The sequence below is a fragment of the Acomys minous genome (assembly GCF_964271855.1).
Source record: "Acomys minous genome assembly, chromosome: 5".
NCBI lineage: Eukaryota > Metazoa > Chordata > Mammalia > Rodentia > Muridae > Acomys > Acomys minous.
The window spans coordinates 124,533,170-124,604,175 of NC_140494.1; the positions used below are offsets into that span (position 1 = coordinate 124,533,170).

At 43.7% G+C, this 71,006-nt stretch overlaps 2 protein-coding genes across 3 annotated transcripts; both read left to right on the forward strand.

Annotated features, from left to right (window-relative positions):
• Positions 1 to 10,467: 10,467 nt before the first annotated feature.
• CLPX (caseinolytic mitochondrial matrix peptidase chaperone subunit X) lies at positions 10,468 to 47,705 on the forward strand. 2 transcript variants are annotated; one of them, XM_084784330.1, is made up of 14 exons: positions 10,469 to 10,768; positions 18,363 to 18,523; positions 21,837 to 21,954; positions 28,005 to 28,159; positions 29,902 to 30,061; positions 31,739 to 31,780; positions 35,004 to 35,180; positions 35,607 to 35,771; positions 36,897 to 36,985; positions 38,948 to 39,112; positions 40,838 to 41,137; positions 42,101 to 42,193; positions 45,275 to 45,381; positions 47,251 to 47,705. In XM_084784330.1, exons 1-14 carry the CDS (start codon positions 10,690 to 10,692, stop codon positions 47,339 to 47,341), a joined length of 1,902 nt encoding a protein of 633 aa, XP_084640456.1. In that variant the 5' UTR covers positions 10,469 to 10,689; the 3' UTR covers positions 47,342 to 47,705. The 2 variants fall into 2 exon arrangements, with proteins under 2 accessions (XP_084640457.1, XP_084640456.1); XM_084784331.1 differs by lacking the exon at positions 31,739 to 31,780 and having other exon boundaries at positions 10,468 to 10,768.
• Positions 47,706 to 52,945: 5,240 nt separating this feature from the next.
• On the forward strand, positions 52,946 to 66,668 carry PDCD7 (programmed cell death 7). Its single transcript, XM_084784332.1, has 5 exons — positions 52,946 to 54,520; positions 58,235 to 58,373; positions 62,453 to 62,689; positions 63,310 to 63,397; positions 65,240 to 66,668. The coding sequence occupies exons 1-5, from the start codon at positions 53,657 to 53,659 to the stop codon at positions 65,361 to 65,363; spliced, it is 1,452 nt and encodes a 483-aa protein (XP_084640458.1). The 5' UTR covers positions 52,946 to 53,656; the 3' UTR covers positions 65,364 to 66,668.
• Positions 66,669 to 71,006: the final 4,338 nt, after the last annotated feature.

The window sequence follows — 71,006 nt, forward strand, 5'->3', positions numbered from 1 at the left end:
TGAACCAGACACAGTAGCCACTGCCTGTAATTTCAGTACTTGGGAGGTGAAGCCAGGTAGAGTTCAAGGCCATCCCCCACTTTACAGGGAATTTGAGACCAGTTTGTGCTAGCTGGGGCCCTGTCTCAAAATCATTCATGAGTCCTGTTCCAGAATATTTTATCAACACACGTTGGGGCAGAGGCTTAGGTGTATTTAAGCCAACGCTTCATGCTGCTTCTCTTCCACAGAGGGTCTTGCTGTGTAATCCTGGCAGACCTTGGACTTTCAGTCCTTTGCCTATATGCTCATAGCCCCCACCCCCACCCCTGTGGCAGGATTACAGGTGTGTGTGTGTGTGTGTGTGTGTGTGTGTGTGTGTGTAACTGTATTTCAAGTGTGTATAGGTGTCTTCAGAGGTCAGAAGAGGGTGTCTGACCCCCTTGAGCTGAACTTACAATAGGCAGCTGCAAGCTGACTGACTGGGTACTGGGAACTGAACTCCGGTCTTCTGAAACAACAGGAATTAATCACTGAATTATTACCACAGGAATATTCAGATTACATCTCAATTGTTATCTCATCCCTTGTATCCTCCCTGTTCCTCCCTCCCTCACGCTTTCACCCTATTCCCCTCCCCTATGTCTGTGACTGAGGGGGACCTCCTCCCCCACCATATGGTCACAGCCTATCAAGTCTCATCTTGGTAGCCTGCTTATCCTTTCTCTGAGTGCCACCAGGCCTCCCCACCCAGGGGAAGTGCAAATATGGGGCACCAGAGTTCATGTCAGGGTCAGTCCCCACTCTCCACTCAATTATAGAGAATGTCCTGTCCATTGGCTAGATCTGAGTAAGGGTTCGATGTTTACTGCATGTATTGTCCTAGGTTGGTGCAGTAGTTTGAGCAGAACCTCAAGGTATGAGTGCTCTATCTGCATTTGCACTTGCATCCAGAAGAGGGCATCAGATCCCAGTATTGATGGTTGTGAGCCACCATGTGGTTGCTGGGAATCGAACTCAGGACCTCTGGAAGAGCAGACAATGTTCTTAACCACTGAGCCATCTCTCCAACCTGAAACAGTGGAGTTTTAATCCCTGAAGTGATGTAATTCTGGGTAAGGGGTGGAGACTCTGCAAACCCTAGGACCTCACCATCATTTGAGGGAGGAAATAGGGAAGAAATGGGGAACTCACATGGGAGACTCAGATTTGAGTCATGGTTCAGTTAGCTTGGGCCAGTCAGGTAAACCCAAGAGCTGCCAGTTGCAACACCTCCCAGACTGGTGTGTGTGTGTGTGTGTGTGTGTGTGTGTGTGTGTGTGTGTGTGTGTGTTGTGCCTATGTGTGCCTATTTATATAGGTATAGACACACATGTAGAGGCCCCAAGTTGAAGTCAGGAGGTTTCCACAGTTGCTTTTTGCTTTATTCACTGAGGCAGGGCTGCTGCTTTGAACCCAGAGCGTTTTGATAAGGCTAATCTGGCCAGCCAACTTTAACTGCTGAGCTACCTCTGTAGCCCTCACTTGTTTTCCCAAGACATAGTCTCACTGATAGCCCAGGCTAGCCTGAATCCAGTATGTAGCCCAGGCTGGATTCCAAGCTGTGGCAGTATTTCCACTTCAGTCTCCCAACTGCTTTGATTATAGGCAGGTGCCACTGCACCTGGCTGTACAAGTTTTTAAAAATATATTTATTAATTTATTCATATTACATCTCAACTGCTGTACAAGTTTTTAAAATTGTGAAGTTGTGTATGATGGTGGCTCACGTCACCTGCAGATACAAATCCTTATCTTTGTGTATATATGTTCACAAGTCACAATATATGCATGATATGTGTTCACAAGTTCCAATACATGGCACGCATGCATGCATGCACACTGTTGTGTCTGTGAAGGCCAAAGGCTGACTTCGGATGTCTTCCACACTCTCCCACCTTATTTTTTGTGATAAGAGCTCTAATTGAATCTGGAGGTTCGCTTACATAAGAATTTTGCTCTGTGGAGATGGCTCGGTATAACCAGTTTAATATATAAAAACCTGATGTGGCTTCTGTGCCTGTAACCGCTGGGAGATGGGGGAGGCTAGAGACAGAAGGATCCATAGGCCATGAGCCCAGCTACCAGGCTCAGTGACAGAGGCTGTCTCAAGAGAATATGGAGAGTAAAAAAGACACCCAATATTTACTTCTGGCATCTCTCTCTCTCTCTCTCTCTCTCTCTCTCTCTCTCTCTCTCTCTCAGTGTGTGTGTGTGTGTGTGCCATATACAACACATACTCCCCATACACAGATACTAAAAACGTCCTTATTTAAAAGACAGCAGTGAGCGTGTGTGCTGAACAGTTTTATATCAGCTTGACACAAGCTAAAGTTTTCTGAGGGAGGGGGAAACCAAGAAAATGCCTCCATAATATTGTGCTGTAGGCAAGCCTGTAGGGTTGATTGATTAGGGAACAAGGCAGCAAGCAGCACTCCTCCATGGCCTCTGTCTCACCTCCTGCCTCCTGTTTGAGTTCCTGTCCTGGCTTCCGTCAATGATGGACTACAATGTGGAAGTGGAAGCCAAATAAACCCTTTCCTCTCCAACTTTTCTTCGGTCATGGTATTTCATCATGTAACTGTAAGACTGCATTGGCTCTCTAAGAGACAACGCTAGAATTCCCAGTGAAAGAGAAGGTAAAATTTTAAAACAATATTTGTGTGCAGTGGGATGTATGGAGGTCAGAGCATACCCTTTTTCTTTAATAACTTATTTTTATTTTATGTACATTGGCATTTTGCCTGCATGTGTGTCTATGTAAGGTTGTCCAATCTCAGTGTTACAGTTATGTGCTGCCATGTGGTTGCTGGGAATTGAACCCCGGGCCGTTTGGAAGAGTAGTCAGTACTCTTAACCGCTGAGCCATCTCTCCAGCCCCAGAGCACATCTTTTGGGAGACAGTTCTCACCTTCTGCAATATGGGTCCCAGGGATTGAACTCAGGTGCAAGCGCCTTTGCACTGAGCCATCTCACTTGCTCCAAGCAATACAGTTGTTTTTTGTTTTTAAGATTTATTTATTTATTGTTATGTATACATGCTCTGCCTGCATGTACACCTGCAGGCCAGAAGAGGGCATCAGATCACATTATAAATGGTTGCGAGCCACCACGTGGTTGCTAGGAATTGAACTCAGGACTTCTGGAAGAGCAGACAGTGCTCTTAACCTCTGAGCCATCTCTCCAGCCCCCAGTTTGTTTGTTTTTTAAAGACTTATTTATTCATTATCTATACAATATTCTGTCTTCATGTGTGCTTGCAGGTCAGAAGAGGGCATCAGATTTCATTACAGATGGTCATGAGCCACCATGTGGTTGCTGGGAATTGAACTCAGGACCTCTGGAAGGGCAGCCAGTGCTCTTAACCTCTGCGCCATCTCTCCAGCCCCAACAATACAGTCTTTAAACCAGAAGATCTGGACTCTCTTTTATGTCTCTTTCTGAATCACTATACGATGTGCCGGGGTGGGGTGGGGGGGTGGCACACACAACAGTGTGATGTGGAAGTCAGAGCACACTTTTCGGGGCAACACTTGTTCCCTCCTTTACCATGTGGGTTCCGAGGTTGGAGCTCAGGTGGTCAGGCTCGGTGACACACCTTTACCCACTTTCTAATCTGATAAAACTCAGGATTAGGATTGAGTGATTTGCCGACTCTAACTTATACAATATTTTTCACAGCAACTCACAATATTCACAATGCTGGGAGATAAAAGAAAAAAACTCAATTTTTTTTGCAAGAAGAAGATGAACAAAGCTATGTTCCTTCAGCTATGTAGCTCACAGAAGATAAATAACTCAAGCTAAGGACTCAGCAGCTCCATTAAAACTATTTCAGCTGGAAAATTGCACTTGACTCTCTTTTTAAGCATCATTAACCTGTTAGAAAAGAGCAAAAGCAGGTGTAATGTAGAAGTACTTTGCTTCGGGGAGTTGATAAAATGTGACCAATGGTATTTCCCGTCCATTTTCTGCTAAAAAGAAAATCCATTTTTACCACAGGAGGAGTTGCAAATGGCCCTGTGGGTCAGAATCAAAAACTTGAGAGGATGACCTGGTGGGACCCTGTCCAGAGGTTGTCTGTGCAGTGCCAAGTGAGAGAGAAGTCATAACATGCCTCCGGGACCGCATTCCTCTCTGTTCAGACCCCAAGTTCTGCTCTGTCTCACGGCTACTCAGCCGTCCTGGAGCAGGGACCTGTCCCGACCTGTGAGTATCCCATCAGGGAGTATAAGAGACTGAATGGAACACGCACCTTTGTCAAACAGCTAAACAGTTCGTGAGGAATGATGGGTACAGCACCCAACATTGATGTTGTTTTAAACATGACACCCATTGGTGTTATATGTATATAAATGTTTTGCCTGTGTGTGTATGTGTGTGCACTCTATGTGAGCCTGGTGCCCACAGAGGTCAGAAGAGGGGCGTCAGGCGCCCTGGAATGGAAGTCGGGGATAGCTGTGAATCATGTAGGTGCTAGAAACCGAAAATAGGTTCAGAACCTATTTTGAAAATCAGAAAGTGTCTTCACTACTGAGCTCTCTCTCCAGTGATCCCCTCGGTCCTTTTATTTTTATGGCAGGGTCGCCTCACGATGTAGCTCTGGCTGGCTTGGAACTCACTATGTAGACCAGACTGAACTAGAGCTCGCAGAGATCACAAGGCCCCTAGTGCTGGGGTTAAAGGCATTCACTATCACATGCAGTTACAAGCTCCCCCCCCCCCAGTTTGAACAGCACTTACAAGGGGGTCCATCTATTCCTCTCTGAGGTGTAACTACCAAAGAGCTTTGGATAAAGCCAGTGTCTCAGTTCAGGCTTCCTGAGTGGTGACCCCAATCGTCCAGGCATTCTGACACGCAGAGCACACCTTAGAGGACAGATTGAACTACCAAATTTGAGCTGGGTGTGGTGGTGCACACCTTTAATCCCAGCACTCAGGGAGGCAGAGGCAGGTGGATTGCTGTGAGTTCGAGGCCAGCCTGGTCTAGGACAGCCAACGCTACACAGAGAAACCCTGTCTCAAAAAAATAAAACAAAACAAAAAACAAAAAAGAAAGAAACTACCAAATTTGCTTAGCCATGTGAGGAAACCTTCCCTGGTCTGATGCCAGAGCCACATAACCCTTGTTCACATTGATGAGAAAATTTAACTAGAGTTGTATGTTTTGTGTTTTCTAGGGCAAAGTCTACACTGTGCTAGTGGAGCAACCACTGGGAAGCCCCTTCCCGGACACTAAGATTCACAGTTACACAACTGTATAAACTGTGCCTCCTGACCTTACCTTGTCACCAAAGATAGCCCTAGCTGGACTGGAACGTGTGCTTTTCCTGCCTCTGCCTACAAGTGCTGGGATTACAAGTGTGCGTCACACTGAGCTGTTTGTTTGTTTGCAGATGTGGTCTCACTATGTAGCTCTGGCTGGCTTGGAGCTCACTATGTAGACCAGGATGGCCTCAGACTCAACAGAGATCCACCTGCCTCTGCCGCCCAGGTGCCAAGATTAAAGACATGTGCTACCACACCCAATGATTTTTGCTTTTGAAACTGGGTCTAGGCCAGGCACGGTGGTGCATGCCTTTAGTGTCCCAGCACTCGGGAGGCAGAGGCAGGCAGATCGCTGTGAGTTCAAGGCCAGCCTGGTCTACAAAATGAGTCTAGGAGACCCAAGGCTATGCACAGAAACTCTGTCTCGAAAAACAACAATAAGAACAACAACAACAACAACAAGAAACTGGGTCTCATGTAGCCCAGGCTGACCCTGAACTCCTGATCTTCCTGCTTCGCCCAATTACTGAGACTGTAGGTGTGGGCTACCCTGCAGCCTAGTTCCTGACCTTAAAAATGATTATTTTAATTATTTAATTAATTATTTATTTATTTATTGGTTTTCGGAGACAGGGTTTCTGTGTGTAGCCTTGGCTCTCCTAGATTCGCTTTGTAGACTAGGCTGGCCTTGAACTCACAGCAATCCACCTGCCTCTGCCTCCCAAGTGCTGGGATTAAAGGCGTGGACCACCATGCCCAGCGATTATTTTATTTTTAATGATCTGTATGTGGCTATGTGCATGGGAGTGTAGGTGCCTTCAGAAGCCAGAGCTGTTGAATCATCCTAGAGCTGGAGTTACAGGTGGTTGGAAGCTGCCTGACACGGGCGGTAGGACCAAACTGGGGTCTCCTGCATGCTTGACTGCTGAGCCATCTCTCTATCACCATCATATTTTTATTTTTATTTTTTAAAGATTTATTTATTTAAGTATACTGTGTTTTGCCTGCAGGCCAGAAGGGGGCACCAGATCTCATTATAGGTGGTTGTCAGCCACCATGTGGTTGCTGGGAATTGAACTCAAGACCTTTGGAAGAGCTGGCAGTGCTCTTAACCTCTGAGCCATCTTTCCAGCCCATGTTTTTATTTATTTATTTATTTATTTATTTTTTTTTTGGTTTTTTGAGACAGGGTTTCTCTGTGTAGCCTTGGCTGTCCTAGACTCGCTTTGTAGACCAGGCTGGCCTCGAACTCACAGCAATCCACCTGCCTCTGCCTCCCGAGTGCTGGGATTAAAGGCGTGCGCCACTACGCCCGGCTTGTTTTTATTTTTTAATTACTACCCTTACTTATTTATTCATAGATTTTGTGTGTGTAGGGAAACAGACATACTGTGGAAATCAGAGGACAGCTTGTGGAGGCTGGTTCTTTCTACCAGATCTTGGGTATCAGATTCGGATCCCTCAGCTTGCTTGCAAATGTCATTGCCCACTGAGCCATCTTGAAAGACTATGGTTCTTGATTTGTAAATTACTAGGTTAAATTATTAGAAGAAAAAAATGTTCTAATGGAGCCGGGTGTGGTGGTGCATGCCTTTAATCCCAGCACTCGGGAGGCAGAGGCGGGCGGATTGCTGTGAGTTCGAGGCCAGCCTGGTCTACAAAGCGAGTCCAGGACAGCCAAGGCTACACAGAGAAACCCTGTCTCAAAAAAAAAAAAATGTTCTAATGAACCAAGTGGAGGTGGTGAACAGCTTTAATCCCAGCACTTGGGAGGCAGAGGCAAGACTATCTCTGAGGCCAACCTTGTCTACACAGTGAGTTCCAGGACAGCCAAGGCTGCCCAGAGAAATCCTGTCTTAAAAACAAACAAACAAAGAAAATAAAATGAAATTTGATATGCTGGTTTTGAAAGTATTGAGGGTTTTATTTATTGTATTTTTGTTGTTCTGTAAAAGCCTTTTGTTGTTGTTTCTTCTATCAGAAAAGTATTTGATGACTGTTGCTATGGTCTATTTCCTCTGCACTGGAGAAAAGTTTCTGTGGAACATTAGGGAAATTTTCTGTCCATTACTTGAAACTTCATGTGTGGGCATTTCCATGTGGGTGTACATATGTGTGCAGGCTTATGTACATGTATGTAAGGACATATGGAGGCCAGAGGACCATTTCAGGCACCGCTCCTTAGATGCTACCCGCCTTGTCTTTGAGGCATGTCTCGCACTGGCCTGGAGCTTGAGACTAGGTGAGGCTGAGGATGCTGGGTTTGTGAGCACATGCCACCACACCCAGCTGTTTTACTGGCTTGTTTCTGGGGCTCCTGAGGCTTGCACTGACGTTCCCTTGCTTCTGCAGTGTAATGGTTCATGCTAATTGCCACCTTGACAGACGCTACAAACACTGGGAGACAGCCCACGAACCTATTTAACACTACCAACAAATCTCTACCCACAGAAGCAGATGAGACAAATCCTGGTTTGTTTTAAAGACTTAAGTGGTTCTTGCAGGGAGCCATACCTTTACAGAGAGTTAATACCTGTGTACTCAAGGGCTATGACTCATGGGATATCTCATTTGACTCATGAAAATGTAATCGTATTGTAAAAATGTTGGCAGTTCAGGACCTGCTAGCACAAGTGGGTAAACAAATTGTTGTAATATAAATCTCTGACCTTAGCCAGGCATGGTGGCGCACACCTTTAATGCCAGCACTCAGGAGGCAGAGGCAGGCAGGTCACTGTGAGTTGAGGCCAGCCTGGTCTACAAAGCAAGTCCAGGACAGCCAAGGCTACACAAAGAAACCCTGTCTTGAAAAACCAGAAATCCAAAACAAAACAAAATTGTTGACCGGTATGGTTTTTTTTGGACCCAACTCAGTCCTTATGTGTGGGCTCAATCTTTGGTGTTGTTTGGGTTACTGATTCAGCAGAGGCCAGGAAAACAACTTTGATAATTGCAATGCTATCCAACTATATTGTTTACTTGATAGTAAATTTTTATATCGAAAGATGGAGGAGGAGGAGGAGGAGGAGGAGGAGGTGGTGGTGGTAATGGAAGGGCAGCTCAGCAATTAAGAGCCCTGGCTGTGCCCAGCAGTGGTTGTGCACGCCTTTAATTCCAGCACTTGGGAGGCAGAGGCAGGCAGATCGCTGTCTACAAAGGGAGTTCAGGACAGCCAGGACTACACAGAGAAATCCTGTCCTGAAAAAAGAAGGAAAGCCAGATGTGGTGGCGCATGCCTTTAATCCTAGTACTCAGGAGGCAGAGGCAGGCGGGTCACTGTGAGTTAGAGGCCAGCCTCATGTATAAAGTGAGTCCAGAACAGCCAAGGCTACACAGAGAAACCCTGTCTCAAAAACAAAACAACCCAACCAACAACCAACCAAACAAAACTTCTCTTGTTGAGCTTAAGGTGGTATGTGGAGCAGGGAGAGAAAGTCCACTTTTTCCCCTCACAGCAACCATTGAGGGCAAGCTTCTGAGTATACACTTGGAAAGCAGTGTAGAGGGAGAGTTTCAGAGTATCTCTTCAAAATTGTATTAATGGATGTAGCTGAGGAGTGGGTCTTAGTGAAGAAAGACATGAATTTTCTTCTATCTGTGCAACTTTAAGATGAGGTATTATCAGGAGTTAGCTCCCCAAGAAAAAAATCTTGTGCTATGGACCATTTGGAATTCCCATTTTCCGAGCTAGACCCATGAAACTGGAAGTCACTTTTCTGGATCAAAATTAAGGCCTAAGTGAACTGCTATTGATCCTGGCTTGATTCATTCTCATATTCTCCTCTCTCTCTCTCTCTCTCTCTCTCTCTCTCTCTCTTTTAGTTTTTTTTTTTTTTTGGATTTTTTGGATTTTTTCAAGACAGGGTTTCTCTGTGTAGCCTTGGCTATCCTAGACTCATTTTGTAGACCAAGCTGACCTCGAACTCACAGCAATCCACCTGCCTCTGTCTCCTGAGTCCTGGGATTAAAGATGTGTCACCATGCCTGGCTCTGGCTTGATTCTCTCTCCTCAAAGTTTCTTTCTTTCTTTTTCTTTTTTTGTTTTTTCAAGACAAGTTTTTTCTGTGTAACCCTGGTTGTCCTGGAATTCACTATGTAGACCAGTGTGGCCTTGAACTCAGAGATCCATCTGCCTCTGCCTCCTGAGTGCTGGATTTAAGGTTTCTGCCTAAAGGTTCCATCAGGGTGTGGTGCTGAAGGGTGTGATCTAGAGGTGGAAGGAATCGTAAGCATCAGGCATTCAAAGTCATTTTCATTTACATAGCAAATTCTGGGCTACCTGGCAATTTGGCGTTTTAGAGTTGATCAGAGTCATATACAAAAGAAGTCTGATTACTCTGTATAAGCTCCAAATCAAAACCAAACAAAAACTATACAGGTGCCAAAAGTGGTTGCTCAGCCTGTAATTCCAGCATTCCCGGAGGCAGAGGCAGAGGCAGAGGCAGAGGCAGAGGAGGCAGAGGAGGCAGAGGAGGCAGAGGCAGAGTTGGAGGTCAGTATGGTCTAAAGAGAAAATCCCAGGACAGCCAGAGCCACACAGAAACCCTGTCTCGAAAAGCCAACCAACCAACCAAGCACAAAATCATACAAGCAACTAGCAACAGTTGAAAACTTTATCATCACAAAGCTTGAAAGAGCAAGAAAAAGCTGTCCCTACCTAACAGTTGTTGCTGGGAGTGGGATTAGGTGACCATGTCCATGCTGCAAGTGAAGAAACAAGAGAAAATAAAGGAAACCAGGATGCAGAGTCCACGAAGATAGGGACTTGCTGAAGTGCAGGTGGTTACTGTCTCTTTATTAATGTATATATTATACGGGATTAGGGCCTTTACCACTGAACTACATTCTCAGTCTTCGGATCACTTAAAAAAAGTCCTCGCCTTTTTTCGCTTTTACTTCTCCTGCTCCTAAGAAGCTTGGGGACAACTCCCGACACGCATCTCTTTCTGTCTAAAACTTTTCAACATCAGCATAAAGGCGCTTCCTGAGAAATTGAGAGACCGCCAAAGTTTGGGTTCGCCGCTTGCCGTAGCGCGCTGATTGGTGCCCAGGTTACCGCCCCCATTCTCTGGCTTCACGTTAGCCTCCACGCAGGCGCGGCGTGTACCCACGCCCCCTCCCGGGCCTAGGACGCAGGCGCGCGCACGCTCCCCGGCAGGGGTAGGCGGGGAATGGGGGAGAGTAGGAGGGAGGGGGAGGAGGGGAGGTGTCTACCCCGGTGAGTAGACGGCGGTGGGACACTCGGATCGCCCGGGCCTGGCTGCCTGGTGGGGAAAACGCTGCGCCAGCATAGAGCCGGCGGAAGGGAGCGGAGCCGGTCAGCACAGCGCTCGAGCGGCACAGCCTGGCCGCTGAGCCCCCTCCATCCGCAGGGCGCGAAGCCCTGGCCTAGGCCCCGCGGAGATGTCCGGTTGCGGTGCTTGTACCTGCGGCGCTGCGGCCGCCCGGCTGCTCACCACCTCGCTCACCTCCGCGCAGAGAGGTAACGAAGTAGTCCCGAGACCGAGCCCGCTCTAGCTCTCGGGGAGTGGACCGGTGGGGACCCCGGGGAGGAGGGCGTGAGGGCGGCGGGGCGCTCCGAGCCTCTGGAGTTAGTTACCTGGCTGTCGGATTTTTGAAGAAACCCCCCGTGTGCTGTCGACCGTCGGTGCGTTCTCAGGCCTCCGGAGCCTGGAGCTGGAACGGGGCCATCTCGTCTCAAGTCTGGGAGGGGGACCGAGTGCGTCACTCACTCGTTAAAAAAGTGACCCTCGTTCCGCCGTGCTGCGGCCTGTTACTTTTTTTTGGGGGGGGGGTGGCTCCGCGTGCCCGGTTGTCCGGCTAGCCGCCTGCAGTCTGGCAGCGCAAGGGTGTCACTGTCATTGTGCGGTCGGCCACTCCAGGACGTAAACACAGTTCCCTGGCCTTCAAGATAGTTGGCAAATTTAGGGGGTCCCAGGAAAGCAACTGGGGAGGTGGGGGAAACCGACCGCTGGAGTTCTTCAAATAGTTACACATAACAACAGTCACTCGCCGGCTTCCCTAGTTTGACAGCTGGGATCGGCTTCCGAGAGTGGCGCTTGTTTACTTTGCTTTTCTGTTCACCAGACAGAGTGCACACCTGCCAAGAGATTCCGGGATTGAAACCCGTTTTCCTCTCCTTCAAATCTATGCATATCAGATTGTGTAGCTAGGTCTTTTTTGGATTAACTCTGAAATCACCCTAGTTTACTAAGTGCATTCTTGGAAGTTTATGATACACATGAAATGGAGTAATGAGGGCGGAAGCACTTAGTATTGTAATATTTAGTTATAAAACATTGCCACATCGCAGCAGGTAGATGTCCCAGTTCCCGAGGCTGGATTTGTAAACATTATTTTAACCCATTTCTTTGACATACATTTGTTAAGGGCTTAAGGTATTATTGTTTGTCTTTGTGTTTTAGTTTGGTGAAGTAGAAAACAGCATTAAAAAGGGGGAATGTATTTTGGATATGAGGAAGTTCTGGATAGGATTTAGTCAAGAATTCCTGGGGTCAGCTGGGTGGTCGAGGTGGCGCATGCTGTTAGACCCAACTTGTCCGGAGGCAGAGAGGCCCCCCGTACATCTCTGGAATTCACTCTGTAGACTGGCGTGGCTTTGAATTCAGATCCACCTGCCTCTGCCTCCCAATTGCTAGGATTAAAGGTGTGTGCCACCACACCCGTCTGATGTATATATTTTTAAATGGACTTGACATGTGGTTTGGAAAGCTAGGTCAGCAAATAAAGGCAATTACTGCTAAATCTTACAACCTGTGTTCAACCATACAAGAAAAAAGAATAGAGTCCTGCAAATAGTTACAAGAATTACAGATATACATACCCATTTTAAATGTGCTTCATATACAGGAGGTCACTTTGCATTTTAAATATGTGCATTCTGAAGTACTTTGCCATTTAAAACTTGTCAGTGTTGACCCTGAATTTGGGTGAAAGAATTTGGAGAATTGCGTATAATTTCTTCAGTTTCTGACTTCCTTCAATTCAATATTTGTACAAAGAATATCACTTCAGCCAGGCAGTGGTGGCTCACGCCTTTAATCCCAGCACTCAGGAGACCAAAGCAATTGCACTCTGACTTTGAGGCCAGCCTGGTCTACAGAGCAAGTTCCAGGGTAGCCAGGGCTATACAGAGAAACCCTGTCTTGAAAAACAAAACAGACTGGGTATGGTAGGGCAGGAGGCAGAGGTAGCCAGATCTCTGTGAGTTCAAGGCCAGCCTGATCTATAAAGCAAATCCAGGTCAGCCAGGGCTTTTACACAGAGAAAACAAACAAACAATCAATCAACCAACCAAAAAAGACAAAGGGTACCACTTCATAGAAAGGTCTGGATGAAGCCAAACACGGCAGCATCCATAGTTTTCTTGATTATATAGTGCACCTACTTAATTTTTAGTTTGTCCCCTCCCCCTTTCTCTCTCAGTCATATAACAGATTAAGTAGGGCAGAATGAGTAATTGAATCATTTTTATTTCAGCAGTTATCTGGTTAGGCCAGGCTGCCTCGAACTTGAACTCATGAATCTCTCCTCTTGCTGCTGGAGACACAATCCTTCACAAGCCCGCCTACCTTCTCAAACCTGTTTTTTGTTTTTGTTTTGTTTTGTTTTGTTTTTTGTATTGGGTATGGAATCCAGGGCCTTGAGTATGTCAGGCAAGTGCTTTCCCCTTGAGCTATATCTCTGGCCTTCAAAGCATTTAAGATTTTGTTTTTTCTTAGCTAGCAGATTGGACTTAGTAAATATACTTAAACTTAAGGAATATTATAGTAATGATATTATTATCCTTATTAGATGGTATTTAGAACTCATGAAACAATAGTGCATAAAATACAAATTTAAACAAATTAATAAATTTAATAAGCATTTATAAAGTGGCGGGTATTCTTTTTTTAATTTGTTAGAGGTTAGAGGCCAAACTTGTAACAAACCATTTAGCTTCATTTTTATTTCACACACTTAAAATATTGTCACTGAAATAGGTTCAATTTTCATCTTTTTTTGAGGTGATACTTTGTTATTTTTAATTCTTTCATGCTATTTAAAGTAGATTAGATTTTTAGCCAGGCATGGTGGCACACGCCTTTAATCCCAGCACTGGGAGGCATAGGCAGAGGTAAGCGGATCTCTGTGAGTTTGAGGCCAGCTTGGTCTACAAAGTGAATCCGGGACAAGACAGGGTGACACAGAAACCCTGACTTGAAAAACAAAAACAAAATAAAACAGAAAAAGATTAGCTTTTTAAAAAAGCTGGATCATTTGTAAAGTTATGTAGACTCCTTAGTTCAAAATTAAGTACAAAGGGCTGGACAGTTGGCTCAGAGGTTAAGAGCACCGCCTGCTCTTCCTGAGGTCCTGAGTTCAATTCCCAGCAACCACATGGTGGCTCACAACCATCTATAATGAGATCTGGCGCCCTCTTCTGGTGTGTATGAAGACAGAGCATTTCTATACATAAAATAAATAAATCTTAAAACAAAGTGAACCCAGGGGTGATCCCAGTAGTTGGGAGATGGAGGATCTGAGATTTAAGGCCAACATCAGCTACAAATAGAAAATTCACACACGTCTGTATTACATAAAACTGTCTCAGAAAACAGGTTAGGTATGATGTTGGCTCATGCTTCTAACCTCAGCACTGTGGAGGGTCGCCATGGCATTTAAGCCAGTCTGGGCTATAGGATGAAAGCTTGTCTTCTCCCCCCAAAAGGGAAAAAAATTAAATATGTATTAAGTGTATATGTTACCATGTTTAAAAGCTGAATAAGTTGGGGCCAGAGACCTGGCTCTTCCAGAGGGCCTGAGTCCAGTTCCCAGCACATACATGCTGGCTCACGCCATCTGTGACTGCAGTTCCACAGATCAGACACCATCTTCTGGCCTCCACGGGCACCAGACACACGTGGTGCACAGACATACATGCAGATAAAAACCCATATACGCTTTATAAAATTAAAAAAGCAAATTTCTTGTTAAGTCTTTAAGTCAAGGTTTGACTCTGTAGCTGAGGCTTTCCTGGAACTCACTGAGTATCTGAGCTGTTTTCAAACTTGTGGGCCCCAGCATCAACTGTGGATCACAGGCACACACCACAGTGCAAGCTCCTTATATTTCTTTTTGTTTGTTTTTGCTGTAGTGGGACATTGAACCAAGGACTTTACATGTGATAGGCAAGTGTTCTACCACCGAGTTCTGTGCTTGGCTCTTTAAGAGTGTTTTGTTTTGAGACTGCTTCACCAAGTTCTCAGGGCTTGGGTCTGTTTCACCAGGCCTAGCTTCCTCCTACTTCCTAATAGCTTTAAAATGGATGTTCCTTATTTTATTTTAAACGGCAGCTTCTCTGAAACTTGGAAGGCTTTATCTGTATGACAGATGTTCATAGATGGCTTAACTTTTAACTGACTTTTATCATTGCTGCCAAACAGTGTTGCAAAATATACAGAAATATTTCCCTGACTTTCAGGGGCTTTTCACATGACGTCACAGGTCCTTCAGGCCTTAGTAGGTAGGAATATAAAATCTTATTTCCGGCCGGGCGGTGGTGGCACATGCCTTTAATCCCAGCACTCAGGAGACAGAGGCAGGGCAACTAGCTGTGAGTTCGAGGCCAGCCTGGTCTACAAAGTGAGTCCAGGACAGCCAAGGCTACACAGAGAAACCCTGTCTCTAAAAACAACAACAAAAGTCTCTGAATTTGTTACCAGTCAAAATTTTCATATTATAATCTGGGCTGGTTTAGACCTAAAATAATCTTGTTTTGCCTCCCACTCACCCTGTTTTCTTAAAAACAACAACAACAACAAAAAACAAAAACAAAAACAACCCCAAAACAAAAAAACGACACATTTTATTTATTTGGCTGTGTGAAGGGGTTGTGTGTGTGCACATACATTGTGACACTTATGGAGGCCAAAGGACAGTTGTGGGAATAGTTCTTTTCTGTTACCGTATGGGTCCCAGGGCTTGAACGTTACCTGTTTGGCCACTTGGATGCTGTAATAGACCTATGCCACCAAGCCTTAATTCTTTTTATTATCTTCTTTACCATGGTATAGTGAATTTTCTTTGTTATGTATTTTATAGTATATATTAAAAAATCTGAAATTTGTCTAAAATTTTTATTACTTATATAGTATTCTGCCTATGTGAACCTGCAGGCCAGAAGAGGGCACCACATTTCATTATAGATGGTTATGAGCCACTATGTGGTTACTGGGAATTAAACTACCTTTGGAAAAATAGTCAGTGCTCTTAACCTCTGAGCCATCTCTCCAGCCCCAGTATAGTTGTTTTTGAAGTGCAGTCCCAAGGCAGTAGCATTGGCAGCAGCATCAACAGCAGCATCAACCTTGGATCTTGTTAGAAGGTCATTCTTGGGTCCTGCCTCCAACCTCCTGCACAACCAGGAAAGGGTGCCTGAAGTGTGTTTTAATACGATGCACACTTGAGTTTGAGAACCACCAGTTTAGTAGCTTGATATCTTGTTCATAGACTTAGATTATTAGTCTGTTTAGATAGCACTATAATAGCCACCAAAGGTCCCAATAAATCCTTAGTTTCAGAAGTTTAAATGACCCATGAATTACTTTTTTTTTAATGTGGTTTTATTTGGTGACCGTATGCATTGGTTTTTATGTTTAGAAAATTGTATATTTAGACATGCAAATCCATGATCACATGAAAATAAAATTTAAAGAGTGAGTTCAGAATTTTGCGAAGAATAAAATGGGAGAAAAGCAAAAATGTTTCCTTAAATTTACCTGGGACTCTCTCCTCTACCGCTTTCTTAGTTGTTGTTGCTCAGTACCTTCTAGTAGCACTCGGATAACTGCAAGAAAGCCACCTTATGATTCACTACAGTCTCTTGGCTTACGCAAGGTTCTTAGTAGCCCCACAGCACTAAAATACACAGGATTTTAAATCAAAAGCCATTCACCTCTTTGTTCACCTCAGTTTGTTTCCTGAACCCAGCTAAAGGCAGAGGCAGGACTGCACAGAGTTGCCTTTGACCTCCACATACACCATGCATATGCACCCACACATGCACACCTCATACAGACACACAGTGATAATAAATTAAGAAAGAAAAAGTCAGGCATGGTGGTGTACACCTTTAGTCCCAGCAATGAGGAGGCATAGGCAAGGAGATCTCTTAAGAGTCAAGTCAAGGCTAGCTACATATTGAATTGCAGATGAGTTAGGGCTGCAAAAGGAGAGACCTTATCTTATTTAAAAAAAAAAAAAAGTAAAAGAGGAACATCAAGAGAGGAATACAAATAATACTTTAAGTTGGTTTACACTTTAGTTCCAGCACTCAGGAGGCAGAGGCAAGTGGATCTCTGAGTTTGAGGCCAGCCTGATAGAGGAACCCTATCTTGAAAAAACAGTACTTTAAAAATTGTTCCTTTTAGCCGGGCGTGGTGGTGCACGCCTATAATCCCAGCACTTGGGAGGCAGAGGCAGGTGGATCGCTGTGAGTTCGAGGCCAGCCTGGTGTACAAAGTGGGTCCAGGACAGCCAAGGCTACACAGAGAAACCTGTCTTGAAAAAAAAAATTGTTCCTTTTTCTAGAAAATGTAAGTATTTCACTAAAGTATGTTTATTTATAATTGTGTCCTTTGTTTTTAAAACAGAATCCTTAGTCTGGGCTGGCTTCAGTGTGTAGCAAAGGGTAGCCCTGAGTTTCTGATCTTTCTGCCTCTATCTTCCCAATGTGGGGGATGCCAGTGTAGCTATGATTTTAGTTTTTGTTCTTTTTATTTTGTTTGTGTATATATATGCATCATATGTGTGCAGTGTTCTTGGTCACCAGTAGTTTCAGGTCTCCTGGTATTGAAGTTACATATGATTCTCAGCTTGGAACCTAAATCTTTTGCAAAAGCACTTAGTGCTCTTAACTCTTGAGCTAACTCTCCTCTCTTTATAAAATCTGTGTGTGTGTCTGTGTCTTCGTGAGTGTGCACCCCATTTATTGGAGGTGTCTTCAGAGGACAGAAGAGCATGTTAGATCCCCTGAAGTTACAGGTGGCTGCGAACTGAACTTTGGGTCTTCTGGAAGAGTAGCAAGTGCTCTTAACCACTGAGCCATCTTTCTCCAGCCTTCGTTTTAGTTTTTTGAAACAGTCTTAATATAGCCAGGCTGGCTTCAAACTCAGTATGTGGCTGAGTGTGACCTTGGGCAGATCCTCTTGTATCACCTAATTACTAGGATCACAAGCCTGCACTATGTTTCTAGCCTTGTTTTAGTTTTTAAAGACAGGATCTTATTGTATAGCTGTAGCTGATCTCTAACTAGGAATTCTGCCTCCGTTTCCTGAGTGCTAGAATTACAAGCTACAGGCATGGGCCACTTTATCTGGTTTGGGGTATGTGCGTGTGTGCTTGTGTGTGTGTCTTCTCTGTCTGTGTGCTTGTGTGTGTGTACTTGTGTGTGTGTCTTTGAGACAAGGTGTTAAAGTAGCCCAAGCTGGCATTGAATTACTGTCAAGTACAGGATTAAAAGTGCATTGATACTCTCAGCTTGTCTTCACTGTTTAAAAATGTATAATTAAATACATATTAAAATTTTTGGTTTTGTTTTGTGCCCACCCTGCCTGGCCCTTTTTGGGGGTGAGGGGTATGGGGGATGTGGGGGATGTGATACTACCTTGAGGTAAGCACAAAAAGACAAGAGTTGTTATACTATGCTTATTTCCAGGGGTAGTAATAGTACACAAAAAGCATAAATATAGTACATAAAAGGCCTTTTAAAAACTTGCAAGTAAAGCAAGTGTTAAGCTCCTGCCATTATGTGTGTAAGTGTTTTACTTACCAAGTGTATGCGTGCCATGTATGTGCCTGGTGCCTGCATAGTCCAGAAGAGATCACTGGATCTCCTGGAAGCGGAGTTTCAGGTGCTTGTGAGCCTCCAAATGGGTGCTGGGAATCAAACCCAGGTCCTTTGTAGAGCAGCCAATGCTCTTAGCCACTGAGTATTTGCTCTGGTCCTTACTGAGAATTTATTGAGACATACCAGTGTTTGGTAGAGAAACTAATAGATTTCCTTCTCCCTCCAGGTATTTCTTGTGGGCGCATTCATGTGCCAATTTTAGGAAGACTGGGGACCTTGGACACTCAAATTCTGCGCAGAGCTCCTCTTAGAACCTTTTCAGAAACACCAGCCTACTTTGCTTCAAAAGATGGGGCAAACAAAGATGGCTCCGGAGATGGAAATAAGGTTATTTTTGTCTTTATTGGCAGCTATACATTTCCCACTTTTAAAGAGCTAAATATAATAAAAATGTTATGTATCCATTTAGTTTAAATGTGTTGTTGGAAGTATGAATTACATAAACGATCTGAAGCGTTTGAGTTGATCTTACTTTGTACTCTATTGGATTGTTTTGCGGCAATGTATCTGTGACTTAGGCTGGCCTGCAACTTGCTGTGTAACCCAGGCAGCACTCCTTGGAATGGAATCCTCCCATATCAGCCTGCTGAGTGCCCATCATGCCCAGCGTAGTCAGTGCTTAACTTGTATCGAATAGTACCTGTGTAACCACTGTACTTAGTGAGCAGAGAGTAAGGCTGTGACATCCTAAGCGTAAAGTGTCAGTTGGACTGAGTGAGGAACAGCCATTTCCAGCTGTCATACACAACTCCAACATACGCTGCTATAAACAGCACTTTATGCGGCTGGAGATGTGTCAGTGCTTAAGAAATGGCTACTTTCCCACAGGATTGAGCTTCAGTTCCCAGTACCCACATGGCAGCTCACAAATGTCTGTAACTCCAGTCCCAGGGCATCTGATGCCCTCTTCTGTCCTCCACGGGCAATATATATCTTTGGTTTTGGGAACCATTTGCTGGGCATGGTGGTGCATGCCTTTAATCTCAGCACTCTGGAGGCAGAAGCAGTTGGATCTCTGAGAGTTCCAGGCTACCCTGGTCTACAGAGTGAGTTCCAGGACAGCCAGGGCTGCACAGAGAAAACCTGTCTCAAAAAATAACAATGGGCTGGAAAGATGGCTCAGAGGTTAAGAGCACTGAGTTCAGTTCCGAGCAACTACATGGTGGCTCACAACCATCTATAATGAGATGTGATGCCTTCTTCTGACGTGCAGGCACACATGCAGACAGAGCACTGTATAAATAATAGATAAACAAATCTTAAAGAAAAACAACAACAATAAACAAACCGAAACAAACAAGCAAAAAGATGAGAGAGACCCTCAGTTGTTCCTCTATCTAAAACTTCTCCGTTTGCTGTTGAAGCTGTCCTAGCCAGTGGGTACCTGGTAGTTTTAACTGAGGTCATGCTACTAAATTCTCAGTGTGAATTTAACTATACCTGAACTATTACATATACATAGAGAAAATCCTAGGTATTTTCATTTCCATACTTAATACTGTCAATGATTCTGTAGTAGGTAAACATTTTCCCATTTAAAAAAGTTACTTCGCCAGGCATGGTGGTGCACGCCTTTAGTCCCAGCACTGTGGGAGGCAGGTGGGTCTCTGTGAGTTCAAGGCCATCCTGGTCTACAAGGCCAGGGCAGCCAGGCTACACAGAGACACCCTGTGTCCAAAACAAACAAACAGGCCAGATGTGGTGGTGCACACCTTTAATCCCAGCAGAGACAGATGATCGATATGAGTTCGAGGCCAGCCTGGTCTACAGAGTCTAGGACAGCCAAGGCTACACGGAGAAACCCTGTCTCGAAAAACAACAACAACAACAAAAGTAGGTAAAGTGGTTCCTTTTTTGTTTTTTTGATACAGGGTTTTTCTGTGTAGCCACCAGGCTGGCTTCAACTCACAGAGATCTACCTGCCTTTGCCTCCCAAGTACTGGGATTAAAGGCGTGTACCACCATGTCCAGCTAATGACTTGCCATTTTGAATGAGATGAAAAAGTTACAAATAGGAATAATCCAGGCTGGTGGCTAGTGCCTATAATCTCAGTGCTCAATAGGTTGGGGTAGGAGAATTACCATATATTTAATGCCAGCCTGGGCTACAGTACCAAAAAAAGTATGTTTTAAAAGTTGCTTCTTTAGCCGGGTGTGGTGGCGCACACCTTTAATCCTAACTCAGGAGGCAGAGGCAGGTGGATCTCTGTGAGTTCAAGGCCAGCCTGGTCTACAAAGGAAGTCCAGGACAGCCAGTGCTACACAGAGAAACCGTGTCTCAAAGAAAACAGAAGTTACTACTTATGATAACTTTTTTTGATATTTATTTTTATTTATTTATTATGTATATAGTGTTCTGCCTGCAGGCCAGAAGAGGGCACCAGATGACATTATAGATGGTTGTGAGCCACCATGTGGTTGCTCGGAATTGAACTCAGGACCTCTGGAAGACCAGCCAGTGCTCTTAACCACTGAGCCATCGCTCTAGCACCAGTAACTCTTGATTAACTAGTAACATTTCTTTTTTTATACTTACAGAGTCCTTAAAAGAAAGCTATTTAATATTCTTGCTGATATAAATTATTTTTTTAAAGATTTGTCTATTTATTTATTATTATGTATACAATGTTCTGTCTGCATGTACTCCTGCACGCCAGAAGAGGGCACCAGATCTCATTATAGATGGTTGTGACCCACCATGTGGTTGCTGGGAATTGAACTCATGACCTCTGGGAGAGCAGTCAGTGCCCTTACCCACTGAGCCATCTTTTCAGGCCCCTAGATTATATATTTAGCCAGACTGTGGCGCACATCTTTAATCTCAGCACTTTGGAGGCAGATACACCTGGATCTTTGTGATTTAGAAGCCGAGATGGTCTACAGAGCAAGTTCTAGGACAGCCCGGGCTACACAGAAACCCTGTATTAAAAACAAAACAAGCCAGGCCTTTAATCCCAGCACTCGGGAGGCAGAGGCAGGTGGATCTTTGTGAGTTCGAGGCCAGCCTGGTCTACAAAGCAAGTCCAGGACAGCCAAGGCTACACAGAGAAACCCTGTCTCGAAAAAGCAAACCAAACCAAACAAAACAAAAACAGTTTGGTGTGGTGGCACAGGCCTATAATACTAGCATTCAAGGAGGTAGAGGAAGGCAGATCTCTGAGTTCAAGGCCAGCCTGGTCTACAAAGAGAGTCCAGAACAGCCAGGGCTACACAGAGAAACCCTGTCTTGAAACAAACAATTAAAAAGTAAAAACACAATATAGATTTGGCACACACCTTTAGGGAGGCAGAGGCAGTCAGATATCTCTGAGTTACAGGTCACCCTGGTCTACAAAGTGAATCTACGACTACATAGTAAAGCCTTTTCTTGAAAAACCAAAGATCTATAATTTCAAATATAATATATTTTAAAAAATGGCTTCAGATAAATGCATGTGATTAACTAGTACTGATTTGATTTTATGGTGGATCTTTTCACACCAATAGCAATAGATACAAACTGTATTAATATTTCCAGCATGAAAATTGTAAAATTATAAGATTAATACAATTGTTTACAGCTAAGCTACATGTAAAATGCTACCTGAAACAAATGATTGACCATCTTTTTTTTTTTTTTTTTTTTTTTCATGAACTCTAGAAATCAGTGAGTGAAGGAAGCAGTAAGAAATCAGGCTCTGGGAATTCTGGGAAAGGTGGAAACCAGCTTCGCTGTCCTAAATGCGGTGACTTGTGCACACACGTAGAGACCTTTGTGTGTAAGTATTTGAGTTTTATTTCTTCTTTCTTTTGCTATAAGCCATTGAGTGTTTAGAAATTATACATTAAATAAACCAGAATTATTTTTGCCTTGAACTTGTCATTCTGTAAACGTTCTGGGAAATACTAAAATCCACACTAAAATTGGTAGTACTTTGCACTCTTTTTTTTTTTTAATATTTATTATGTATACAGTGTTGTGCCTGCTTGTATACATGTAGGCCAGAAGAGGGACATCAGATCATGTTAAAGGTGGTTGTGAACCACCATGTGGTTGCTGGGAATTGAACTTAGGACCTTTGGAAGAGTAGGCAGCGCTCTTAACCATTGAGCCATCTCTCCAGCCCGTGCTTTGTACTCTTAAGAGATAAAATATTTGCTTGTTTAATTTGCTTCAATATGTTCATTTCAGATTTGGATTTTGAGTTTTCATGTGTGTATTCATTGAGTTTTAGGAAAACCAAACTTATTTATACTATATTGCTGCACTGTTCAAACACACACACACACACCCAGCCTTTTGATTTTTCGAGACAAAGTTTCTCTGGCTGTTCTAGACTCTCTTTGGTAGACCAGGCTGGCCTTGAACTCACAGAACAGTGATAGGATTAAAGACATGTACCACCATGTCTGTCTTAAACACTTTCTTAAGTAGAGCATATGCTGGGAAGACCACTCAGTCATGTATTAAGGTAACTTCTTCTCTGAGTACTGATGTACCAGAAGAGAGAACCCCTCAATTTTAGGAAGTATTTGATGGTTATTGATTCAGGCTACTTCTGATAGTGCCCAAACTGTAAGAGTAAAGTGCATTACATCACAGGACTCATTGCCTGCATGCTTTAGAGCTAATTATAATCAGGGAAAATTGCACTGTACCACGTTTATTGTCACAGGTTTCTTCCTTTTTCTTCTTCCTACTTTTCCTTCCCCCTTCCTTTATCCTCTTTTCTTCTTTTCCTCCTCTCTCTATTCTGTTCTTTCCCCATGCTTTGAGACAGTCTGCTATGTAGCCAACTATCCTTGAACTCCATGATATCTTCCTAAGTACTAATGTCAATACTTTAGTTACATTTTCTTTCTTTTTTTTTTTTTTTTTTGGTTTTTCGAGACAGGGTTTCTCTGTGTAGCCTTGGCTGTCCTAGTCTGGTTTTGTAGACCAGGCTGGCCTCGAACTCACAGAGATCCACCTGCCTCTGCCTCCCAAGTGCTGGGATTAAAGGCGTGCGCCACCACGCCCGGCCTTAGTTACATTTTCATATTTACCACTTTCATAGTTTTGGGTAGCTTTCTATTTTATTTTTTATTTAATAAGAAAGGGTCTCCACATAGCTCTAATTGTCCTGGAACTCACTATGTAGACTGGCCTCAAACACCTAAAGACCTGCCTCCCTTTGCCTCCTGAGTGCTGGGGTAAAGGCGTGTATCCCCATGCCCAGCTAATAAGATAATAACAGGAAGTAGCTCTGTTGGACAGTTTGACTATAAGAGCTATTCTTCACGGGTTTAACTGGTAAAAGAGAAAGAAGAATCAACCTGAAAAAAATTTAATTTGGATTACAATATAAAGTGAAAGTGGTGGAACTGAATGATGACATTTTCTAGACATGATAGAATAAAATAAAATTGCTGTCACTCACTTTGTAAGAAGACCGCTATTGTGACTTATTATGTAGTTTTCACTTGTTTTGCCAATGACCTGTATATAATGTCTGCTATCTGTGGCTTTGAAGACTGTTCATTTTTAAATGAGGTGTCTGTTGTTGAGGAGCTTTGTGTGTGTTGTAGGTACTAGACCCATGTCCAGATGCTTGTGTCATAGTTCCTTTAAACATAGTTTAGACCAGTCAGCAAACATTTGCTGGAAAAGGCCAAACGGCAAACATTTCAGGGCTTGTTGACCATGTAGCCTCTGTTGCAGCTACTGTGCCCTGCATTTGTGTCAAGTACTTTTTCTGTTTCTGTGACAAAGCACGGACAGAAGAACTTAAACAGAAGAAGCGCTTATTTTGGCCCATGGTTCAGAGCATCTAGTCGCCCTCTGTACTTGGACAAGAGCATTGTGGCAGTGTAGCTGAGTGATGGCCTCCAGGGACAGTAGCAGGGAACGCCAGCAGCCTGCTAACTTCCTCCCTTCAAACTTTTCATTGTGTGTGTGTGTGTGTGTGTGTGTGTGTGTGTGTGTGTGTGTGTATAAGCTTACGCATAGAAGTTGGAAGACAATTGCAAGGAGTTGGTTCTCTCCTTCCCCCTTTATGTGGGTCCCAGGGATCAAACTCAGGTCATAAATCTTGACAGCATGCTAGGTGTGGTGCACATGCCTTTAATCCTAGGATTTGGGAGGCAGAGGCAGGCAGATCTCTCTGAGTTCAAGGCCAGCCTGGTTTACAAAGAGAGTTCCAGGACAGCCGGGGCTACATGGAGAAACCCTGTCTCAAAAAAACCAAAACAAACCAAACAAACAAAAATCTTGGCAGCATGCAGTTTTACCCTGTGGGTCATCCATTGGCCCATTACCCCCTTCGCTCTGCCCAAGCCTTCAGCCCATGGGAATGTGTAACCCACTTTAGGGTTTGTTTTGTTTTGTTTTGTTTACTTGTTTGGCTTGGTTTGGTTTTTTGAGACAGAGTTGCTCTTTGTAATCTTGGCTATTCTGGACTCATTTTCTAGACCAGGCTGGCCTTGAACTCAGAGATCCCCCTATCTCTGTGTCCCAGATCCCAGAGTGCTGGGATTACAGACATATGCCACTGCACGTGGCTAGGGTATTTTTAAGAGTTAAATAGTATGCCATATAATTCATGTCACCTCTATAGTATATTAATAAGTAAAATTGAGTTGTTGAACTTGAGTTTATACTAAACATGCTTCACTATAAACTTGTATTACATATCAAGTATTCAAGTTAGATTTAAAATTTTTTTCTTTTCTCTCTCCCTTTGTTTTCAAGTAAGATTTAACCAGCCCTTCGATATAAAGCACAGATGAGATATGTTAGTGTTTAATCTCTTTCCCTTTGACCTAATTTCCTTAGAGAATATTTTGGTCTTCTGTTTTCAAGCCAGATTTTCCTGTCACACTGCCTGAACTGGATGAGAGGCTTTTCTGCCCTTTAATCCTTGCCCTGTTTATCATCAGTAACAGCTGTGAACTTGTACCTCAAATAAAGTTACTCACTGTTTTCTCTCTAGTGGGAAATGGCTATTATATATTTGAGCTCGTGTTAATTTGTAGATTAGATGGCTTGATTTTTATCTTTTAACATTTGTAGGTAAAAATGCATGTATAATAAATTAGTTCTCTCATAGTCTAAAAGTTTGCCACTAGAATATCCAGAATATCTTTTTGTTTTGTTTTGTTTTTCGAGACAGGGCTTCTCTTTGTTATCTTGGCTGACTTTGGAGACCAGGCTGGCTGGAACTCACAGAGGTCCGGCTGCCTCTGCTGTCCATGTGCTGGGATTGAAGGCGAGCACCACCACACCCGGCCTAATAGAATATCTTTTTAAAGATTTTTGTTGTTGTTTTTTAAAGATTCATTTTTTGAGAACACCAGGTTTTTTGTTTTGTTTTGTTTTGTTTTGGCTTTTCGCGACGTGGTTTCTCTATGTAGCCTTGGCTGTCCTGGACTTGCACTGTAGACGAGGCTGGCCTGGAACTCACAGCAATCCACCTGCCTCTGCCTCTTGAGTGCTAGGATTAAAGGCGTGTGCCACCACCACCTGGCTTCTTGTTTTTTTCTTAATTAATTTTTTCCATACAATATATTTCAATCATGTTGTTTCCCTCCCCCAGCTCCTCCTAGAGTCTTCTACCTCCCTACCAGTAAAACTTTAAAAAACAAAACAAAGCTGGGCGTGATGGTGTATGCCTTAATCCCAGCACTGGGGGTGGGGGTAGGGGGAAAGGCAGGTGGTTCCATGTGAGTTCAAGGCAAGCCTGGTCTACAAATTGAGTCCAGGACAGCCAAGGCTACACAGAGAAGCCCTGTCTCGAAAAGCCAGAAAGAAAGAAAGAGAGAGAAAGAAAGAGAGAGAGGGCTCCTATGGGTAACAAACAAACAAGAAACCAATTAAGACCCAAAAAAAAAAAAAAAAAAGCCAGAGCAAAACAAAGCAAACAAAAAGGACACAAGAACATCATTGAGAGCTGGGCGTGGTAGCGCACGCCTTTAATCCCAGTACTTGAGAGGCAGAGGCAGGCGGATCGCTGTGAGTTCGAGGCCAGCCTGGTCTACAAAGTGAGTCCAGAACGGCCAAGGCTACACAGAGAGACCCTGTCTCAAAAAACCAAAAAAAAAAAAGAATACCATTGAGATAGTTTTGTGATGGCTAACTACTCCTGGGCCAATGTGGATTGATATAGCCATTAGAGAAAACTAATTTTCCTTTTCTCAGCAGGTATCAATTACAGATAGCTTCTTGGTTTAGGAGTAGGACCTGTGTCTACTTACCCTTCTCTTTCTCTCCTGGCTTAAACCTGTGAGGTCGTGTGCATGCTGCCACACAGCCTTGAATTCATATGTGCATCAGCCCCATTGTGTCTGGAAGATGCTGTTTCCTTAGAGTCATCCGTCACCTCTTCTGCCTGCATCCTGAGCCGTGAGGGGAGGGCTTTGCTTCCATTTAGGATGGGCGCTCCAGAGTCTTCCTCTGCATGCAGTTCAGCTATGGGTCTCTGTTAGTTCCTGTCTACTGCAGGAAGCAGCTTTTCTGATGTGGGCTGATTGTCTGAGAATATGTTTGATTATTTGTACATGTAAACAATGTATCTTTATCATATCTACCGCAGTTCACCCCTTCCACTTGACTTGGTATCCCCAACATTCTTTGCAGCTTCACGTCTCTCATTTCACCTTTAAAAAGTATTTTTTATTATGTATATAAGAACACCAGAAGAGGGCATCAGATGTTATTACAGATGGTTGTGAGATGTGTTTCTTGAGAATTGAACTCAGAACCTCTGAGCAGCCAGCATTTTTAACCACTGAGCCACCTCTCTAGCCCCTAAATCACACTTAGGTTAACTTGCAGGGCAGTGGGTTTCTGTAAGGTCTCCATACACCTTAGTTAGGTTGGCCTCCCCCCCCCCCCAGCACGTATTCTCATTGGCCTGTGTTTAAACATGGAAATGTAGGACTGGAGAGACCGCTCAGTGCTTAAGAAAGCTTGCTGTTCTTCCAGAGGACCCAAGTTCAGATTCCAGTGACTATGTTGGGTCCTTACAGCCACCTGTAACTAGCTTCAGAGGGCCTCACGCCCTCTTCTGGGCCCCCAGGGTGCCTCCACACGTGATGACTGGGAGGCAGAGGCAGGCAGCTCTCTGAGTTCCGGGTCAGCCTGGTCTACAGAGCAGGTTCCAGGACAGCCAGGGCTACACAGAGAAACTCTGTCTGAGGGGGAAATTTATTAATTTTATATGTGTGCATGTGTCAAGATCAGAGGATAACTTGGGAACGGGAGCACAACCCAAGTGGGCTCTAGGGATTGAACTCAGGCTTAGAAGCACACACCCACACCTGTTGGCGGTCTTGCTGGCCCAGTTTTGGTGGTGCGTTGTTTTTTGTTTTGTTTTTTTAAACTTGTTTTGTTTTTTTTTTTTATACAAGGTCTTACTTTCTGTTTTAGGCTAGCCTGTGACTGTGTGCTCAATATGACCCGAACTTTTTGGTCTTGCTTCAGCATCACGGGCCGAGATTGCAGCCATGTGCTGCCAGGTCCAGTTGACTAAAAGTCAACTAGCAGAGGCCTGGGCCGCTGAGCCACATCCTCAGCCCTACAGTGAAGGGTTTTTTGTTGTTGTTGTTTTTTTTTTTTTTTTTTTTTTTGTTTCTCAAGACAGGGTTTCTCTATATGATAGCCCTTGGCTGTCCTAGACTGGTCTTGTAGACCATGTTGGCTTTAAACTCACAGAGAGCTGCTTGTCTCCACTTCCTTAGTGCAGGGATTAAATGTGTGTGCCAGCCACTATGCCCAGTCCTACAGTGAGATTTTAAGGTGAATGTCATTGAAATTATTTATAAAGTTTTCCTCTCTTGATCTCTCTTTCAGCTTCCACCCGTTTTGTCAAGTGTGAAAAATGTCATCACTTTTTTGTTGTGCTATCAGAAGCGGACTCAAAGAAAAGCATAATCAAAGAACCAGAGTCAGCAGCCGAGGCTGTGAAGTTGGCATTCCAGCAGAAACCGCCTCCACCCCCCAAAAAGGTAGAAGCCTTTTCTCCTGAAGACATTCTGTTTCTTTGACTGTCCTCGTTCTGTTAAGTCCTAACAGTGTCTAGATAAGTTTATACGGCCCTTTTATCTTTTGTTGTTGTTTATTGAGACCCAGGTCCCATGCTGGCCAGGTGAACCCTGAATGCCCGGGTCAGTTGGAGATGGACTTCTGGTCCTCCAGCCGGCGCCTTTAAAGTGCTAGTGTTGTAGGCGCATGCTAGTGTGCCTTTTTTATTTTTAATTTACTGTGTGGGTGTGAGGGAATGTGCACATGCATGTACTCATGGTAACTGGATCAGAAGACAACTTTTAGGGCTGTCCTATATGTTTCACTTACACTGCTTTTCTTTTTCTGCCTCCTTGTATTCTTCCATGTCTAAGGCTCAGCATCTCCACCTGTGTTTGTGTATGTCTGTCTCCATGAGCATTATGGCAAATTTAGTAATGCAGAGATTTTTAAGAAGCAAGTAAGATTTGAAAAACTATAATATAAGGCTAAAGAAATGATTATGAAAAAATAATGTAATCGTAGATTTTTATATCTTTGCTAATTTGTATGGATTTTGGACATCTGAGCCAAAATTCTAGAAAATTGATAAATGATTTAACTTTTTAGGAACTGACAAATATTAATAGCTTGGTGTGTATATGTGTGTGTGTGTGTGTGTGCGTCATTAGAGAGACAAAGTGTTACTATGTCATTCAAACTGGCCTTGAACCTGAGATCTCCTGTCTGTACCTATCACATAATAGAATTATAGACAAGCAGTACCATGTCCAGTTTAACCATTCCTTCTTTAAAAACTGAGGAAATTGATGCCTGGTTCCAAACAGCTGATAATGTGAAATGTGAAATAGAGCTTTAATTTTACTTTTAATTAATTTTAAAAAAAGATTTATATATTATGTATACAGTGTTATGCCTGCATGTAACACCTACAGGCTAGAAGAGGGCACCAGATCTCATTACAGATGGTTATGAGCCACCATGTGGTTGCTGGGAATTGAACTCAGGACCTTTAGAAGAGCAGCCAGTGCTCATAACCTCTGAGCTATCTCTCCGGCCCAGTTTTAATTTTTATTTACAAAAGAGAGTTGAGGGTGTGGCTCAGTGGCAGAATATACAAGTCCCTGGATTTGATCCCCATCATTGCCTTCCCCCCTAAAAAGGAGAGAACAAAGCTTCTAAGTTTCTATTAAGATAACTTGTGCCCAGCGTGGTGGCGCACGCCTTTAATCCCAGCACTCAGGAGGCTGAGGCAGGCGGATCACCGTGAGTTCAAGGCCAGCCTGGTCTACAAAGCGAGTCTAGAACAGCCAAGGCTACACAGAGAAACCCTTGTCTTGGGGGAAAAAAAAAAGATAACTGAATAACTTTTTAAAAGATTCCTTTTTTTCTTATGTGTAGGTGATGATGTTTCTGTGTGTGTGTGTGTGTGTGTGTGTGTGTGTGTGTGTGTGTGTGTTGTCGGGTGAGGCCAGAAGAGGCTGTGGCATTCCCTGCAGGTGGTGTTACAAGCAGTGCTGTGCTGCCTGATACGGGTGCTGGGAACTAAAGTGCAGTCCTGTGCAAGAGCAGCAAGCACTCTCAACCGCGGAGCCACCTCTCCAGCCCCAGACACTTCACTTTTAATGGGAATCTTTTTTTCGAATTTGAACCACTAAGAAAGTTTGTAATGTGTTTGTTCTTATGATGGCTCATAGTAAATTGACTATACCTAATCATTTTTCAGATTTATAACTACCTCGACAAGTATGTTGTTGGCCAGTCGTTTGCTAAGAAAGTACTTTCAGTTGCTGTGTATAATCATTATAAGAGAATATATAATAATATTCCAGCTAATCTGAGACAGCAAGCAGAGGTTGAGAAGCAGACGTCGTTAACACCTAGAGGTCAGTGTTCTGGTAATTGACCACAATGGAGAGTGCTGTGCTTAATCTTTATTTGTAACTCTTTAATCTGAAAATCATCACACTGTACTGCAACATTGTAAATTATCTCATAGTAGATTATGAATCATTTTGGTATGTTGCCAGTACTATTATTTTTTCTTTTTAAGTAGATGACAATTAAAAAATGTCAATCTATATTAGCTTTTAGTTAAGGTAAGTATTGTTTCTTAAAACTTGGAGTCACAAAGTAAAATGTGTTTCTTGAGAGTCTCTTTAGGGAATGGGAGAAGCTCAGCTGTGGAGCACACCTGCTTGGCACTCACAAGGCCTTTGATCACTATCACCACAAAAGCCAACAAAACCTTGAAGGCTGCAGGGCTGACATTCCCATGGATAGATTGCTACCGTGCTCTTGACAGCTCTAGTTTTTCTTGTTTAGGTTCAGGATACAGAATTTCATTTGCCTAAGTCAGAGATTCGTGGAGATGATGACTTAACACAGCATTTCTAGCGCTGTCTTTTTGAGGATCTGCAGCTATAGAATATGAGGTTAAGGGCAAATTTATAGTGCTTTTCAATGTAATCCCTATTAATCTGAGATTCTAGCATAGCTTGTGCTGTGTAATCTCAATTTACTGTGGACAGTAAAGTATAGTAGTAGATTGATTTTTTAAAAAGGAAAGCTTTAAAAATTTATTTATTATATATATAGTATTCAGCCTGCACGTGAGCCAGCACGCCAGAGGAGGGCACCAGATCTCATTATAGATGGTTATAAGCCACCATGTGGTTGCTGGGAATTGAACTCAGGACCTCTAGACGAGTAGCCAGTGCTCTTAACCTCTGAGCCATCTCTCCAGCCCTGTAGAATGACTTTTTTTAAAAATATAAATTATAATTCAATTAAAATCTAAAATATTTAGGTTTTTATTTTGTTGTCCAGGGAGCCCTGGTTTCTGAACTAGGTCTATAAGCCAACATTTTAGGTTCATATATGTGGAGACATTTCTGCTACATGCTTTTTAGTAGCTGCGTTGAGCTTATTGCAAAATAGTTATATGGTAATACTAGTTGAATTTATTTTAGAAAATGGAAGTCAATACTTTACAGTGGACATAGGACCTTCATTTTTATGAGGTCTTAAGAGTGCAGTCTAGTTATACAACTGTGTTCTGGTTCTGTTCAGTCATTAAATTGACACCTAAATTGTAGGAGCTGCTGGATGAACAAAAATTCAACATTAGTAGTATGAAGAATTTCAACTCTTATGATACTTAAATTATTATTCTTAAAACAGATAATTTAAATTCTATTTATGTGGCTATTAGTACCTGAGCAACCATCATTAAGCTTGGTTTGGTTTTGTTTAACATAGAAAGGATGTTGCATAGAAGTTGTTATGTAAAAAAAAACCAAACAAAAAGAGCCAGGCAGTGGTGGCGCACGCCTTTAATCCCAGCACTTGGGAGGCAGAGGCAGGCAGATCACTGTGAGTTCGAGGCCAGCCTGGTCTACAAGTGAGTTCAGGACAGCCAAGGCTACACAGGGAAACCCCGTCTCAAAAAAAAAAAAAGCAGAAAATAACAAGTATATCCATTAAATAAATTTGGAAGAAGGCTGCCCCAAACTAAGCAAATAAATAATATTTCATGTTGCCCTTTTTATCTCCTTTCTTAGAGTTAGAAATAAGAAGACGGGAGGATGAGTACAGATTCACAAGTAAGTCTCCTCCCTCAGGTCCTGTCTGTGCTCGCTGTTGTTTCTGAGATTTGCCTCAGCAAAGCCTCTCAGTGCAGCGATAGTGTATGCTACCAAGCAAGGTGACTTCAGTCTTTCTTCTGTATTATTTAAACGTGCCTGTTAGATGTGATATAACCAGAAATTTTTTCATAATCTGTGTGTTTTAAATATTTTTTAAAAGATTTTGCTGTTTGGTGTGCACGCCTTTAATCCCAGCACTCAGTAGGCAGATGCAGGCGGATCTTTGAGGCCAGCCTGGTCTACAGAGCAAGTTCCAGGACAGACAGGGCTACACAGAGAAACCCTATCTCAAAATAACAACAAAAAGTTTATTTTATTTTTGCTTGTATACACTTTATGTTTCTGTATGTGGGAAAGTACAAATGAGAACAGGTGTTCATGGAAGTCAGAGGTATTGGATCTTCTGGAACTGGAGTTCAAGGTGGGTTGTAACCTGCCCACTGTGGGTGCTGGGAACCAGGTCCTGTCCAGGAGACCTCTTAGCTCTTGAGCCAGCTCTCCAGCCCCTTATCTGTTGTGGACCAGCACGAAGGCCCAGTGAGTAAAGACAGTTGATGTCAAGCATGGTGCTCTGAGTCCAGTACTTGGGTTCCACACACTGGAGAGAACCGACTCGCATAGTTGTCTTCTACCTTAACATGTGCGCCATAGCATAGAGAAACCAAGCTAACACAAAATTAATGTCTAATTTTTTTTCCTCCTTTCTCTCTCCCCCCCCCCCCCACTTCTTTGTTGTTTTTCAAGATAGTGTTTGTCTATCCCTGCACTGCCTGCCTCCTAAGTGCTGGAATTGGAGGCCTGCACCACCACTGCCTGGCTAAATTTTTTTTTAACTTCTTTTTTTTTTCTTTTTTTTCTTTTTTGAGACAGGGTTTCTCTGTGTAGCCTGTCCTGGACTAGCTTTGTAGACCAGGCTGGTCTTGAACTCACAGAGATCCACCTGCCTCTGTCTCCCAAGTGCTGAGATTAAAGGTGTGTGCCACCATTGCCTGGCAAATTTAAAATTTCTAAAGAGAAAATTATATTGTCTCTTGTATACAAGTGCATGGGTATGTGCATGTGTGTGCTTGATACAGGATCTAGTTGTGTAGTCAAGGCTGGCCTTGGCTTGTAGAATGTTGAAGATGCAGATATGTGTGCCATTATGCCTTGGCTAAGTTAGTTTTAAATTTATGGAAATACTGACATCTAGTGAATGATACAATAAAATTAAGGTATACAGTCAGTAGGGCTAGAGAGATGGCTCAGTGGCTGAGAGCACTGGCTGCTCTCTAATGGCAGCTCAAAATTATCTGTAACTCAGTTCCAGAGGATCCAATGCCCTTTTTGCCCTCCACAGGCAGTAAGCATGCAAGCGGTGTACAGACATGCATGCAGGCAACAGAACTAAATTATATCTAAGACTGTAAGATCTGCTGGGCATGGTGGTGCATGCCTTTAATCCCAGCACTCTAGGGGCTGGTGTCAGAGGCAGGTGGATTGCTGTGAGATCAGGCCAGCCTCATCTACAGAGAGCCCAGGATAGTCAAGGCTACACAGAGAAATTCTGTCTCCAAAAACAAAAACAAAACAAACAAACAAACAAAAAAGGCAAGAGCTAAACCAGGTGTGTGGTACATACCTATAATCTCAGCACCCAGGAGACAAAAGCATGTGAATTCAAGGCAGCTCTGAGCTATACTGCAAGTCTCAGGCTAGCTTGCGTATGTAGAGAGGCTTTCTCAAATCTAATAATGTAATCAAATATGCAATCAATAGAAATAAATTTTGGCTCATATCTAGTATATAAATTACTAAAAATGTCAAGGGGCTGGAGAGATGGCTCAGTGGTTAATAGCACTGCCTGCTCTTCCAAAGGACCCAGGTTCAATTCCTAGTACCCACATGGCAGCTCACAACTGTCTGTAACTCCAAGATCAGACACCCTCACACCAATGCACATAAATTAAAATTAAAAAAAAATTTTTTGTTGGTTTTTGAGACAGGGTTTCTCTGTTTACAAAGCAAGTCCAGGACAGCCAAGGCTACACAGAGAGACCCTGTCTTGGAAAACAAAAATAAGTAATAAGCTTTTGCCGTAAGCATGATGATTTTTTTTTACGGTGATGATTGATAGACCAGGACAATAATCTTGTTACGACTGCTGAACTGTTATTCTATCGGCTTGATTTAAATGGTCACTAGACAGCACTGTGATATTCTTAACTCACTTCTTAGAAGCTGCTTAAAAGTAAACCTATGGGGCTGAAGAAATGGCTCAGTGGTTTAGAGTACTTGATGCCGTAGCAGAGGATATGTGTTCAGTTCCCACACTCATACGGTGGCTCACAACCATCTGTATCCTTAGTTCCAGATAATTCAGTGCCCTATTTTGGACCTCCAAACACACAGGTATTATGAATGTGGTACACACACATGAAGACATATTATTCATACACATAAAATATAAAATAGTATAAAATCCAAATTATATGCAAGTATTTTATAGTCACAGATATCAAGTGAGAACTGAGGACAATTTGGTTATTTAAAGGTAGATAGATAATCACCAGGCGTGGTGGTGCATGCCTTTAATCCCAGCACTTGGGAGGCAGAAGCAGGTGGATCACATAACATCCAACTATGTGTTTAAAATTAGTAGGACAGATAATAATGCTGTCTAATAGAAAACAGAATCAGAAAGTTTCTGTAACTTGTGCAAGATTGTGCAGCTGTTTAGAGGCAAGGGAAGGCTGAAGCAAACTGTTGTGTTGTTCTAGCTTCTCTAAGAGCATGCTTACGCAGCCGGGCGTGCTGGCGCAGGCCTTTAATCCCAGCACCCAGGAGGCAGAGGCAGACTCTGGGTTTGAGGCCAGCCGGGTACAAAGCAAGTCCAGGACAGCCAACAGAGAAACCCTGTCTCAAAAAACCAAACAAAAATATAAAAACACAAAAAAAGGAGGAACATGAACCGATGTAAACACAGAGGAGAGTGCTTCTCTAGCTCCTCTCTTTGAAGCTCCGTGTATTATAGTCATGTATTTAGTGTTTGTCACTAGTCATTTTGAAGTTTTCTTTTTTAGGTAAGGCAGTGCTGAAGTATTTGTTTCCAGTAGGTGCTTGTTTCTGGATGTAGGATTGTATAGAACGGTTTCCAAGTACATCCGGGTGCTGCTCTAGTAATTCCTTTGCTGTCCCGCAGAGTTGCTTCAGATTGCTGGAATTAGCCCCCATGGCAACGCCTTAGGGGCGTCTGTGCAGCAGCAGGTGAACCAGCAGACACCTCAGGAAAAACGAGGAGGCCAAGTATTGGATTCTTCTCATGATGACATAAAACTTGAAAAAAGTAATATTTTGCTGCTTGGACCAACTGGGTCAGGTAAAAGACATTTTGGGAAACTTCACTACTCATTTTTAAAAACAGAATGATACGGTAACCTATACCTTGTAATAGTAGATTCTGCCTCGTGCCTGCATGTAATCCTAATGGTTGAGAGGCTGATGAGGATGGCCACAAGTTTGAGGCCGTGCTTATGGCGTGAGAACCTGTCTCAAGAACAAAACAAAACCTAAGATGGCTCTGGCTATATTATTATTGTTTGCTATTTAACCCTAAAACAGAGTTTGAAATTAACTTAGTAATTATAGCAATCTCTAACTTTGTAAACAAAATAATAAAATAAGATCTGAATATAGCAGAGAAAAGATGTAACAATTAATGTTTCAAATTTCATTATATACTTAAGCTTATTTTTGTAGAAAAATTGTAAGGTAGTATATTTTTAGTTACTATTTTTGTTTGTAGGTAAAACTCTGCTGGCACAAACTTTAGCAAAATGCCTTGATGTTCCTTTTGCTATCTGTGACTGTACGACCTTGACTCAGGCTGGGTATGTAGGTGAAGACATTGAATCTGTGATTGCCAAGCTGCTGCAGGATGCCAACTACAATGTAGAGAAAGCACAGCAAGGTATGCTGTAAGGAAAAAGCAATAGAATATTATAATTGTATAGTATTGTGAAGGGCTAACATTTTCTAACTATGGAAGAGTACCCAGTGTCACACACTCTCTAGTATGCTTATTTGCTTTGTCATATGGCTCCAAAGATTGCTGGTAGAGTGAAAACAAGCAGTTACTATCCTTTTAGGTCTTATATTCCCAGTGATTTTCTTATTCTTATTCCTCCAGATTTTCAGTGCTGGGGGTAGGGAAAGGTTAGTGACAGGGACAAAGGCAAGAAAGCTTAGAATAAATTGAATATAGAAAAAAAATTAGCCTGTTCCTCCAAGACTGTCATAGACCCTGCATTTCCTTTCTCTGTGTACTTACATGAAGAACCCAGCAGCTTATGCTCAGATCCTTTAAGGCATCGGCTCTCAACCTGTGGGTCATGACAGCTTTGGGTTCATATATGAGATATCCTGCATATCAGATATTTATGTTATGACTCATAACAGAAAAATTACAGTTATGAAGTAGCAACAAAATTTCTGTGGTTGGGGGCTTGTAAAATGAGGAACTGTATTAAGGGTCGCAGCGTTAGGAAGGTTGAGAACCGTTGCTCTAAGACAGAACTGAAGGCGGTAGGCCATTGAGATGGGTCCGCTGACAAAAGCACTTGCCACCAAGCCTGATGACTTAAGTTCAATCCTCAGAGCCCACCTAGTGGGAGGAGAGAACCAACTCTTACAAGTTGTCTCCTGACTGCTACATGTGCCATGATACGTGCATGTCCATACATGTGCACACATTAAGTAAATGAACATGGGGGGCTGAGGAGGATAGAGATGGGGAAGAGTAAACTGAAGTCTTAATAGTTCTGGCGAATGTCTCATGCCTACATTTAAGTACAGATAATTGTTGTTACAGAGCACTTGGTTATCATTCTCAATTACATGCTGTAGAATCCATTCCATAATAGTTACGTGAAAAGACGAATGAGAAAGATAGTATATTCTTAGATGATCAAGCCTTTACATGTTAAGTGTAAAAAAATTGAATAACCTTGCCTTGTAGCTATCCTGTCTTTTAAAGCTGAGACTATCTTGTGCCTTTCCTTTTCATATTATAAATAGACTCCTCCTTAAATTATAGGAATTGTCTTTCTGGACGAAGTAGATAAGATTGGCAGTGTGCCAGGCATTCATCAATTACGGGATGTAGGTGGAGAAGGCGTTCAGCAAGTAAGCAGTTGAATATTTTGTTCAAGCCCACTAAAAGGAAGGGAATGCATCAACTTCCCAAGTATTGTACGTTTGGTTTCACATTCAATTAGATTATATTTTATTCCTCCCACCCTAAACTTCATAGATCACTTTAGTTATTTATTTATTTTATGTGGTTGCCCTTGAACTTGCAGCAGCACTCCTGCTTCACCCCCTGAATGCTGGGGTGACAGGCGTGAGCCCCACACCTAGCTTCATATACCTTTTTAAAAAGCTATTTTAAAAAAGGGTATTAATGATTTTAAATAAGAAATTACATTTCTTGGGGCTGAAGAGATAGCTTTGCGTTTAAAAGCACTAACTGTGCACAATCCCAGCATTCATAGACTCCCCATGGTAAGCAGAATTGGATTTGGGAAAAGAACAATGTGCCGTTAAAGACCATCTATAGAGAAGGAAAAAAACAAAAACAAAAAACAAAACAAAAAAAACCACTAACTGCTCTTCCAGCTGTCCCAGGTTCAATTCTCAATGTGGCAGCTCACAACTCTTAACTCCAGGATCCAATTCCCTCACACAGAAGTATATGCAGGCAAAACAGCAGTATACATAAAATAAAATAATTTAAAAAAGAAAAAATTATATCTCATAGGAAATTTAAATTGTTTTAATCATTTATTTTTATTCTTCTAAAGCCCTCTTAAACATTTCTAGAAGACTGAAGACTAGACAAAAATAACCCATCCGTGTTTCTTAATCCTACTAGTTAGTTATAGGATTAATATAAGGGCTGAGATGTAGCTCATCAGTAAAGTGCTTGCGTTGCATGCGCAAGGCCCTGGGTGCAATCCCTAGCACCAAAGGAAATAGAGTGAAGGAGTATTGGAAAGGAAAGAAAAAAAGAAAGGAAAGAAAAGAAAGCAGATGTGCTATCACACACCTGTAATCCCAGGGCCTGTATGGTACAATAAGGCGGATCAGGAGTTCAGTGTCACCATTACCCACATGGTAAGCTTGAAATTAGCCTAGGCTCAGTGACATTCTGTCTCAAAAAGAAGATGGAATAAAATAGCATTTCATTTCAGGCAGAATTACAGTGATCAGTGGTCAATTGGCCATGTTAATGAACATAATCTCTAATGACAATTAGAGGTGACAAACCAACATACTGCTGTTTTTCTTTTTGGACAATACAGAGAATTATGACCATACTTATATAATATGCTGAGTAATTGTTTATGAAAGCATCTCAAAATATACTCTCAAAGTTGACTATAGCATTATGTTAGAGCTGGACAGTGGTGGCACATGCCTTTAATCTCAACCCTTGGGAGGCAGAGACAGGTAGATCTTTGAGTTTGAGGCCAGCCTGGTCCACAGAGCAAGTTCCAGGATAGCCAAGGCTATACAGAGAAACCCTGTCTCAAAAAACCAAAAAAGAATTATGTTAAAACTATAGAGTGAGTCCAGGACAGCCAGGGCAATTACTCAGAGAAACCTTTTCTCAAAAAACAAGAAACAAACAAACAAAAAGAATTACAAAATTTACGTAAAACATGGACTGTTTTGGTTTTGAATATGCACTGTTTTATTGCCATTTCATAGAGCCATCATTGTCTGTAGTGAGAGATTGCCATCATCTTGTCATGGTTGCTCTTACCTGTAACCCAGCATTCAAGAGGCTGAGGCAAGAGGATCACTGCTTGACTACATAGCAATAAGCGGAGAGGGGGTGGGGAGAGGAAGGCCTTGTCATCAAAAGCAACTTCCTTAGGTGACTGCTTATTGAATTACAATTACTTTATGAATTACCAATGTGACAAGTGCAGTTGACTTTTATTTTGGTTATAGAAATGTGGGAGTTTTCATTAGTTACACTCATTAACCATAACCCTGTATTATTTCCCCCCATCAAATACTATTGTTTGTTGTATAATTATATCTTTACACATGGTAATGCTATAATTCATTTATCATCAGGGTTTACTAAAACTTCTAGAAGGCACAATAGTCAATGTTCCAGAAAAGAATTCTCGAAAGCTACGTGGAGAGACAGTTCAAGTTGATACAACAAATATCTTGTTTGTGGCATCTGGCGCTTTCAATGGCTTAGACAGAATCATCAGCAGGAGGAAAAATGAGAAAGTAAGTTGATCTAAGGTGTTCCATTGAAATGCTACATCAGGTGACCCAGTCCACAGGATGCTCGCTCAGCTTCTGTTGAAATGTCTACTGTCTTCCAGTCACTGCATTTTCTTAGAAAGAGCCAATCAATGTATATTCCTAGTTGTTTGACTTTTAGGGTAACAAATAATAGGATTTCCTAATACCTATGAGCTAGCTATGCATGATGGCACAGCACTTAGGAGGCAGAAGCAGGCAGATTGCATGAATTTGAGGCCAGCCTGGTTGCCACAGTGAGTTCGGATGAGCCAGGGACATAGTGAGACCCTGTCTCAGTGCACCTGTGGACGAACATTTCCGAAGTGTAACTTAACGAGTTTAATTTTATATTTTGTCTAAGGACTTTTCATATTGTTCGATATTTGCTGCAAGAGGAGCAAATGGACGAGAGTAGCTGAGGCCCAGCAAACAGCTTGTCTCGTTGCCCCATAACTCATTCTGGCTTTTCCAAACAGAAGGAAGAACTTGGAGTAGGGGAGGATTAGGACTTTACTGAGTTTTATTGATGTTTCTTACAAAATATTCTTTTTAACTAAAAAAATTATGTCATTTATGTGTATGAGCATTCTATTTGCATGTTTGTCTGCATGACAGAAAAGGACATCAGATCCCGTTATAGATGGTTGTGAGCTACCACGTGATTGCTGGGAATTGAACCCAGGACCTCTGGAAGAGCCGCTGCTCTTAACCTCTGAGCCATCTTTCTAGCCCCCTTCTTGTAAAACATTCTTATAAGCAATGCTTTTAGCTGGGGCTTGGATTTCAGGGTGCACATCCTGCACCAAGTAGTCAGTCGGTTACAATAAAGTGTAATGATAACGTGCAGCAGGGAACTTAGAACCCCCTGTATTCCTCATGTTTCTGTGTTTTATCTAGTAGCCATCGTCATTTGACATACATTCTTCAGGGTTTTATAGATGAGCTTTCTGGCAGTTTGCTTTAAGTTGCCCTTGAACTCTTGACTTAATGTACTAATTTTTAAGTAGTAATTTAGTAGTAGTTTCATAGCCTACACTCTGGTCATAGGTATGGAGTCATGGAATCAAGCCTCGTTCAGCACTGACTACAGTTGGGTTCTTATTCTAGTTCATTTATTTCTTGCTGTTGAAGTTCTACATAAGCTAACAGGGATCCTTTTTCCCTCCTGTATGAGAAGCATAGTAACATCTAGGCACGGTTTTCTGTTTTTGTCATCAAAGGCAGGGAAGTGTATTCTAATACTACTAATTATATGTGCTTCCTCAGGCTACCAAAAAGGATTTCACAGTAGAAATATGTAAAATTAAAAGTTAAAGAATCGAGAACATCTGGCCAGGCGCGGTGGTGCACACCTTTAATCCCAGCATTCAGGCAGAGGCAGGAGGACCGCTGTGAGTTCGAGGCCATCCTGGTCTACAAAGTGACTCCAGGACAGCCAGGGCTACACAGAGAAGCCATGTCTCCAAAAAAACAACAAACAACAACAACAACAAAAGAATCAAGGACATGTCAAAAGGAGATTTGCCACATGAGTTAACCTAGTGGGAATTAAGGCATCTCAGTTAGCTGTAAGCTCAGTGCTACTTAAAGAAACAAGCCTTCGGTCAAAGTACTTAACCGCTGTGACCCTGTTTCATATGGGACTTACAGATATAAAGTACTTTTGCAGCACCAGTCTATTGCTTGTCTCTCTCATTTCTCTCATAGTATCTTGGATTTGGAACACCATCTAATCTGGGAAAAGGCAGAAGGGCTGCAGCTGCTGCAGACCTCGCCAACCGAAGTGGAGAATCCAACACTCATCAAGACATTGAAGAAAAAGACCGGTTACTCCGTCACGTGGAAGCCAGAGATCTCATTGAATTTGGCATGATACCTGAGTTTGTGGGGCGGTTGCCTGTGGTGGTTCCTTTGCATAGTCTAGATGAGAAGACACTTGTACAAATACTAACTGAGCCACGGAACGCTGTTATTCCTCAATATCAGGCCTTATTCAGCATGGATAAGGTTAGATTTTTCCTTTACTTTATGATTTTTTAAATTAGAATTCTATTGTTAGCCCAATATATTAAAGAGAAGGTGTTCATCTTGAATACCAGCCTATTGTTCACTGGGTGTAAATGTAGGAAGGCACAGTGTGCTGCAGTCAGCACTTATGAGTTTTATTTTTCTGAATGTAATGAGCATAAAGTACAAAGACATAGAAGTGTTAGCCTAGCTAAAGCCTCTCCAAGCCAAATGCGCAGCACTGTCCTTTCAGCTTTGCTATTCTAAGTGCTTTTGCAGTTTATATCCTATATATTTTTATATACTTTTGTCTAAGTAAATTTGTTAGTTCTCAATTCCAAACACAGAGGTCACTCTAGCCAGCACATCTAATCAGATATAAGATTTTTTGACGTAGCATCTCTAAATATGTTTTCTTTCCATTGCCATGCAAGTATAAACTTGTGACTTACAATAACGATACTACTGTTGGCTAATTGATTAAAACTAATATTTCTTGGGGATGACATTCTAAAGCGTCATGAAAAATGACAGACTTGTTTTTATTTTTATTTTCTGTACAGAGTGAGAGTGTTACACTCTTTAAAATGTCCTGTGACAGCTCGGGGTGCAGCTCCATGCTGAGTGCATAGTCCTGGGTCCAATTCTAACACTACAGCAAAAAGAAAAGCTTAGGGAACCAAAATGAAGGTCATTTGTAAGTGTTAAGAGATAGTCCAGTCTGAAAGAGAGTAAGGTCTGTCAAGAGATAGAGGCCACAGCAGCCTAGCCTTTATCTCTTGCTCTGTTCCTGAGTCTGTTTACTTAACTTTCTGGGACTTGTTTATCTGTGAAATAGTAGTTGATTGTATGGATTACAAACATCTGTGGATCTGGAAGATTACTAATGGTCATTACAGCTAGCTGATCCAGTGCTATGCCATGAATTAGGACTAAGTGTGTGTTTACCATTATCACCTGTAGTGTGAGCTGAATGTCACAGAGGACGCCTTGAAAGCCATAGCTCGATTGGCGCTGGAGCGAAAAACAGGTGCACGAGGTCTTCGGTCCATAATGGTGAGTTAGAGTTATAAAATTAACAATAACCCCCTAGATTGTTACTGATCTAAATGTGGCATTTCGTTTTGCATTTGCCAGCATGTGTACTAGCACGTGTATATTTGATCACTTGCATGCAGGTGCATGTGTGTGAAGGTCAGAGGTTGATGTTGGATCTTTTCCTTTTGGAGTAGGGAGCAGGTGTTGAGATAGGGTTTTTGTGTAGCTCTGGCTGTTCTGGAACTCACTTTGTAGACCAGGCTGGCCTCCGAGGCGTGCATGGCCATGTGTCTGTCTGCTTTAATCACTCTCCACTTGACTTACTAAGACTAGGTCTCTTGCTGAACCCAGAGCTTGCCAGCTTGTTTTCTCTGCTTCTCGAGCACTGCAACTACAGACAGACACCCACACCCACTGAACTTTTTTGTAGGTGCTGGGGATCCAGACTCAGACCCTTACATTTGCAAGCGAGGGCTTTGTTCACTGAGCTGTCTCCTTCCCCGTACCACTTCTCTAGGCCTTGAGACTGCTAAGCTTTCTGTTTGTCTTTGGGAAATACGACCTGGAGGCCCTCCCTTCTTATTGCTATGGTTTTCTTTTTTGGAGGATGGGTGGGGTAATCACAGATTTTGTTTTGCTTCACCTCCCAGATGAAGGGCTTCTGTGGCTGGTAAGTGTGGCTGAATGCTGTGAGTGTGAATGTGTGCACACACAGTTGGGCAGCTCAGGAGGTAGAGTGCTTCTGTGGCTGCTAAGTGTGGCTGAATGCTGTGAGTGTGAATGTGTGCACACGCAGTTGGGCAGCTCAGGAGGTGGAGTGCTTGCTGGAATGCAAGAAGCCCTTAGCTCTATACCCAGCACCACATAGGTAGATGTGGTGGCTCGTGCGTGTGATGCTCATACTCAGGAGGTGAAGGTAGGAGAATCATGCGTCCTCAGCTGTATAGTGAGTTCAAGGCCAGCCTAGCCTCAGTCTCTTTCCTTGTTTCTGAGTCTCGATTTACTTAACTTTCTGGAACTATTTGTCTATGAAATAATCATTGGTTCCATTTAGTTAGAAAATTTTGTGACTCTAGGAAGATTGATAATGCTTTTTATAGTTAGAAGGTCAAATGCTATGTGACTGTATTAGGAAAAGATCACTGAAGACTAACTTAAGTTTTCATATATATTTTTATTCATCTGAGTGTGAACTGAATGCTACTGAGTTGCTTTGAAAGCCATAACTAGATTGACATTGGAGCGAAAAATAGGTACACGAGGCTTCCATTGAAATCCCCACTGCAGACACAATGACAGAGTCTCAAAATAGAAAGAAAAGAAAATCAGCCCAAAATTGTAAACAGAAAGAACTCTTGGGCTGGAGAGATGGCTCAGAGGTTAAGAGCACTGACAGCTCTTTCAAAGGTCCTGAGTTCAATTTCCAGAAACCACATGGTGGCTCACAGCCATCTAAAATGTGATCTGGTGTCCTCTTCTGACAGGCAGGCATTACATGCAGGTAGAACACTATATACATAATAAATAAATCTTAAACAAAAAAACCCCAAAGCTTTTTAATCCTTAAATTCTAAGGTATATACAACCAAAGGCATGTACATACACTATGACTGAAATACATAAAGTCTGAATCAGCTGGGGTGATTAGTGCACATCTCTCCCAGCACTTAGGCAGATCTCTGAATTTGAGGCCAGCATGGTCTATATAATGTATGGTTCCAGGACAGCCAGGACTGTGTCTTGGAAAAAAGAAAGAAAGAAAAGAAAAAAAATCTGAGGAGTCATTGGAAGGAGAATTTGAGAACATTCTATAGTACAGTTTGGGGCAGGGGCCATATGGGGAGCAAGAGCTCATGCAGCCCAGGCTGGCCTCAGACTGTTGGTGGCCATTTATGACCCTGAACTCTAGAGTCTCCTGTGTCTGCCTCACAAGCTCTGTAATTACAGGTATGTACTGCCGTGACCAAGCTCACATCTCCTTCTCAAATCTATTGAAGTCCCGTTTTAGACCCTGTGCTTCAGTATGCTATGATTTTTGTTTTTTTAGGGACCCTAGGTAGGACACAGACTTCCTGGTACCACCCATTCCTTTTTTTAAAAACTTCTGTGCTCTATTCCCCAGATCTGTCAAGGATTACTACTTCACTGCCTGATCCCAAAGCAAGTATAGATTATCTTTCCCTTTAAGGATTTCACCACTCGCACACCCGCACTTCAGTATAATTTCAATTGTGTAACTACCCATTTACCACATGCAGTTTGAAACTATATATACTCTGGTGTTACAGTATTACGAAGGACAGACATAGACAGGCAAACTGGAAAAACAGGCCATTCAATTGACATTCCTGGAAATACACAATACCCAGCAGCCCTTACCAATAGGAAAAATGGTTTTCTACAGTTTCCTTAGAGCCTATTGCTGCACTTGAGGCAAATGTTCATTTGAATCACAGCTTGAAATCTAAGAGCTGGGTAGAAGTGATGTTACAATTAGTGACATAAAAGTAAAGATTATTAGTTGACTGCCTCACTGAAAGAAAAGGGCAGGCACACTTTATCTGAGTCTGAAACTACAGGCTTTGTATGCCTATGTTGCCTAGATTGGCTATTGACGTATTTGTAAATTGACCTGAATGTAATTAGCTGTTTTAATATAAGGACTATGAAAGTTTTTATACTGATTAAAATTGAAGTCTTTTGTAAGTAACCCATTTTCCTCCTCATTTACTTGTTAAAGTTTTTTTTTTTTTTTAATAAAACTATGTTTCTCAGTTTTTTTCTTGAGATACTTGCACTTTGTAGTGTTCTTTGCTGAGCTCTCTCCTGGTTCTTCCAGGACCTCTGTGCTGAGTCCCCTACCTGCTCTTTGAACTCCTCCCCTGGCTGGCAGGAAGTCCAGCCCCACTCTCTCCCTGCTCAGCAATTGGCTGTAGGCTGGTTTATTGGCATATCAGGGGACAATTGGGGAGCAGTGTTTACACAACACTGAGACAGGAGACTCTCAGAATAAGGACTGCAACCAGATGTGGGGTACAGAAATAGCATTTGAATTACACAGTAACCCATGCCTACATTCATTACTGTTTCTCTTTTTAGGAAAAGCTGTTACTAGAACCAATGTTCGAAGTTCCTAATTCTGACATTGTATGTGTGGAAGTTGACAAAGAAGTAGTAGAAGGAAAAAAGGAACCAGGATACATTCGGTAAAGCATATTCTCAAAACAGAATAGAGCTAAAGATTAAAGTTAAGGTCCTTACCAACTGAGTTTACTGGTCTGTCATTGAAAAATCTTTATAACTTCTTATTTGTAAGGGAAGTAATAATCTCATGAATTTTTATAAGGAAAATCTAATATGGCTTGTGAAATAATTTTGTAAGTAAATTTGAAAATTGATCTTCAAAATCAGCCTCTACTTTCTCTCCAACAAGCAGTATACAAGAGAGACATGCATCCATTTGTCTGTGGAGGGGACACCTGCATTGCCAGCATTTGAGAGGGGGAGCAGAAGGCTCAGGAGTTCATGGCTATCTTTAGCCCCATAATGAGTTTGAGGCCAAGCTGGACTCTGAGATACTACCTCAAAACAAAGCTAAGGAGGCAGAGGCAGGCGGATCTCTGAGTTTGAGGCTGGCCTGATCTACAGAATGAATTCCAGGACAGCCAGTACTACACAGAGGAACCCTGTCTCAAAAAGCCAAATACATAATACAAAGCTGAGCGTGGTAGCACACACATTTAACCCCAGCACTCAGGAGGCAGGGACAGGCGGATCACTGTGAGTTCAAAGACAGTCCAGAATAACCAAGACTGCACAGAGAAACCTTGTCTCAAAAAAACAAAAAACAAAAAACCCACAAAATTTTGATGTTAATTTTCTAATGAGTTTTAAAAAACTTTTATGTGCATTGGTCTTTTACCTACATGTATATCTGTGTGAAGGCATCAGAAGCACTGGAATTGTAATTACAGACAGCTGTGGGCGGCCATGTGGGTGCTGAGAATTGAGCCCGGGTCCTTCGAAGAACAGCCAGTGTCCTAAACCACTGAGTCAACTCTCCAGCCTGATGCTAATTTTCTAATTGATGGATTACTTCCTGCCCCCCCCCCCCATCCCCAGGACAGGGTTTCTTTGTCTGTAGACCAGGCTGGCGTCGAACTCACAGTGAATCACCTGTCTCTGCTGGGATTAAAGGCGTGCACCACCGCACCTGGCTGATGGATTACTTTTTTATGGCTTACCTCATTTGTTCTTTAGACATAGGCTGGCCTTGAAGCCACTAAGTATGTGGGTATAGCCTTGAACTCCTATGTGTTGGGATTACTTGTGTGCACCAGGACATTCAGCTAGTGCCCCCCCCCAGCCTCTCTCTGTCTCTCTTTTACATTCAGCTCTTTTTAATGGCCTTCTTAAGACCAAAACTTTGTTTACAGAATTGATTTTCCCTCACTGTCATACCGAATGATAACTGACACAGCTATTGTTTTTATCTATTCTAGGAATCAGCAAACTTTCTCACATAAATGCTTTAGAGCCATTCTTTCTATACTGCAACTGCTCAAAACTGCCCCCAGCACAGAAGCAGCCATAGATAACACATAAATGAATGAGCATGTCAGCATCCCAGTAAAACTTCCTCTACAGAAGCAGACAGCAGGCTGGAAAATTTGTCCATGACTTGCAGTTCATTTCAGCAATAGCTTTATTAGGGAAATCACTGGTCTATTCTATGACTTAATTCCCATCTCTCTCCACTAAGCAATCCTAATATTAAAAATGCTCTTGGAGGCTGGAGAGATTGCTCAGAGGTTAAGAGCACTGGCTGTTCTTCCAGAGGTCCTGAGTTCAATTCCCAGCAACCATATGGTGGCTCACAACCACCTGTAATGAAATCTGGTGCCCTCTTCTGGCGTGTATATGTAATAAATAAATAAAATATATAAAAAGAAAAAATATTTTTAAAAATGCTCTTGTTTCCTGGTTTGGGGCAGGGCTATTTAGCTATGAAGATTGATTTACTATTCTGAGTCCAATTTTGTTGAAAAACTAACAAACATGGCTTTTTATTATAGGGCTCCATCGAAAGAGTCCTCTGAAGAGGAGTATGACTCGGGAGTTGAGGAGGACGGATGGCCTCGCCAAGCAGATGCTGCAAACAGCTAAAGCGTCAGGCTCCTGCCTGCACACACAGCTTCCCTTGCTTTGTTTGGGTCATGACAGTTTCTGCAGTCTGGTATTAAAGGCATTGAATCAATCTTGGATATCATACATGGTCAGAAGCCTTTAAGATAAGAATTGGATCATGTATATAATTGTAACATCACATTGATTTATACAGAGGACAGTACATGGACTTTAATGACACAGTGTTTAGAGATAAAAATGTACGTTATTTTGGTTCTGTTTTTTAAAAAGATGCTTTAACAAAATTCTTAGGAATTCTTTTAAGCAATGCAGGTGTTGCAATAACTGTGGATTTTACAATAATGTTACTCTAAAAATGGGAAAATAAATTCTTTAAAGTTGAGTAGTGGGGTCCCATTCTTTTTTCGAGACAAGGTTTCTCTGTGTATCTCTAGCTGTCCTGGACTCACTTTGTAGACCAGGCTGGCCTCAAACTCACAGAGATCCTCCTGCCTCTGCCTCCCAAGTGCTGGGATTAAAGGTGTGCGCCACCACGCCCAGCTGGGATCTCATTCTTTAGTGCTAACTTTTCCTACTCACATTCCCTGGAAATATTAGAATTTTCATTTTAAAAACTGGACCAAGTAGTTTTCAGATATGGAAAAATACCTTGAAAACGCACATTTTGATGACATGGTATCTCTAGTCTTGGTCTTAACATTGGTTTCCCAGCTGGGACCATAAAAACAGCCCTGTTGTTTTGGTGACTCCCCTGACTTATTTGAGTAGATGGGATTAGTCTTCTAATTTAAATATTCAGAAGACCATAGACAACTAGTTCTTTACAAAGCTTGCTGTCAGCCATTTGCCAGACTAAATAAAATATTTTAGTACTGTGCATTTTTCCTAAAGTAATGAATTTTTTTTCTGTTGGTACTATATCTGTTAACTTTTTCACTCTACAAAGACATAAGACAATCACATTTACCATTAGTTATTGCTCTCACTGACATATAAATTACTACTTTATAAACCTGAAACATAGGGTGAAATAGACTCAGATGAGAATGGCATCTGAGTCCGTAACTGATCTTCTTCCTTTATGCTTTTCTTCCAAAACAACATTCTTCCAGCTCAATCTTATTTGAAGCCCTTTACATCAGACTATCTGTAAGTATTTATTTTTTTCCTTTTTGACTTTTAGAGTGTAGAGTCTTTACCCACTTTTTTCCTAGAAAATACAGATTACACTAAATCCCATTGAAGACTTGGGCTTTCTATAATATAAGGATGTGAAGTTCCTTGGCCAGACATTGAATTTTGCAGATATTTAGTCATGGTAGCTGCGAGGAACAGAAGCAGATATGCCTGCTCTCCATAGTAACGGTTCTGGGTCTCATGAAGTCTTTTGTACTATACTTTTATTATCCTTCCCTTATAATCATTATTTCCATTTTAAGAGTAAAAACTTGGCAGTTTCTAAATATATTAAAACAATAATGGACTAGGAGACAAACACAGTAACATACAATTAACGATTTATCTTGGAACTTAAGTTTTGGTACCTGGATGAAAGCTGTTGTGGTGGTGTGTTACAGTGCTACAGCTACATGCTACAGTGGTGCAGCACTCTGTATTGACAGTACCAAAGGTGGCCGCCGGATTCTCTCCCCACCCCGCTTTTTTTTTTTTTTTGAGACAGGGACTAACTATAAATAGCTACAGCCTGTCCTGAAGCTCACTGTGTAGACCAGGCTGCCTTGAACGCCACCTGCCTTTGTCTTCCGAGTGCTGGGGCTAGAGATCCATGCGTAGATGCCATGTAGGCTGCTTTATTTCAGGACTGCCTAGTTGTAGATCTATCAACCAAGTCTTAGTAGTATTTATGTTAAATGCTATTGAAAATACCTAAATGTCCTGTTTGGAACCTGAACTAGGGACATAGACTAAGCTTTTCTAGGACCGCATGAGCCTTCAGATAGCATAAGTAAAGGAATAAGGCCCTGAGGTCGGTGGGAAAGTTAAATGTCACGTGTGGTAGCCCAGATGGTTCTGGAAGAACATTTAGGACAAGAAAAAAAAATGGGGAGTGTAGTGAGAATTTTGGTTTCTTTTATATGAATGCTTTTGTTTTAATCTAGGGGTGGGATATGGGGCTGCTTCAAATTGTCCACAGCAGCTCTAGGAGGGGAGTGATTTTTGCCAGCTGCAGATAGTTTACCTATGGAATTCTGGGAACTCTAGAGAGGGTATAAATGCGGAGCCCCAAGAGGGCCTGGGGCAGCTGCTGCTGCTCTACTGCTGGTGGTCCCTGCCGCGGCAGCTTTTGCTGTGACTATTTTGGATTTCTGGTTGCTGGTTGGAGATATCCTGACAAGGAAGATTGGACTTACCCCAAAGAACTCCACTCCCCTCATCAGCAGGAAGTAGTCTGAAGAGAGCTATGGCTTCTTTCCCCTCTAACCTTCTTTGTCACCTACCTAGTGTTTTGGGGTTGGAATGGATTGGGGTGAAGAAGTGTGGTGGATAAGAAGAACCCAAATAAATTGCAAAAAAAAAAAAAAAAAAAAAAAAAAAGCTGGGTTACAGAAGTTCAGAAAAAGGTAATAACTCTACCTTCCTATTTTTGCTCTTTTTTTGCCCCATCCCTTGTCACATTTATTCAGGAGTAGGTCCATATTCCACCCTGACCCTCATTTTCAGTGCCAGACATGGCAAGAGGTAATTACAGCCAACTGTTATTAAAACATTTGTTCACCAGGCTCTGGTGGCGCACGCCTTTAATCCCAGCACTCGGGAGGCAGAGGTAGGTGGATCGCTGTGAGTTCGAGGCCAGCCTGGACTACAAAGTGAGTCCAGAACAGCCAGGGCTACACAGAGAAACCCTGTCTTGAAAAACAAAACAAAAAAGTTTGTTCACAACATATACCCCTGTTACTACTGACCTTAAACTGGCTCATTTTATATACTTTTGTTTCTTTTTTAAAATAAAATATGCCACCACTAAAACCAGGGAGAAAGAGGTAAGAGATCCTGGAGCAAGAAGCCAGGAGGCCAGAGAGGAGGAATGCTGCAAGCCACTCTTTAAGAATGAATTCTCTTTAACTTTGAAACGAGGGGAGGAGTGTACTCCACAAGTGAAAAGAATAAAGATGCATGGCTAAACCCCAAAGCATGTCTGAAGGCATTCACTGCTTGACATCACAATGGAAGGCATTACAAAGTTGAATACATCAGTGCTGACACAAGTCTAGTTCACCTGGCAAGATGGTACACAAAGTTATTATATTAAAAGTACCCTGCCCTAGAGCTGGGCATGGTGGCGCAGGCCTTTAATCTAAGCACTCGGGAGGCAGAGGCAGGTGGATCACTGTGAGTTCGAGGACAGCCTGGTCTACATAGTGAGTCCAGGACAGCCAAGGCTACACAGAGAAACCCTGTCTCGAAAAACAAAACGAAACAAAAACAAAAAGTACCCTGCCCTGCCCTGCCCTGCCTTATTGGCTAGCAGCTAAGGAAACAGCCCATGATGCATGCACACAGCCTTCTCTGTTTGGCTGTGGAGTGTGGTGCAGAATGGCATAGCTCCAAATAGTGCCAAGGGGTGCCACAGTGGACTGCTGCCTGTCTCACTGAGCAAGACGCGACTCCTCTGCAAGGAATGCCAGCCCAATTTACTGTGTTGAAATATGTACACTATAGCTAATAAAGCAATCATATTTTCCTTTGAGTGCCAGGCTGTGTGAAGTCTAGGCTGCCTACAATTATTTCCTCTTCATCTTTTTCACTTGCTACTTGCACAGACTTTATATGGCTTCAGAGCTATGTTTTCCCCCTCTTCCTCCTCTTTTGTTTTTTTGAGACAGGGTTTTGTGGTGTAGCTCTGGCTGTCCTGGAGCTACAGACCAGGCTGGCCTTGACTCAGATCCTTCTGCTTCTGCCTCCCAAGTGTTTTGATTAGAAGTGTGCAGCACAGGCTGGAGAGATGGCTCAGAGGTTAAGAGCACTGGCTACTCTTCCAGAGGTCCTAAGTTCAATTCCCAGCAACCATGTGGTGGCTCACAACCACCTACAATGAGATCTGGTGCCCTCTTCTGACGTGCAAATGTACATGCAGGCAGAAAACTATATACTTAATAATCTTTTTAAATTTTTTTTATTTATTTTTGTTTTTATGTGCATTAGTGTTTTGCCTGCATGTATGTCTCTGGGTATCAGCTCTTTCAGTCACAGACAGCTGTGAGCTGCCATATGGGTGCTGGGAATTGAACCTGGATCCTCTGGAAAAGCAGTCAGTGCTCTTAACCTCTGAGCCATCTCTCCAGCCCCCATAAATAATCTTTTAATCTTTTTTTTTTTTGCTGTTGTTACTGTTTTTTGTTTTTCCAGATAGGGTTTCTCTGTGTAGCCTTGGCTGTCTGGACTCACTTTGTAGACCAGGCTGGCCTTGAACTTGCAGAGATCCACCTGCCTCTGCCTCCCAAGTGCTGGGATTAAAGGCATGTGCCACAACTGCCCAGCTAAAAAAATCTTTTTTAAAAAAGTGTGCACCATTGCCATCTGGCTACTTGGTGTTTACTTGTGATGCTTCTAGGGTTCACTTTGTGTCTATGTCATTCTGAAGAAATTATTGTTTTTTTAAAAAAAGATTTATTTATTTATTATTATGTATATAATGTTCTGTCTGCATGTACTCCTGCAGGCCAGAAGAGGGCACCAGATCTCATTATAGACGGGTGTGAGCCACCATGTGGTTGCTGGGAATTGAACTCAGGACCTCTGGAAGAGCAGTCAGTGCTCTTAACCTCTGAGCCATCTCTCCAGCCCAGAAATTTTTGTTGTACAATCCAGTCCTGACAACGTTTTTCTGTTTGTTTTTGTTTTTCTTTTGAGACAGGGTTTCTCTGTGTAGCCTTAGCTGTCCTGGACTCGCTCTGTAGACCACTCCTGATACTCTTCAATAAGTCTATACCTTCCAAACTTTTCAACGAGTACTAAGCATGCAAACATACGAGCCTAGGGGGCCATTTTCATCCATACTACCACATCTGTCATGTAGTTACTTTACTCAGACTTGAGAAGTAACATAAAATGTGAAAGCCGGGCGCGGAGGTATTGCTAAGGGGTAGAGTTCTTGGGGGACTGGTGTTCATTTCAGGCCAGCCTGGTCTACAAAGCGAATCCAGGACGCCAAAGGCTACACAGAGAAACCCTGTCTAGAAAAAATTTCACACCTTAGACAAAAATGCAGGCGGGCTCGTGAGGCGGCTCAGCAGATGGAGGAAGACACCTTATGCCCTCTTCTGGCCCTCACATGCACATACACTCAGACATACATTTAAAATGAAATAGTAAAGGCCAGCAAGGTTTATTGAGTAAAAGTACTTGCCATGCAAACACCACAACCTTGAGCCCAGTATCGGGAACCCATAGTGGAAAGAGAGGATGGGCTCCTGAAGGTTCACCCCTGACCTCCACACGGATGCCATGGCATGTTGCTGGTCCAGACTCACATACACAAGCAAGAAGATTCTATTAGAAAATATAAACGCTAATGAATCGATACTTCAAAAGGAAGGATATGAGAATGCAGAGAAACCAGTTCACTCATTGCTGGTGAAAATAAAAGGGTACAGCCACCCTAGAAAACATTTTGAATGGGTCAGAGGGCATAAGCGCTTGATACCAAGTCTGATGACATACGTCTGTTTCTGGGAACCCACATAGTGGAAGGAGAAAACTTACTCCCTCAAGATGTCCTCCTTCCTCCATAACATGGCATACACTATACACTTTTTTTTTTTTTTTTGTAAAAGCCAGGCAAAGGAATGCGGATCTCTGAGTTCAAGGCCAGCCTGGTATACAGAGTGAGTTCCAGGACAGTCAGAGCTACACAGAGAATAAGTCTAATCTTGACTCAAATAAAATCTAAGCAACTGCAACCCTAGAATTATCTTAGAGAAAAGTCTGCAGAAGCTTTATACACAAACATTTGAAATAAAAACTCCTACAACTGGAAAATGATTAAATGAAATGTATGCCCATATTATGGGATCCTGTCAGGAATAACAGCAACAAAACATTAATAGATATGCTAATCTCCAGTTCCAATAGAATCCCACACTCCTTGTCTTTCAGATATTAGACAAAGCCTCAGGCTAAGTCTTCCTCTAGAACGTCCAAAAAACAAGACTTGTCAATTCAAGACGGAACTAACGTCCTGCATTGCGGCGCGCTTCCGGGAGGCGCGTGAAGCAGCTGTACCGCGTTGTAAACGTCACTTCCTCCCGGAACCCGGATAAAGAAGTACACAGATCACTGTCACTGCTCGCAGTCGCTGCACTAACTGCAGACATGGCTCTGCCGCCCTTCTTTGCCCAGGGCCGCCAGGGGCCGCCGCCCCCGCAGCCACCGCCTTCCGCTCCATTCGGCTGTCCGCCCCCGCCGCTGCCCTCCCCAGCTTTCCCGCCGCCTCTTCCCCAGCGTCCCGGCCCCTTCCCGGGGACGTCCGCCCCGTTCCTCCAGCCTCCGCTGGCTCTGCAGCCCCGCGCCCCGGCCGAGGTCTCCCGCGGGGGCGGGGGCAGCACCTTCTTCCCGGTGCCACCCCCACCACTGCCGCCGCCGCCGCCGTGCCGGCCCTTCCCGGGGCCCGACGCCGGCGAGCGTCCGCGGCCACCGCCTCCAGGCCCGGGCCCGCCGTGGAGTCCCCGCTGGGCTAAGGCGCCGCCGCCGCCGCCCGACGTTCTCGGGGACGCGGCCCTTCAACGCCTGCGCGACCGGCAGTGGCTGGAGGCGGTGTTCGGGAACCCCCGGCGGCCGGGCGGCCCTGGACCCCGGGGCACGCCTGCCGGGCCCAGCCTGGGCGAAGTGCGCGCGCGGTTGCGAGCGGCTTTGCGCCTGGTGCGGCGGCTGCGCAGCCTAGGGCAGTCCCTGCGCGAGGCCGAGGCCGACGGAGAGGCCTGGGCCTCCCTGCACGCTCAGGCGGCGCCCCTGCGAGCGGAGCTAGCGGAACGACTGCAGCCTCTGGCCCAGGCTGCCTACGTGGGCGAGGCGCGACGGAGGCTGGAGAGGGTCCGTCGCCGCCGGCTGCGGCTTCGTGAGAGGGCCCGGGAACGCGAGGCTGAGCGGGAGGCGGAGGCAGCTCAGGCCACCGAACGCGAGCAAGAGATTGACCGCTGGAGGGTGAAGTGCGTGCAGGAAGTGGAGGAAAAGAAGCGGGTGAGATGTACTGTACTACTGTGCGTTCTGCGGTTGGAGCAGTGGTGGCTGGACCCTGAATCCGCATGCTGGTTAGCTTGGATGCTTATCCGTGAAAGCTAGCCTTTCCCACCTCTTTACTGTGTATTCCGTGTTGATGATGCGTGGTACACAAAAGTCTAGAACGTGGAGTGTGACACGTTCACGCTGGTGCGTTTCTGAGGACACATCTCCTGTGTCCTGCTTCAAATTTGGAGTCACTTACTGATATGCAGTACTAACGGTCTTCGTATCTGTTTTATACTGTCCTAAGCATGCACATTTAGAAGATTTGGGCCACACCTCGAGACCTTTATAATGTAATTGGCCGATGAGGTTAATAGTAGTTTTCTCCAGGATTCATTTGTTTATTAGTTTGAAACGATGAATTCTCAGTGTATTGGGTGGTGTGGGTCTGCCTGGTTCAGGTGTTTGCAGGTACTTGATTTCATATTCAAATGATTGAAACAAGGGCTCACACAAATTTGCAAAAAATAGCAAGAAAACTTTATTCACAAACAAAGCAGTAACAAGTACAGGTTAGAAAGGACAGCCAAGGGCCCACATGATACTCTGGGGTTTTGTTTGTTTGTTTGTTTTATTTTGGTACTTCTTTTTGTGGGCGTCCAGAGAAGAAACTTGCTTACTAACATATGTAATGATGGTTCTTCTCTATTTTGATTGCGAGATTACGGCCTGTAATCTGTTCTGTGTATGTCCCTTCCCACAATGCATTTGATTTTAATCATATGCACTAACCATTGTACATAAAATGGTAAGAAGGTTACACTCTACTAAAAGTTTATTGAACATAGGCTTACCTTTTTCCTTACTGCGCATGCACCAAAACCCAATTAAGGCCGGTGGGCCCTCCTGCTAGAATGTATTGAGAATGTGTCTGAAGCTGTCCTAGTCGGATGGTTTTTGAGAGAGAATAAACCTTTCCGCTGTTTAGGAAGGCGTGTATGTGTAAACGGAGTTCTGAGGGGGCCAGGTGCGTTGCTTGGGGCGGCAGCAGAACTTGGCTGCTGGGTGCAGGACTGTAAGAGGAGAGATGCCAACCCCGCTGGCGTCCCAGCCTGCTGTGCTGCTCCTGTGCCTGCCCTTCTCACCCCAGCTCAGCACTCACACCTTTAGTAGACACTACACTAGCTTCCTGCAGGTCTACTCACAACCCTGAGGACGTGATTACCCTGATGTTACAGACTGAGACTTAGTTAACTTGACCACAGTCACACACGCTTGTCTCTCTGGTGTGTGCAGTAGAGCAGGGAGAAAGTAGAATCTGCAGTGTTGGGTGAAAGCATCCTCATCACCTCTGAACACTGCTGTTACTATTGCTGTTACTTACTCATTTTGATTTTTGTGATGGCTTTGCCTGTCTGTTTGTATGTGCACCACATGTGTGCCTACTGCCTGTAGAGGTCAGAAGCAGACACTGGATCCCTGCATCTAGAGTTAAAGATGATTTTAAACACTATATGGATGCTGGGAATTGAACCCTGTCCTCTGTAAGAGTAACAAGTGCTTTCTCTTTCTTTCATTCATTCTTCCTTATATGCATTGATGTTTTGCCTGAATATAACTCTGTGTGAGGGTCAGATCTTGGAGTTATAGACAGTTGTGAGCTGCCCTGTGGGTGCTGGGAATTGAACCTGGGTCCTCTGGAAGAGCAGTCAGTATTCTTAACCACTGAGCCATCTCTCCAGCTCCACTGTTGCTTTTAGAAATATATTTATATTATTTAGAGTAATATTAGATGTTAATATTAGATAGAGTAAGTAATAACAAAATAAATTAATAATAAAAGTAAATTAAGATAATATTTTTTATTAATATATATTAGGTTTTAAAAATATAATTACATGATTTTCCCTTTCTTCCCTCCAGCCACTCCCATGCATCTCCTTTGTTCTCTTTCAAATTCATGGCCTCTTTTTCTTTACTTATTGTTACATATATACATAATACAATCTGATTAGTACATTTAATATTACTTGTGTGCAAATGATTTCAGGGCTCACTACTTGGTATTGGATAATGAACTAAGGTTCTTGTCCCTGAGAAGAACCATTTCTCTTGCTCTGAATATTTTCCAGTTACCTGTAGTTGTCTAGGGTTGAGGATCTTGGAGTTTTCCATCTTCCATACTAGCATGTCTACTGGTGAGTTGCTCAGGTCTTGTTGAGGCAGTGCTAAGGCAGGAACCTGGAGGCAGGGACTGATGCAGAGCCTTGGAGAAGAGGCTTGTTAGTGTACTCTCCATGGCTTGCTCAGCCTGCTTTTTTATATACTCAGGACCACCCCCAATTGGACTGGGCCCTCCCACATCAATCACCAATTAAGAAAATGCACCACAGGCTTGCCCACAGGTCAGGCTGCTGGTGGGGCAGGGAATGGTTTCTCAGTTGAGTCTCTCTCCTCCCAAAGGACGCTAGCTTGTGTTAAGTCGACATAAAACTAGCCAGCACAATCTCCTTTTGCCCCGTGCCTACCATTGCCCTAGAGGCCACTATAGCATTGCTGGGAAGTGTATTGATAGCAAGATCTAGCATTGTATCCTCAGGAATGTCAACACAAGGGAGGCAGTGCTTTAATCTGAAAGAATTAGAGTCACTTAAACAAACAGTTAGTGTGGGTCCATTAGGTGTCAGGCCTAGTGTTTGGTAACACGGGGGTAGAATACAGCTCTTGTCTTTGATTGCTTAGAGCCTTGTAGGGCCTTGTACAGCATGGTATATATTAGTTTTTCAACTGAAGTTAGTATAAGGAGCCCAGGGGAAAGCTTTCTAGTTCACTGGAGGACGGCTTCCCAGATAATTTAATGACTTCTGAGCTGAGCCTTTAAAGCAGTGCTAAAGCCAAGTACAGCAACAGGTACGGATAGTTCAAGGCACAGGGATTTTTCCTAGCAGAAGAGTGAAGCAGCATGGCTATTGGCTGTACCGGTGGAATTGCAGCACTTACATAAGACAGATGGGAGCGAGAAGTAGGCAGCGGGTGAGGATATGGAAGGCAGATCCCTCAAGACTGGCTCAGCGTGAAAGATGGCACTGTGGAAGCCATCTTTGGGATCTCTGTTAATCTGTATTTTTATGGAATTCATCTTGACAAGGTGAATTCGATTTAGGCATTCCCTGTAGTACACCCTAGGAAACACTGAGGAATTAAGAACCCTGCGCAGGAACTGAAGCTGCTGACAGGAGAGGCTCTCCCTTAAGGGTAAATGGAGCTGGCTGTGGTGGCTCACATCTGTGACCCCAGCACTCAGGAGGCCGAGGCAAGTGGAGTGCTGCAGTTTGAAGCTGCCTGCATTACAGAGTGAGATGTCTCTCAGAATAAATAAATCAAAACCAGAAAAGAAGGAGAAGGCTGCAGGATCAGCTGGGAGAGGTAGATCACATCCATGGCAAGCGGAGGTAAGAAGACAGGGAGTTCAGTCAAGGCCAGCTGAGCTACATAGCTGGGGCGCGGTCTCAGCAGCAAAGCAGCAGCATGGTTGTAGAATTGATCAGTAAAAGGAAAGAAGCCCTAGGCACAGCCATGATACACGCCGCGTCCAAGCAATTGAAGTATAGACTCAGTGGTCTGCTGTGTCGACGGCCTGAGCCTCTGAAGTCTTGTCTCCAGGGAGGTCTCGTCTGCTGTAAGGTAACTCCTAATACAAGTTCTTGTGGGCTTTTTCACTCCCTCCAGGAGCAGGAGCTCAAAGTGGCTGCTGATGGGGTCTTAGCTGAAGTGAGGAAAAAGCAGTCGGACACCAAAAGAATGGTGGACATTTTGCGAGCTTTAGAGAAACTGAGGAAACTGAGGAAAGAAGCTGCAGCAAGGAAAGGTAAGTATAGCTTTGTGTTTCTACTTTTTTTTTCCTCCTCCTTCCTTTATCCTAGTGCCTCCCATCCCAGGTATTGGTCATGTAGTAATGAGTGTATTTTTCTTTTTTTCTTATCCTAGATAGAAGCACAGCTCTGTAGCTATTGCTGACTTTGAACTTGTAACAGTTGTACTGCCTTAGCCTCTCTAGTATAGAGGTCACAGGCCTAGGCCACTATGCTTGGCTTGCAAATATGTTTGGAGGAAGAATATTTGGTACTTAATTTCACTCTCTAGAGTTACTGGACTTGACAGCAGTAGCTCAGAACTTTGGGTTTTTTAAAATCTATTTTAAATAGTGTGTGTGTGTGTGTGTGTGTGTGTGTGTGTGTGTGTGTGTGTGTGTCTGTCTGTCTGTCTGTCTGTCTGTGTGTCTGTGTGTCTGTGTTTATGCCCATGGAGATCCAATACCCTGGAATTGGAGTTAAGGATGGCTGTAAGTCATCGTGTGGGTGCTGGGAACTGCATGAGTGCTCTGCAAGAGCAATAGGTCCTCTTAACTACGGAGCCACCTCTATACCCCAAACAAATGATTTTGTTTTTATATTGTAATTCCTCAGGATATAAATGCTAAATTCCTAGTGTTCTATTGTGTTATCGCTCGAACTCACAGCGATCCATCTACCTCTGCCTCCCAAGTGCTGGGATTAAAGTGGGCCACCACGCCTGGCTTCTTGGGGCCATTCCTCAACAAACAGCCATAAGAAGCTAACCATTTTCTGAAGCTTTATGCTTCAAAATTTCAGAGTTACACATAGTGGGTGGCACATATCCAGAACTCAAGTGATCAGGGCAGAAAGATGAGCAGTTCAAGGCCCGTCTTGGTTCACATATTAAGTGTGAGGCCAATCTGGGCCCCACAAAATCAAAACCAGCCAGGTGTGGTGGTGTAAAATTTAATCCCTCACTTGGAAGGAAGAGTCAGGTGGGTTTCTAGGAATGTGAGGTCAGCCTCGTCTATACATACAATGCGCTCCAGGCCATTAGAGGCTACATAGTAAGACCTTATCGAAAAAACAAAACAAAGCCAGGCATGGTGGCACACACCTATAATCCCAGTGCTCGGGAGGCAGAGGCAGGAAGATCACTGTGAGTTCGAGGCCAGCCTGGTCTAAAAGCAAGCCTAGGACTGCTAAGATAACACAGAGAAAGGGGGAGCCATCACTGACTTTACACAAATGCTGTGGCATGAATGTACCTGTACTTACTCATAAATTTTAAAAATAAAAACTTCAGTCAGGTGTGGTGGCGCACACGCCTTTATTCCTAGCACTTGGGGGATTAAAAAAAATCTATTTATGTGTGTGTGTGTGTGTGTGTGTGTGTGTGTGTGTGTGTGTGTGTGTGTGTGTGTATTTTTGTTTTGGTTTTTTGAGACAAGATTTCTCTGTGTAGCCTTGACTGTCCTACACTCACTTTGTAGACCAGGCTTGCCTTGAACTCACAGCAATCTACCTGCCTCCACACTGTCACCACACCTGGCCTGAAAACAGATTCTTTTAGATCCTTAATAAAGTTTTATTGGGATATAGCTGCTTTGCATAGAGCCAGACTCATGCGCCAACTGATTGGTTTCTACAAGTCAACCTCTAGTGTACCATATTTTTCAGACCATAAGACACACTTCCCCCCCAAAAGTGGGGGGAAATTAGGATGTTCCTTATGGTCCAATTGCTGTCCATCTGGCATCAACAAAGAGGTCACTTAGCGATGTCTTCAGTGTGCCAGCCAATGAACTCACACAGGGTTTTACTGCTCTTAAAACTGGGTGCGACTTATGGTCTGAAAATTTCGGTAGTTCCCTCCAGTGTAGACGTGTGTGTGTGTGTGTGTGTGTGTGTGTGTGTGTGTGTGTGTGTGTGTGTGTTTTTCAGGGCAGTTGTATGTAAGAGGAAAGATTGGTATTTGCTATTTGAAGCTCTGTCTTTCTTATGAGAAGCAGAACAGAAGCCTGCCCACCCCTTTTTTGTTTGCTTGATGGTGATTTCAAGGTTCTAGCCTAGTCGGCTACAGGAAGAATGATGGAAACAGGAAGAACAGTCCTGAGTTGATTGGTCTGTTTAAGGAACTTACAGTCTACCCTGGATGAGAGGTCACCTGTCAAGGGGTCGGGACGGCGGCTAGGTGTGTAAGAGAACCTGCACCTGAATCCCCAGGACCCACGTTAAAGGCCAGATGTAGTTAACGTACGCCTGTAGTCCCAGGGCACGGGGCTGTGCTGAGACAGGAGGATGGCTAGGGCTTGCTGGGGCCCAGCCTAGCTCTAGGTTCAGTGAAAGACTGTAGACACACTTTTAAAATCTACTTTCTTAGGACTTTTAATATTTCTTTCTCCTTTCTCCACCCCAATCCCTTCCAATACCACAAAACCAGGTAGGAGAGAAGGAAGGTTAGTGGGGCGAGGGGGAGTGGTTCTGTGTAGCTACTTCCTGCTGGTCAGGGTCATCAAGTCCCTTGGGGCAAGTCCAGTCTTCATTTCAGGACATGTCTTCCCATCAGACTGCATCAACAGCCACCAGGAGCTTTCCCGGGGTGCCCAGGAGCTTTCCTGGAGTGCCCTCCCCAAGCCTCCAGTCTCTCTCTGGGATCTGGCATTTATTCCCTTTCGGAGTCCCCAGAATTAAACTGTCTGCAGCTGGCAAAGATCACCCTCAGAGCCTGCGTGAGGCAAATAACCTACTGCTGTGGGCAGCCTAAAGCAGCCCCATATTCTACACCTGGGATTAAAACATAAAGATGTTTATATAACATAACTAGTTTTTTTTTTTTTAAGATTTATTTATTTATTATATATACAGTATTCTGCCTGCATGCATGCCTGCATCCCAGAAGAGGGCACCAGATCTCACCATGGATGGTTGTGAGCTACCATGTGGTTGCTGGGAACTGAACTCTGGACCTTTGGAAGAGCAGACAGTGTTCTTAACCTCTGAGCCATCTCTCCAGCCCCATAACTAGGTTTTTTTAAAGACACCAATACTTCTACTTTCTTTTTCTTTTTCTTTTTTAAATTTTTATTTATTTTTTTTTTAAGATGGGGTCTTGTCTCACTGTGTAGCCCTGGCTGACCTAGAACTTGATGTGTAGAACAGGTTGGCCTTGAACTTACAAGAGCTCCTCCTGCCTCTATCTCCCGAGTACTTCAAAGCCTGTTTGTGGTTTTGTTTCTTTGTTGTTGTTGTTGTTGTTGTTGTTTTGTTTTGTTTTGTTTTGTTTTCCGAGACAGGGTCTCTCTGTGTTAGCCTTGGCTGTCCTGGACTCACTTTGTAGACCAGGCTGGCCTCGAACTCACAGCGATCCGCCCGTCTCTGCCTCCCGAGTGCTGGGATTAAAGGCATGCGCCACCACGCCCGGCATTTATTTTGTTTCTTGATGAAATATTTATTTTTATTTTATGTGGTTTGGTGGTTTTTTTTTCTGCATGTAGGTCGGTGTAAGAGTATTGAATCCCTTGGATCTAGAGTTACCGACATTATGAGCTGTCCTGTGGGTGCTGGGAATTGAACCTGGATCCTCGGGAAGAACAGCGAGTGCTCTTAACCTCCCGGCCATCTCTCCAGCCCTGAGAAGCCCTATTTCAAGGGAACAAGGCAAAGAGTGATAGAGCAGGACGCCTGATGGTCTCCTTGGGCCTTGCACTGGTGTGCATGGCGATGTACACCTGAGCGTACATCCCCACATACACACGTAAACATAAAGGAGCTAGTTCATCAGCAAGTAACATGATCTGGAATGATCATGAGATTATAGTAGAAGATGAAGGCACAGAAGACAAACTTCTAGAGGATGTCAAAGTAAGGGTCAATGAAGAAACCAAAATAGGTCAGAGAGATAGGAGGAGAAGGTGGCCTCCTAGAGGAGGGCCACACCTGCTGCCTCCTCCTGGAGAGTGCCTGTCTTCTGTGAGCACTTAGGTAAACTCTGTCAGTCTCCTCGTCTGCGAAGGGAGCAGTCACAGTTCTGCCCACAGCTAGTGTCGCGCTGTCTTAGCGAGAGTGTGAAAGCACACGAAGGAACACCCAGCTGCTTCTTCTTGCACAGGGGTCTGCCCTCCTGCTTCAGCGGATGAGACTTTTGAGCACCATCTTCAGCGGCTAAGGAAACTCATTAAGAAGCGCTCTGAACTGTATGAAGCTGAGGAGAGAGCCCTCCGAGTCATGCTAGAAGGGGAGCAAGAGGAAGAGAGGAAGAGAGAGCTGGAGAAGAAACAGAGGAAAGAGAAAGAGAAACTTTTACTTCAGAAACGTGAAATCGAGTCCAAGTTATTTGGAGATCCAGGTAAGCTTATCCTTGCCAGTGCAGGAGAGGAAAATCTCAGTAAACAGTTCTTTTTATTCTGAAAAACCCAACTTAAACCAAAAGGAGGACCTGCTACAAGTTGAGATTCTCCACTGCGTGGTGGAAATCAGGGCTGCAGACATAAGGCTGGTCTTGTCGATCAGTGGCTCAGTCACTTGGCCTTGAGACTGCATTCTTTTGTTTGTTTTGTTTTGTTTTTTTTGGTGGGACAGGGTTTCTCTTGTGGTCCTGGCTGTCCTGGACTCCTTTGTAGATCGGGCTGGCCTTGAACTCATAGAGAACCGCCTTCCTCTGCCTCCCTGAGTGCTGGGATTAAAGGCGTACAGCACCACGCCCAGCCAGATTGCATTCTTTTTTTTCTTTTTTTTTTTTTTAAAGATTTAATATTTATTATTATGTGTACATTGCTCTGCCCGCATGCCAGAAGAGAGAACCAGATCGCATTATAGATGGTTGGGAGCCACCATATGGTTGCTGGGATTTGAACTCAGGACCTCTGGAAGAGCAGTCAGTGCTCTTAACCGCTGAGCCACCTCTCCAGCCCCCAGATTGCATTCTTAACAGCAAGCAAGGTGACATGTTGTGCCTTTCTCTTTCAGATGAGTTCCCACTTGCTCACCTCTTGCAGCCGTTTCGTCAGTATTACCTCCAGGCCGAGCACTCCCTGCCTGCGCTTATTCAGATAAGGTCAGAAGGGCAGCCTTTGCTAGCCCTTTGTCTTGGGTAGCAGTAAGCTCTTGATGGAATGCTTGTGCTGTTGGGGTGTGTTGCTGCATCTTTTTTAAAAGTTCCTTTTAGGTGTGTAGTGTTGCCAGGTTTCAAGGGTGCCACTTGTATTTTTAAAGTCCTCATCAATTTCTGAAAGTCTGTGTCTTCAGTCTCTCCATTTGAACAGGTAAAGAAACTAAAACTTGGCTGTGACTGCTCTATAGACCACGCTGTCCTTGAAGTCAGAGATCTACTCCCTCCACCTCATTGCTGGGGTTAATGTGTGCATCACCATAGCTGACCCTGTTTTCTGAATTCTCTCTTGGTGCTAAGTCAACCCAGGAAGAGAATCCTTTTTTCCTGAATAGTTGCCAATGGAGGCTAAGGCCCATGCTGACCCCTGAGTCCCTGCAGCTCTCAGCTGAACTAGATGCTGTGGAGTTGGGTCATTCTCAGCTAGCTGGGCTGTGATCCTCTCAGCTATAAAATGGAGGTGCCTTTGAGCTTTAGCACCAGCTTCCTGCCCACATGCAGTCCTTTGAGAAGTCAGTAGGTAAAACAAAGTAAATGGTTAGATGTCCCAAGCAGTGTGAGCTTGTTGCCTAGAGGCATTTTGTTGTTCCCTCAGGACATAGAGGTCTCAAAAGAATGGCTTGGAAATGACTGAGGTTTCTTCAACATTCCATCAATTTCTGAATCTTGGGAAGGACTTTTCTGGCATATCAATTTATTTTTCAGGAAGAGTTTTAACTTTGACAAGGTTTAGCCTTTAAACATATTATTGATGGTAGGTATGTCTGCCAAGTTACTGTGGATATTGAGTCACAGAACACTTGATCCAGCTCCTGAAGGAGACAGGGCCAGGTAGACCACTGAGCCTCTTGTCTCTCTCTCTCTCTCTCTCCTTTTAAAAAAATGTGATTGGGTATTTTGCCTGATTGATGTCTGTGTACCACATGTGTACCTGGTGCCCATGGAGGCCAGAACTCTGAACTGGTGTTACAGAGAGTTGTAAGTCGCCATGTGGATGCTGCTGTAAGAGCAGCCAGTGTTAACTGCTAAGCCGTCACTCCAGCCTTTGTCTCACTTTTATTAGCTGATCAGCACCATGTTCCATGTGTTTGTTTGAAGACAGCTAATTTAGTGTATGCTGCTGATTATAAGCATTGCATAAGGGCTAACTACACTATAATCTGAGTCTAACAAAGCTTGTCTAGGGCACATTGTTGTCTCTACAAAGTACCTCACAACTCTCTCACACGTAGTGGCATGCGCGTTTCTCCAGGACATTGGGTGCTATTTAAACAGTAAAGCACAAAACTGAACAACATGGCACAGTAGACCACAACAGGATGCTAATTTATACCATAAGAGCTGAGAAGAAGGAGGCAGAAGGACCTCAGCTAGGAATGTGCATTTTGGTTACAGCTTTTTTCTCTCTCTCTACATTTTTGGTTTTCCATGAAAATACCACATGGGGTGATTTAAATTTGCTAATATATTAAGGTGTGGTAGCTCGTGCCCTGTAGCCCTTAACTTGGGAGCTGGAGACAGGAAGATAAGGAGTTCAAGGCCAGCCCCAGCTCTGTCTTGGAAAGAAAGAGAAATTACAAATATAGAATCTGCAAATAATGAGGGTCTGTAAGTTTTTCCTTAAATATGTACATTAATGTAACCTTTAGCGTACTTTCTAGAAACCCAGTTCTATAGCAGGTTAGTACATCTGTCATTTGAACAGTATACTAGATATAAAATGTAGTTTCTGAATATCTCGCTTGTGGAAAACCAGAAATAAATATTGTTCTTTATGTTCTTACTAAGGCATGATTGGGATCAGTACCTGGTGCCGTCTGATCATCCTAAAGGCAACTCTGTTCCCCAAGGATGGGTCCTTCCCCCGCTCCCCAGCAACGACATCTGGGCAACCGCCATTAAGCTGCAATAAGACGCCAGGAGTGTGGTCCAGCCGGCGAGCACTACAGCTCTAGATATTGGTGATGCTGTCGTCTCACACTGTAGTCTTCTGCACAACTTAAACTCTCTGTAGCGTTGTCCTGGCTGGAAGGCCTGTTTCTTTTGTTCTCTGCCCTGGTCAGGGTGCCTCTTGGGCTAGGAGATTCATAAGGTTCTTCTGGAAAGGGCCTGGATGAACTGAGGTTATTAGCATAGGCTGTGGCCTTGGTTCACTAAACCTGCCTCTGTTTTGAGGGGCGTGGTCGCATGTGACCTGCTCCTTTGCTTTAGGATTGTTGTATATTGGTGGGTAAGAACAGTCAGCACACTCGGTTACTCCTTGAAGGTGCTCGCTGAGTAGAGTCAGCAGCCACTGCTCCTTATCGTCCTACACCAACTGCCCTGCAGCTCCAGGAGCACAGGCCAGACTTCGACCTAGGGTTGGGATAGTCCCAGTTTTGGTGCAATGTGGGAGACTGCTACTGCCAGGAATGCCAATGACTTAGAACTGTTGTCATGTGGAGAGCTTAAAAAATGGAAGAAGGGGGCTGGAGAGATGGCTCAGAGGTTAAGAGCACCATCTGTTCTTCCGAAGGTCCCGAGTTCGATTCCCAGCAGCCATATGGTGGCTCACAACCACCTGTAATGAGATCTGGTGCCTTCTTGTGGTGGGCAGGCACACGTGTGGGCAGAATACTGTATAAATAATAAATAAATCTTTTTAAAAAATGGAAGAAGGAAAAAAAAAATGGAAGAAGGCCAGGTGTGGCGGCGCCTGCCTGTAATTCCAGCACTCAGGAGGCAGAGGCAGGTGGATCTCTGTGAGTTCGAGGCCAGCCTGGTCTACAAAGTGAGCTCCAGGACATCCAAGGCTATGCAGAGAAACCCTGTCTTGAAAAGAAAAAAGAAAGAAAACTAGAAGAGTGCCAGAGCTGGGTTGGCTTGTGCTCTGACATACAGTGTCTGTTTTCTTCAACAAAGCGCCAGTTGAACAGTCCCAAGGGCTCTAGTTGTATGGGTCCTCCAAGAACAGAAACTTGTTTCCCTATGGGACTATAATCTCAGTCATGGGGTGGGGGCTAGGCTGCTCAGGCTTCTAAAAAAAATCCATATAGTACAAGTTGGGAAAAGAGCAAATATGAATGGTAAATTTTATTTTTATATATTAATAAGTACTATTCTGCTTGGACATGATCAGTCATATGACATGTTACGGTTTTTGTTTTGCTTTATTCTGGGTTTTTGTTATTTAATTTCCTAAAAGCTGAATAAATAATATTTTCACCTTTTCATTTGAGCCTTTTCCCTGATTTATTCTCTCTCAAATCATTTAACACATTGCTAAAGCATTTCACTCCAAAGTTTAATACACAGGTGTTTACTGCAGGAAAATGATTCCTAAACATAGCTTTGTCTGCAGAGTCTGACTCTGTATAGCAAGAATGGTTGCCATCAACTTTGGAAACGGTGTGGAATTGGGAGCCTTTGGGTGTAGTATACTAACACCTCTGTCCCTCTTTGTGCCTCATTCAATACAGCTAGGAAGCGGGGGCTGTTTTTTCCTAGTGTGTCTTAAGGTCTGATCTGATTAGTGTCACCTAACTGCACAGGCCTATGCACCTTCTTGCTCTGAGTTTAGCTGCAGGAAAAGCACAGGCAAAAGGTGGGATTGTATGAGTTGTGGTGTCAGCCTTGTCACCATGGATACCAGCACTGATGGTCAGGGACTAGAAAGGTTCAGCAACTGTCAGCCTTGTCACCATGGACACAGCACTGATGGTGAGGGACTAGGAAGGTTCAACAACTGACCCAGAAAAGGAGGTGTTGAGTCTTGGGTAGGGAAAAGCTGTTTCTCTTCTACATTTGAGCCAGCAAGGCTTTATAAAGTGAGCATTGTTTTTATTTCCTAGGTTTCCTGGTATATTGCCAGCCTGAGCGTTTGTGCCTTATGTTGTACAGCTAGGGAACGGGTCAATTTTTTCCCAGTGTGTCTTCAGGTCTGTACCTCACTGTTTCTTTCCAGGCTTAGAAAGATCCAGCTGCTATACCCCTAACTACACCCGAGCCCTTGGTCCTTTGCTGGTCTTTATAGTCAACAGAATTTGGATTTATAGAATTCTGTCAAGCCTTTGTTTTGGTTCTCACTTTTACATAACTTCATATATTAAACACCAGTGAATAAAATGGAGAAAGAAAAAATCAGAGATTAGCTGGATGGTAGTGGTGCACGCCTGTAATCCCGGCACTCGGGAGGCGGAGGCAGGTGGATCCCTGTGAGTTCAAGGCCAGCCTGGTCTACAAAGTGAGTCCAGGACAGCCAGGGTGACACAGAGAAACCTTGTCTCAAAAAAAGCCAAAAAAGAAAAGGAAAAAAAAAATTTAGAGATTAATCAGAAAGCTAATTAAATGTTGATTTATCTTATTCGTAATTTTTAAAAATTATACATATGGGTGTTTTGCCTGTATGTATGCCATTGTGCTACACACATGTCCCATACTCACAGGCCAGAAGAGAGGCCAGTTCTCTGGTATTAGAGGTACAGATGATTCTGAGCCTCGATATGGGTGCTGGGGGCTGAACCCAAGTCCTCGGGAAAAGCAGCCAGTACTCAGAACCATTAAGCCGTTCCTTCAGGCCCAGATTAATCATGTGGGGGAAAACAAAACACACACACACTGAGGACCTGTGAGAGACTGTTAGAGGAACTGGGTAAACACAGGGAGCAGTGACAGACCACTAGAGACAGAGTCACTGTATGTGAAGCCCTGGGTGCTTGGCTGGAGTACCGAGTTTGTGCTGTCTGAGAACTAGCTGCAGCAAGCCAACCAGCTTAATCATGCTAAAACCCTTCATGTTTCTGTGTCCATGTGACTTTTTAAAAAGCTTAGCTGGGATTATACCATCTGTTGCCGGGTTCATGTCTTCATATTCTGTCCAGAGAGAAGCCTTCCTGGGGATCACAGGGTAAGTACAAATTATGTCTTATGTCCAGTTAGCATCTTCTTTTCTTTTAATGATATGTTTAAAAATACTTCTCCAGCTGATATATCACCCCACTTTACCCTGTGAGCTAACTTGAGTGAGCTTTGTACTCCTGTGTGTCCACACAGAAGTTCCTGATGTGCCACGCCTGGCTGCTGCCAAAGAATCTGTTTCCGCAGTGGATTCCATTTGCCTTTGGAATCAGCTTGTTTTTCCGTAGTCGCTGAAGCCAAACTTGAGGTGTTAGAGGCAGTGGCGTGAGCCTCCTGTAACTGTGTGTGCATCAACAGGCAGTTGTCTAGTAACTCACACAAGGGTCAGGAAGCAGAGTTTGAGCTGTGTCCTCTGGCAGGTGGGTTGTTGTTTTCCATTCTCCACATGCTGTGGTGCAGGTGCTAAGAGCAGAAAAGGCAGGGACAGGACCCCTGCCCTCCTGGCATTAAAAACGAAAACTTCGTGGAGGCTTTCAGTGCCCGACACATTGTTCTGCCTCTCCCTCCATCCTGACTAACCCTCACTGCTCCCACGCTGTGCTCACAGATTCTCCGCTGTCACTGTGATTGTGTTCAGGGAGTGTACTAGCACACCCGTATCTTCATTGTCTAGATAGTTCATACAAAGTGCCTATGGGTGCCAAGAAATACCCCATAGTCCCACAGAGAACACAGGTTTAAAAGGAAGATGGCCACAACAATCAAAAAACGGTTTGAGTACTTTGAAGGTTCTTTGAGTTCATGAAGTAGGAATTGTCTTCAGACACATTTATTACCCATTTAAGTGAGATAGTATAAACAGTGTCATAAACCGGGCGTGGGGGTGCACACCTTTAATCCCAGCACTCGGGAGGCAGAGGCAGGCGGATCACTGTGAGTTCGAGGCCAGCCTGGTCTACAAAGTGAGTCCAGGACACAGCCAAGGCTACACAGAGAGACCCTGTCTCAAAAAACAAAAACCAAAAACAGTGTCATGTAGGAAGAATAAGTTACTACTCCACCTGCACGCACGGCCTGTTTCACTGAGTACGCTGTGCGTCAGAGTAAAAGGGCAGCTGGCAGCTGGCAGAATGCTTGCCTAGAATGTATGAAGCCCTGGCTTCAATCCCCAGCACCCCATAAAACCAGATTCCCACACTTGGGGGGTGAAGGCAGGAGGATCAGAAATTGAAGGCCTTATTCGGCCTGGAGGACGTGAAACTGCCTCAGAAACGCTCTTAGTGATGTTCCAGCTCTGGGGGAAGTAAAGGCTTTTAAATAGTTGTTGGGAAAAGGCAAACATAGTATCAAGAGTAGCTGTGCAGGGGGGCTGTGGGGGTCAGGGGACCACTGCCAACGGAGGCCACTCCAGTCAGAGTTACGTAAGATCAGTCTAGGTATTGCAAACCTCTACAAGTTTAATTTTTATTTGTAAAGCACCTGAGAACTATGGAAAGAGAAAGGATGGTGGCGTAATTTTATAGTTTGGAGTGATCACTCTTGTTTCTGTGTGCAGAGCAAAAATACAGTTAACAGCACACAAGATAAATGGAGGGGAGTTGTCCCAGGGTGGTACAACCAGCTTGGATTCCCACGGTAGCCATGGCCTTAGGGTGAAACAGACTCTTAAGAAACTTGGCAGAGAATTTGAGATAGGAAGTGGTAAAGGAAAGTGTCTGAGTGGCTCAGCACCTGGGTCAGGCCATCATACCATGAGACAAAGGCCTGGGGTGAAAGGTTTATTTGAGGGAAGAGAGGTGAAGTTCACTTTGTTAAATTAGAGGGACTCTAAAGATGGGAGGTGCTTGTAGGCAGATATTTATGAGTTTGATCTCAGAAGAGACATAGAGAAGGTGAAATTGTTGGCAGGTAGATGGAGCTCTAAGCAAGCAAGGGCGAAATCATTTAGCAGACAGTGGGGAGTCACTGATTGCTAGGCCCCCCTTAGGTCAATCCCTGCAACTTACAGTCTAGCCCCAGACTCAGATGTCGCCCAGCGCGCACACCTCAGCTGGGAATTTGTCAAGTGTTTGAGTATATAGTTTGTTGAGGCATTGAAGCAGGCACAGCCTTTCTTTCCTTATGTACCCCCACCCTGCCCCAGCCCCTCAGGGCTTTCTCTGCCAACCCCACTCTACCCTTGAGTCTTTTTTTTTTCTTTTTTTTTCCTTTATTAATTTATTCTTGTTACATCTCAATGGTTATCCCATCCCTTGTATCCTCCCATTCTTCCCTCCCTCCCATTTTCCCCTTATTCCCCTCCCCTATGACTGTTCCTGAGGGGGATTACCTCCTCCTGTATATGCTCATAGGGTATCAAGTCTCTTCTTGGTAACCTGCTGTCCTTCCTCTGAGTGCCACCAGGTCTCCCCCTCCAGGGGACATGGTCAAAGGTGAGGCACCAGAGTATGTGAGAAAGTCATATCCCACTCTCCACTCAACTGTGGAGAATGTTCTGTCCATTGGCTAGATCTGGGTAGGGGTTTCTACCCTTGAGTCTTGCTGCAGACTGCACACAGTTTCCTCACTTGTGACCCCCTCACCCCGCCCTGCAGGGTCCTGTGCCTCCTGTCTGCCCCAAGCTGTTCCTTCCCTGGACCCCTGCTCTTTGACCCCTTTTCTGCTCACGATCCTTTTTCCTGCTCTTTGGTACCCAAGCCAAGCCCCATCTGCTTCCTAA

Excerpts from the sequence above, each read along its gene's own strand:
- CLPX (XM_084784330.1), top strand. The coding sequence starts at position 10,690 with ATGTCCGGTTGCGGTGCTTGTACCTGCGGCGCTGCGGCCGCCCGGCTG. Across the intron at positions 31,781-35,003 it reads GGATGAGTACAGATTCACAA|AGTTGCTTCAGATTGCTGGA; the intron begins GTAAGTCTCCTC and ends GCTGTCCCGCAG. Across the intron at positions 39,113-40,837 it reads GCAGGAGGAAAAATGAGAAA|TATCTTGGATTTGGAACACC; the intron begins GTAAGTTGATCT and ends TTTCTCTCATAG.
- PDCD7 (XM_084784332.1), top strand. The coding sequence starts at position 53,657 with ATGGCTCTGCCGCCCTTCTTTGCCCAGGGCCGCCAGGGGCCGCCGCCC. Across the intron at positions 54,521-58,234 it reads AAGTGGAGGAAAAGAAGCGG|GAGCAGGAGCTCAAAGTGGC; the intron begins GTGAGATGTACT and ends CACTCCCTCCAG. Across the intron at positions 58,374-62,452 it reads AGAAGCTGCAGCAAGGAAAG|GGGTCTGCCCTCCTGCTTCA; the intron begins GTAAGTATAGCT and ends CTTCTTGCACAG.